The sequence below is a fragment of the Aplidium turbinatum genome, chromosome 13, assembly GCF_918807975.1.
Source record: "Aplidium turbinatum chromosome 13, kaAplTurb1.1, whole genome shotgun sequence".
NCBI lineage: Eukaryota > Metazoa > Chordata > Ascidiacea > Aplousobranchia > Polyclinidae > Aplidium > Aplidium turbinatum.
The window spans coordinates 5,176,288-5,242,299 of record NC_137484.1 but is presented as its reverse complement, the minus strand read 5'-3'; the positions used below and the strand labels follow the sequence as shown (position 1 = coordinate 5,242,299).

At 38.8% G+C, this 66,012-nt stretch overlaps 3 protein-coding genes and 1 long non-coding RNA gene across 4 annotated transcripts; 1 reads left to right on the top strand and 3 right to left on the bottom strand.

The window, feature by feature from the left end:
* Window positions 1–11,750: 11,750 nt before the first annotated feature.
* On the bottom strand, window positions 11,751–25,073 carry LOC145782261 (uncharacterized). The gene is made up of 3 exons (XR_014290823.1): window positions 24,921–25,073; window positions 24,064–24,182; window positions 11,751–12,602 (listed from the first exon to the last, which is right to left on the bottom strand). It is a non-coding gene; the product is annotated as an uncharacterized LOC145782261 (long non-coding RNA).
* A 1,071-nt stretch (window positions 25,074–26,144) lies between these two features.
* On the top strand, window positions 26,145–39,194 carry LOC145781867 (carbohydrate sulfotransferase 9-like). The gene is made up of 2 exons (XM_082593548.1): window positions 26,145–26,477; window positions 37,965–39,194. Exons 1-2 carry the CDS (start codon window positions 26,172–26,174, stop codon window positions 38,475–38,477), a joined length of 819 nt encoding a protein of 272 aa, XP_082449674.1. The 5' UTR covers window positions 26,145–26,171; the 3' UTR covers window positions 38,478–39,194.
* Window positions 39,195–40,285: 1,091 nt separating this feature from the next.
* On the bottom strand, window positions 40,286–45,931 carry LOC145782322 (alpha-aminoadipic semialdehyde synthase, mitochondrial-like). Its single transcript, XM_082594113.1, has 11 exons — window positions 45,820–45,931; window positions 45,055–45,184; window positions 44,848–44,958; window positions 44,066–44,174; window positions 43,900–43,976; window positions 43,279–43,513; window positions 42,626–42,721; window positions 42,215–42,330; window positions 41,855–41,946; window positions 41,472–41,648; window positions 40,286–40,401 (listed from the first exon to the last, which is right to left on the bottom strand). The coding sequence occupies exons 1-11, from the start codon at window positions 45,929–45,931 to the stop codon at window positions 40,286–40,288; spliced, it is 1,371 nt and encodes a 456-aa protein (XP_082450239.1).
* Window positions 45,932–46,527: 596 nt separating this feature from the next.
* LOC145781866 (alpha-aminoadipic semialdehyde synthase, mitochondrial-like) lies at window positions 46,528–64,977 on the bottom strand. Its single transcript, XM_082593547.1, has 21 exons — window positions 64,871–64,977; window positions 63,914–64,066; window positions 63,311–63,457; window positions 62,214–62,292; window positions 60,612–60,739; window positions 58,467–58,642; window positions 57,787–57,909; window positions 55,966–56,077; window positions 55,523–55,588; window positions 54,545–54,612; window positions 53,971–54,098; window positions 53,557–53,686; window positions 53,113–53,223; window positions 52,767–52,875; window positions 51,980–52,056; window positions 51,392–51,626; window positions 50,943–51,038; window positions 50,560–50,675; window positions 50,088–50,179; window positions 49,628–49,804; window positions 46,528–48,399 (listed from the first exon to the last, which is right to left on the bottom strand). The coding sequence occupies exons 1-21, from the start codon at window positions 64,898–64,900 to the stop codon at window positions 48,287–48,289; spliced, it is 2,466 nt and encodes an 821-aa protein (XP_082449673.1). The 5' UTR covers window positions 64,901–64,977; the 3' UTR covers window positions 46,528–48,286.
* Window positions 64,978–66,012: the final 1,035 nt, after the last annotated feature.

Sequence of the window (66,012 nt, the reverse complement as noted above, 5' to 3'; positions counted from 1 at the left end):
AAAATGTCTTCCTTTTATGTTGCTACGGTAGCCTACGTCGTTCGCAGCAGGGACTTTAATTAGCTTTTTTCCCGCGTGAAAAACTATCACGTGTAAAAACTTCTCTTCTAGCCTACTGTATGCAACGAGATGTATTGCGCAAATTTCCTGTATATACCTTTTGCTGTAGGTTATTTTTTTTAAACAATTTCTTTGTTTACTGTATTTTCTGCTTGACTTTTGTCCGTTTAGTGGTACACAGTAAACCTGACTGGATTGTACACCTCTTTCTTTAATCAAAAGACAGTTTTGGAATAGTTTAAGGTAGTTCGTCTATAACGTCAATTCGGCTATAACGTCAGTTTTTGCAATCCCCTAGCCTAGAGGTGCCGTTATAGGCGAATTCTACTGTATAATATTATGAGACTGCTTCTACTCCAATCTCTTTTTGTTAATCTTTATCTTTTCCACAAGATTCTGTTCTTCTTTCTCAATTTCATTCCATTCATCAACACAATTTTTGTAAAATTTTTACTTTTTGGTAACTTATAAAATGTTTCACTATTTTTCATATTTAAGCTTAGCCTACCAGTCTACTTTTCTATGCAAGTCTATTGCTCCACAGATTAAATCGACTTATAGAAAACCCGGAAAATAGAAGAAAATATCGTTCATTTCAAGGGGCCAAACCTAACACAATCTTCGATATGAAAACTCGTTACTGTAACACCAACATTTAAACCAGGGGCGCCCAACCCGTGGCCCGCGGGCCACATGTGGCTCGCGAGAAGGTTCTGAGTGGCCCGCGTGATATTTTTCGAAATCACATATATTATATAATCAACTCAATCGCCAACGTAATCTATGGCGAACTTACATTCCGATAAATTGGCATTTATTGTTTGCTTTCTTTCTCTATTACTCTATAATCCCTAGTGCATGGGGTGCGCAACTGCTCAAGGTAATTTTATTGTATCACAATGCACATTGTTAGGCTACGCATCATATTTTCCACATTGTTACGTCCACCCTTTTCAACACAATAGTAGCTACTGGTGCTTCAAGAGTCAGTCAATCAGCAATGTTTCTTGCTTTTAGCGAGAGAAGTTCAAAACTTTCTATTGCTAGAATTTTACAAAAAAAATTGTTTCTTAAGAAAAAGATCAAAGGATTCATAGATTGGCAGTTTTCGTGACATCATTATTCGGCAGCACTTACTTGTGCGAGCAAGTTTTTCGTGGATGAACCTAGGGACAGCCGGACAATACATTACGGGATGCGCAACTCCGCTGTTCCGGCAACATCAGAAGGCTCAATTGCCAATTTGACATTTTTTACGCTTTGCTGCTGGCTTGCTTTCAACTAAAAACCTTAAACCACTTTAAAACCAACTTCACTCTTCTTATATAACTCATAAAATGTACAAACACATTTCTAAGATTAGAATTTGGGTGTGGGGGTTTTAATTAGAAATTATCAGACAGTCATTTTTAAGATTACCAATTAGCAGTAAATACTCAAGTGGCCCGCGCAACCATTTGTAAACTACATGTGGCCCTTTGGCCAAAAAGGTTGGACACCCCTGAATTTTAAACTGTGTTGCTTATGTTTATTGCCGCACAACCTGCTGGTTGTCCTCAAATGTGTCCATTAAATCTTATAAATATCTGCATAGTGTCGCCAAATTTTACGCCAAAGTTTACCTGTTGTTGTTTTGTTACGATAAAGGTTTCCCTTTAAAGTCACAGTAGCTCAGCCTCTGTTATAGATCAAGTTTCACAAATTCCAAACTGCCTTTGTATGAATGCCATGTGATACCAACTAATTTCATTTGACCTCTTTTGGGAAAGAAAAGTTTCATTCAAAATGGGAATTGTCACTCTTTATGAATTGTATGGAAGTCGATGCTGTAGCCTACATTGAAAGTAGGCCATCAGCTAAGCTAAGAGGACAGGTCAGATCTTTTGTTGAATTGCATGTGATTACAGCCAACCAACTCAAAGCTATAGAAATAGACCAGGGGTCACCAAACTATGGCCCGCGGGCCGGAACTGGCCCGCAAACTGATTTCATCTGGCCCGCTACGTGCTGCGGAAATAACAGCAGCACTACAACTGGGAAAAAAGTTACCAAACTTTTTGTAAAGGACTGACGTTGCTGTTGAGCTACACGCAACTTGCTTGTCCTGCTATGTGCTAAATAATTATTTTTCCAAATTGTTTCTTCTTATGACATCACAAACTGTGTTGTTCAAAACACCAATGTTTGATCAAACACCAATGTTTGGCAAATCATACCAGCCAGACTAGACATCATAAGCAGAAGGATTTGGACAATTTAAGTCAATGGAGATTCTAAATAGTTGTATATCTTTTCGCAATTTGGATCCGGCCCGCAGCTGTAATCTCGCAGCAATCCGGCCCTCAGAGAAAAAAAGTTTGGTGACCCCTGAAATAGACCAAATAAGAAGTAACATGGCAGGAACCAAAATAATAAGAGATTGTCATAGCTTAGGCCGCGATTGTCCATACGGTAGTCATAGCCAGGGCCGGATTAACCATTGGGCTAATAAGGCTATAGCCTTAGGCCCTGGAAAAATTCGGCCCTCAATTTTTGTAAGGCTGATAGTGATACAGATCCAACACCAGAACAGTACAGTTTTTGCTTAAAAACGAATGACTGAGTTGAGTCAATCTCAATACATATGAAGAGCCCATTTCCAAAACCACGTAGGCGCCACTTTTACCGAAATTGAGTTTAGAGCAGGGCTTTTCAATCTGGGGGTCGCGAGCCGTTTTTCAGAGGTTCGCGAGGCGCTTGAAAATCCACTGTATTGTTTTTCAATTCTTTTTTGCCACGTTGCAAAGGCTTTAACTATAGGAAAGCATTCGATATTTTTCACCAAGTTCTTGTAGGTTGTTTTGTGCAGACTAAAGTTAACCAGTAACAACGCTATGGTAAAAAAGCAAAATTATGTAGAATCCTATGCAAAATATAGATTTCTCACTATCGTTTTCAATGGCATTGAAAAAAATTAGTGTCGGCTATTTTATTTGAAAGTTCTTTCAGCAACAGGTGCAAGCATTGACAAACTTAATAGTTAAAAATATGCAGCACCAACCATCTCAATGAAATTGATTTAAATAAATCCATAAAAGATTGCAATAAATTCAACCGGTGAAAGTGCGAAAACGTAGATTATTCTCATCATTTTTTCTCCTATTCTAGCTAAGCTTGATAGAAAATGGAAATAACAATCGGAGAAAATGTAATAAAAGCCGTGATAACATCGCAAAAAAAACGTTTTTTGTTTCGGAAATTTACGTTGGAACAGCAAAACTAAATATAACTGGATATCGGCATGAATCAAATTTGGTTCAATTTTGCATTAAATATGCTTTTGTTGAATACTTTCATGGGGGGGGGGGGGGGGGGGCGAGACTACATTGATTGCTCTGAGGGGGTCGCGGTGGAGAAAAGGTTGAAAATCCCTGCTCTTCAAATTTGACAATAAAAATTGCGTTTGTTTCCAAAACCAATTATGCGCCATCATTAGCCATTTTTATGTTATTTTGCAGTAAATAATTTCAATTTTTTATGTATCCTATATATGTATTTTTATTACTTTTTGTAGCTTGGTTTGCAAAATTAGGCCCTTCTCTAGTAAGCAGCCTTAGGCTTACAGTACCCATAATCCGGCCCTGGTCATAGCTTAAGCTTACCATATTTTCATCTCATAAAAAGAGGACATGTTTCGCCACCAAGTAGAATTTTACGCTTAAAGAATCTTTTACATATTTTTAGATCATTACAGTATAGGCCTACGCAGCAAACGTTACCAAAAAAAGAAAAGAAAAGAGATTGACTGAACGTTTAACTTATTTTATCTCATTTCTAGTGCTTCCTTAAGACAACAAATGATTTTATGCTTTTAAAAGTCAGCAAAAAGTGAAAAATATACCTAATTTTTAGACAGTTTCAGCAGACAGCAATGATCACAAAAATCTGCAAAATGTGAGAAATCAGGCTCGACCTCCAGGTCAAGCCTTAACTTTTTTCAACGAGGAATGTTCAGCCTTTACGAAGTTGTTAAATTATTTGCAAGAAATATGATTAAAACAGTAGGTTGCACTGTGTTAAGGCCTTGAACCATTGACACAGACCTCAAGCCCGCAACCAGGGGGGGGGGCATTGGGGGCATTTGCCCCCCCCGAAATTTTTTGAAAAAATTTTAAGCGTTCTATGCAGTATGAAATGTACACGTACAGCCATACTGTAGAGTGTAGACTAGCTATCGAAACCGAAAGTAGGCTACGCTGGTTGGAAGCCATGCTAACGATTTTGTTTGATAAATTAGGCTGGCATCCTCATTATCTGTTTCGATAGCGTTAGTTTTATCCAAACATTTACAAACTCTTGATAATTTTGGCTACACTTCCAGTCACAACTGCTTCTGCAGAAAGAACATTTAGCTGTCTACGACGCTTGAAAAGTTACTTTAGAAGCACTGTGGGGCAGGACAGGTTTTCTGGACTAGCTCTTATGCAAATCCATCGTACTCAAATTCCAAGCACGGAATTGGTGTTATACGAACTTGCCAAATCAAGTAGAAAGTTAGACATTATGCTCTAAATTAAAATGTCATTTTGCATTTGCAAAGTCAACTTCTTTGGGCCTACAAACCTAAAAACTTGTTGAGCCAACAAAATGTTTCAGGATTGTAATTTGTAATTACCGTGTTAAGTTTATTCATATGTATCTGTTTGTTTATGTTGATGTAAAAAAATGTTATTGATTAATTTATGACTCCAGTCGTGCCAATGCAGTTCGTAGCCTACAGATGTTGTATTTTATTTGTAATCGACTGAACACATTACTGTATTATCGTAATTTTCTTCCTTGGGTAGTCATAGCTAAATGAGAAAAGGTTACAAAGGCTAGTTTCCTTTAATGCTGTACTAAACAAAAACGTGATTGACATAAGTTATGACCACTGAACCGTAACATGGTAGTGCCACACACTCTATCAATGGGCGTGGACATTAACATAAAAATGTCACAATGCATCATTTTAATGTTTGTTCTTAGATAAAAATTGAATGCCCCCCCCGAAAATATTTGCTGGTTGCGGGCCTGACAGACCTGATCACTGAGGTTGACAGAGTTAAGTTTCTGCTTGTAGAAATGGAGGGGTCTGTGAATTCGTTCACTCATAAGTTGCTCCTGAACGAACAGCGTTGGAGTGGAGCACTTCTAGACATTCGTTTCGATTTGTTTCAAGTAACAAACGAGCTAAACTCGGTTGGTAATCAACAATGTCTACATGCGTTGTATTAATATAAAACGTATGTAGGTAAAAGAATAATTTTTTTGTGAAAGTGTGAGCATGGCCGTTAAAATGTCGTTTAATATCTTACAATGAACCAGGCAATGAACGCTCAACAACAGTTCCATAAAATGCGCCAATTTCTTGTACAATTTAGAAATCAACATGTTACGCTACGTTAGTATACAAAATGTTTAGAAAACAAATAGCCTACAAGCCGTCGCAGAAACGTCATCAAGCAATATAATCCCGTTTAAAATATAGCCTAAGCATGAAAACCCAAACTTTCAAAAAAGAGGACATTTGAGCATATTTTAGTGTCCTAGGAGGACAATTCATTTTTCTTGAAAAAAGAGGACATATGGTAGCCCTATCATAGCTGCCGTATGAAAATATGTTGCTTTATAACGCAATAGGCTATATGTTGATAACGAGATAAAGTTTTCTCTCTCCCTTTAATACTTGTTATAATTTTGGACATGAAAGCGCTTGCCACCCTTGGCTTAGACTTAAGCTATACATAGTTCGCTTCCTAGACGTACCAGCAACTACTTTTACTGTTTTTTTAACAATAGCCTAATATGCGTCCTATATAACTTAGTCATTGCAGATTTGCATTGCACTGATAGCGGTATTTTTCTGCATAGGAGTTACTGTAGGCTTTAGCAATCAATTTAAAATGCCTCATTTGCATATAACAGAAACATCAGTGTTCTTTGATGGCAAAAGCTCGGGTCTTCCCATTATTCAGCGAGAATATCGCGTAGCTGTTTCAGTGGAAGGTAAAGCAATAATCAACCAATTTACAATGCTCCTCAACGGTTATTCAAAAGAATGCTTACATGAAAGATTCACAGAAGAAAAGGAAGAAGTACATTATCATTACGATGTGCACATCTTTCGGTACACTCAAGCTGAGGAGTTTAAAAAGGCAATTGTGAAATCATCTGGCCCGAATCGTAAATTCGACCCAAGAACCAGTTCTCAGTTGGAGATGTTCCACGTTGCGCTGCTTGATCGAATGGGTGAACATGGCTGGAAGTTGATTAGCTATTTCAAAAATCAATTTGAGACAGAGAAAGAATTTCCAACAAGAGAGTGGACTTTTGAAAGACCAAAAGAACAGAAAAAGCAAAACTTTAATCAGAACACCGAAAATCACCTGCAGGGCAAAAAATCTCATCAGAACACCAAGGAGCACAAAGCTTGAAAAGAAAAATTCTTTGCTTTATAACACAAAATCTTACATCAACTTTGGTCTCAGTTTTTTCAATGTTTGCATTTTTCAAACTTTTTTTTATTGAACTGGAGGTGCGATTCTGATGAGCCCAGTCTAGTGAACGAAACACTGGCTATCGTTGTCAATTCTTGCTACACTTCAACTGCCGAGAAATACCAGTTCAGTTGGCATACTTTCATTTGTTATAGAAATTTTGAGATCATTAACTCATTCAAAGAGATTTTTCATTTGCTTCAACTGTTAGGTTTGGTTGGTTTTGATGCATGTTGTATTTCCAGCCATGTTGTATTTCCAGACGTTTAATATAAAATAAACAATAATAATTGTAGCGATAGCCAACCAAGTGAGAAAACCATTTACCTCTTGTTACTTACTGATTCAGTGTATAAAAGCAACGCAATATATAGTAAGAAAGAAACGCAAAACAATCAACTAAGGAACGTGGTACAGAACGCTCAATCGATTACACGCGCAGTGCGGTAGTAATCAATTCCAACGTCTGTACCAGAAAACGCTGAACTGTGATTATGTAGTGACGCTGGTCACGAGTTACATGTATTCAACGTAAATAAAATGACGACTATAACACCTCCCCCGATAATTTTTATACACAAAGAAAAATATGAACAAGACACCGAATTAAACAATAACTCTCAAAGTCCGAAACGGGCCGGAGGTCTGCGGCGACGGCTCGACCTTCGTGGGTTGTGTGGCCCGAATTCCGGTACAGTCGGTGTGTCGTCCGAATCCGTTCGAGCTGAGGTGGAAACAGCGGAGGAGTCGACTGTTGGTGCAGGAGTTTCTCCCGGCTCCTGGTCCTCCGATGATGCATAGCGAGGTTGCAGTTGGTCCATATGGCGCCTCCACGTCGGACCATGTGGCAGCAGACGTACCAGGAAGATTCGGCTACCCTGTCGCTTAATCACCTCGGCTGGAACCCAACGAGGATCCTGGCTCCGTCGTGGAGTGAATGATAGCGCGTAACAGGGATCTCCCGGTTTGAAATGTCGTTTTGTAACTTCAGAGGCGTCCGTGTTGTGAGGGTTTTGTCGGGGTACCACTTGAGACGGTGTGGGGAGAAGCGTGTCGATCTTGGTTCGAATCTGACGATTGTTGAGTAATTGGCTTGGAGAGTAGCCACTCGGAGTGGGCGTGCGTCGATACTGCTGTAGGAATTCCAAGACTGCTTGTTTCGGAGGCAGGGAAGATTTGCGAAGTGCTTGCTTGAACGTACGTACGAGGCGCTCCGCCGCTCCATTGGTTTCCGGATGGTAATGGGCACCCGTGATGTGTACCATACCCCTCTCCTTACAGAAAGTTTGGAATTCTGTGGATTTAAAAGTAGTAGCATTATCGGTAACTACAGTATGGGGATAGCCGAAATGACCAAAATCTTCTTCTAGCAGGTTGATAGTAGTTGAAGATATGGAAGTAGTTGCATGAATACATGGGTATTTAGAAAAAGCATCAATGCTGAGTAACCAATGGTAACCCATGAATTCTACCGCATGATCTATGTGTAAGCGACTCCACGGTGCTTCTGGAACCGTCCATGATTGGACCTGGGTTTTAGATTGCGGTTGATATTCGCCACAGGTACTGCACTTGTGACAAAGTTCCGCGATGTCTCGATCGATGTTTGGCCAGTAGACGGACGTCCTTGCCAACTGCTTCATTCTCTCAATGCCGAAATGTCCTTCATGAAGCAACTGAAGGACGGAAGGACGAAGTTTGGAAGGGATGACCACTCTGGAACCGTAAAGTAGACATCCGTAACAAGTAGAAAGAGAGTCTGCGTACTTACGGAACGGTTCGACCGGGTCTTGTGGAGAAGACTTGGCCGGCCATCCTTCATGAATGAAACGCATTACCGTGGAAATGATAGGATCTTTAGAAGATTCTTTACGCAGTGAGGCGGCATTTGGGGTCTGGACCTGCAAATCCAAAGCATCGATAGCGCAGACGATATCAATGTCATCCGCACTTTCCTCTTCATCGAAGACTTTATCCCCTCCTGCTGGTAAGCGACTCAAAGCATCAGCGTTTTGATGATCCTTTGTCTTCCTGTACTCAATAGTGTATGTAAATTGCGACAAAAAGAGTGCCCAACGAGCCAAACGATTTGCTGCCAAAGAAGGTGTCGATTTGGTCGGGCCAAAAAGACTAAGCAATGGTTTATGATCTGTGACCAAAATGAATGATCTACCAAAAAGATATTGATAGAATTTCTTTAGCGCAAAAATTATCGACAAAGCCTCTTTCTGAATTTGACTATAGTTTCTCTGAGAGGCTGTTAATACTTTTGAAATGTTTGCTATAGGCCGTTCTGTGCCATCTGGGTAACGGTGAAACAAAGTAGCACCAATGCCCACACTAGAAGCATCACATGCGATACCTACCGGAAGTGACGCATTGAAATGTGTAAGAACCTCATCAGTAGATAGATGATGCTTCAGCTGAGCAAAAGAGTTTTTCTCTTGTTTTCCCCATCTCCAAGGAATGTCCTTTTTCGTGAGATGGTATAGTGGTTCTGCTACAGTAGAAGCGTTCAACGGTAGAAACTTCGAATAAAATTGTAAGGAACCTAAAAACGAACAAAGAGAAGATACGTCAGTGGGGGCAGACATCTCCAGTACGGCGTTTACCTTGGGACCTTTGGAGATGCCCTGCCTGGACAAAATGTGTCCGAGATACTCTACCTGAGGTTGTGCAAACTTACACTTGTCTTTCCTACACCTCAGGCCTTTTGAGTGAAGTCGATCGAGGAGCCGTCTAAGATTCTGGAGATGCTCCTCAGCAGTAGTGCCACTGACAAGAATGTCGTCTAGGTAGACTGCAACCCCTGGAAGGTCGGCTGTAAGGTCGTCCATGATCTTCTGAAAATAACCTGGAGCAGAAGATATGCCAAAAGGTAAAACATTTTGTAAAAGTGCGCCACGGTGAGTGCTTAATGCGAGTCGTTTTCGACTGTCAGGACCAAGTCGAATCTGATTGTAGGCATCAGCCAAGTCTATCTTGCTGAAACCGTACCCACCACCCAACTTTTGCATTAAGTCTTCTGGTAAGGGTAACGGGTGACGATGGGTCTCCAGGGAAGGGTTCACCGTGACTGAATAATCGCCACATATGCGTAACTTGGCCTTCGCTTCTGAATAGTTTGAAGGCTTACGGACTGGAACAACCGGTGTGCCCCAATCGCAAAACTGAACTGGTGTCCATACACCACGTGCAATGCCCGAATCATAGGCTTGTGCTAAGTCCTCCTTTAGCGCGAAAGGTACAGGCCTAGGTTTGAGAAAAACAGGTTTAGCATCAGACTTAAAATCTATGTCTAGCTCATAATCTCGTAAGCACCCGAGTTCAGGCTTAAAAACATCTTTGAACTCGTCACATAAGAGGGAGCATGCCTTCTCCAGACTCTTATCAGGCTTGTCGCATGACTGGATGCTCTGTAAAGTAGAACAGTTAGACAGAAGGAATTTATCGATAGAAATTCCTAAAGACGAAATTGCATCACGACCTAGTAAGTTCAGTCCTTTGACTGTCGTGACTACAAAAGGAATATTATCTGACCTTCCCGTGGAAGGACAAGTTACCTGGGCCGTGAAAGAACCCGTGATTGGTACTAGATGCTTGGTAGCAGATTGGAACTGCGACACTGGTGCTTGCAATTGAGGTGCGCCTACCCGAGTCCAGACGTCGTTGGAAAGAAAATTTCCATTTGTAGCAGTGTCCAGTTCTAAGTGTGTGGTTACCGAATTAATGGAGATCGGTACTTCCAACTTTGAATTTCGAGGTTTTCTGCAAGAACTAGAAAGCATGTTAATTTCCTCGATACAATTTACCTTAGAAGGTTTGAACTGTCTAGCTTTCTTTCGACAAACACTCTGTAAGTGTCCCGTAATATTGCAGAAATGGCAAGTGGCTTTCTTAAACCTACAGTCATTGGCGTTGTGGTTGGAATTACCACAGCGATAGCATTCTTTATTTTTAGAAGAAAAGAAAGTACCTGTAGGCCTAAGTTGCCTAGTTTTTGGAGGTTTGCTGATGGTCCTTACTTTCGCAACTGGTACTGGTGGAGTGCCGTAAACAGTTTCTTTGGCCACCTTGGCTGCCTCTTCGGTTTCTGATGCAACCTCCACCGCACGTTTGAAAGTAAGTTCATCAGCTCTGATTTTGAATAACGCCTTAAGCACCGCCTCGTTACCTATTGAACAAATAAAACGAGTACGTAAAGCTTCGTCCAATGGATTTGAAATGGACGAGAAGTCACAGGTGGCAGCTGCTTGGCGTATGCGGACGGCTAGTTCTTGAGCTGTTTCACCGGGCTTGCGCTTCATTTCGCTCCAGAAACGGAATCGCTCCCTCACGATGAAGCGTTTTGGGTCGAATTGTTGAGCCATGTAATTTGTAATTTTCGTCATGGTGAGATCGTTGACTTCTTTTGGGTTTGTTTCCTGCGCAGCCAAATTTGTTAACATTTTGTAGATTGTAGGTGATTGATTGGTGAGAAAAACCTGCGGCATTTTGTTTTGTGCGACTGAATGTGCTGCTACAAAGGTGTTAAACCTCTTCCAATGATCTGCCCACAGTTCAGTGGTGGCATCGAACGTTACGAATTTAGGTAAAGATGCCTGCTGTTGTATTGTTGTTGGTTGTGGTCTTGAAGTTTGGGCTCGTATTTCTCGTAGTTGCTCAAGGTGGCGCTTTTCTTGGTTGGCAATTTGATCTTGATGACGTTGTTCTTGTTCTCGTTGACGTTCTTCTTGTCTGGCAATTTGTTCCTTCGTCTGGAGTTCTTGGTTGGCAATTTGTTGTTGCAGGACTTCGATCAGCTTCTCCATGTTTCTAAAATCCTGTAGAAATTCTGTAAAGATCCTGCCGACGACGCCAGTTAAATGTCTGTTGTATTTCCAGACGTTTAATATAAAATAAACAATAATAATTGTAGCGATAGCCAACCAAGTGAGAAAACCATTTACCTCTTGTTACTTACTGATTCAGTGTATAAAAGCAACGCAATATATAGTAAGAAAGAAACGCAAAACAATCAACTAAGGAACGTGGTACAGAACGCTCAATTGATTACACGCGCAGTGCGGTAGTAATCAATTCCAACGTCTGTACCAGAAAACGCTGAACTGTGATTATGTAGTGACGCTGGTCACGAGTTACATGTATTCAACGTAAATAAAATGACGACTATAACAATCTTTATCCTCGGACTGAGAAAGCCTTGATAGGTTTTTCCTGGTAGTTTCGCATACTTGTAGAGCAGTGCTTCTCAACCTTTATTTGTGGCGACCCAAATATTAAGGTTGACTTAATAGCGAAGATTTGGCGACCCTATTTCCAAAACTACGTTTCGCACAACGTTTTGTAAGCATGAAAAAATTAGCCACACTCTACTTTAACACGATACAAAGCAACAAAATGTCGAATTTAATTAATGTAAGCCTTGACTTTGTATTGTTTCAACAACTCTGTCAAAACTTGGAGCTATCTTGCTCAGTGCCAATCTCATGTCATCTTTAGGCTGAATATAATTTCTCTCCTTTGTTTTGATGTGAGTATTAAAGCGCAGAAAACCCGCTCTCATACAGGCAGGTAGTAACAAATGGCAGGAGAGCTTTTACTGCGTGCGAGCCAACAACAGTCTTTTCATTCTTGATTTTTGTTTAAAATTAACCAAGGGTTTCTTTCTTAAAACAGTTCACCAATACACTGTCGCACTGAATATCAATAAACTCCTCTTGAAACTCAAAAATGCTTTATTGCGCACCCATTCCAAATCCTTTGCATTTTTAGGGATAATCAAATCAAATTCTCGTATCAATGAAACCAAATGCCTTTCTATGACAAGCTGGACATCGTCAAAGCCTAACTCCGGATCTTCCAGTAACTGATTCAAAACAGAAAATGATGCTGTTTTCTGGAACGCGATCTTCCTCTTCCACAACTTCAGCTTTTCCGTAAAAGCAATCAGTTTTTAGATACATCTACCAACATTATGTTTGGTCCTTGCAGTCCTTGCGAAGATTTATTCAAGATGTTCAGCTGCGAAAACATATCAGAAGGTATCAAAAGGTGAAGGAATTTTTGATAAACAAGAAGCATAGCTTGGCAGAAAAGTTTGATGATCAAAAGTGACTTTTGTTTGTTGTCGTTGTTGTCAAAAATTCCTGTTTGATACGCCACAAACAAAAGTCACTTTTGATCATCAAACTTTTCTGCCAAGCTATGCTTCTTGTTTATCAAAAATTCCTTCACCTCCTAGCGCAGAGTTACAAATCTCTCCAGTACTTTGCCACGAGGTAACCATCTCACATCAGAAAAGTACAACAGATGTCTGTATTCTGCATTAAAATCTTCGCATAATTTTTGCGAAGATCAAGTTTTTGTGTGGTTTTTGAAACAATTACTTGTTACAATTCCCTAGTCTAGTGTGTACTGTTGTGTACACTTCAACGCAAAATCGTCGGGGGAAACCTGCGGCGTAGTTTGAATAGTGAAAATTACGAAAAGTAGTGATAGGCAGTTTTAACTTTGCTCAAGAGACATTATCTTTTATCACCACATCTTACAGCAACCCAGCCAAATGAAACGGCGACCCAGTTTTGGGTCGCAACCCAGGGGTTGAGAACAGGGGCGCCGGAAGCGGGGGGGCAGGGGTGGCGGATGCCCCCCCTGCCCTCAATTTTTCTGCAGATGGAGGGGCAGGGGGGGCAATGGTGCCCTTTTGAAGTCATGTAAGCTACTGCACATTTTGCAATATAACAATTTTCTGCTATTCGCTTTTAGCCTAATTATAATCTTTCATTTTTGCCTCAAAATAATATTTACGGCACAAAATTTTGCAACACAGCAGCCTACAGGCCTTAATAGGCCTACTCGTTTTTTTTTTGGCAGCCATCGTGGCCTACCGGGAACTCTTTCTCGGCGGCCAAATTTGCGTGCTTGGAGGCCAAAATAGAAAAAAAAATCACGATAACACAAGTAAATATAATTAAACTTGCAACAATGCTAAAATGATCACTTAGCGTTGTTGAAGTCTGGGCCTGGGCGACGTCCGACGGTCCGACAATAGAATCGTTGCACCACGCAATAACTGCTTTATCGGGATTGTCATCCAGTAGGCTACTGCGGGACCATCCAACGACACTCGCACAAGTGTCTCCAATGTGGCTGATTTTAAAGAAGTTCGCCATTCCCTAGAATTCTTTTTTGGAACGAAAAACAACTTTCGACGTGTGTTGACGATGACGGCAAGGTAATAAAATAAGTATTTTAATAATGTGAAGGACATTACTAAAAGTAGCATAATTTTTGCAAAATATGATCGAAAAATGTTTTCCCCTCGGATGTCAACTAACCTAGTTCTCCTTTTTAACAACGATTCAATGTCCGACAACATCGAATCGACATAAAAACGACAATATTGCCAGCCAATGTAATTTTGCACTTTTCGGATTAAGACTTTGTTAAAATAAACGCCGGGAATTTCAAACAAGACTTACAGCGCTGGTGATCGCAGATGGATATATTCCATACAACAGCAAATGCTCCCGCACAATACAACAGTGGTGATTATGACGTGCTGACCTAATGCTGCGTCACTCTTTGATACTACATATTTGCGACAGTTAATCCACGATCATTCTATTGCGAAATCAAATAATTGGCTAGAAGAGACCGGCGGCCAAACTTGGCCGATTGAGGAGGTAGCACCGGCGGTCATTCAAGCACTACTTAGCGGCCATGGCCGCCGGCTGCTTTAAAGCTTGACAGTAGGTTACATCAGTATAACATAGCATGATGCCCTTCTTTGTATACCGGACGCTTGTAGATCATTACTCAATACTGTAGTGAGCTGATAGATTAGCATTATCGCTATATCTTATCTTAAAACTTGAAAAAAAAAATTGGCCTTTTAGTAAACAAAAGTGCCCTTTTTTTATAATCTTGCCCCCCCAGTCAAAAATCGTTCCGGCGCCCCTGGTTGAGAAGCACTGTTGTAGAGGCTCTTGACGCAGGGCCGGTTACCGAGATTGGCAGAGTGAAGTTTTCCGACTGTTGAAGTGTTCTTGCCGGGGAATTATTCCATTCACTAGGTGTCGCCGTTTGGTAACCATGTTAAATTTATTTTTGTCCTCACTACACTGCACTGAAATATTAAGCCAGGGGTGTCCAAACTTTTGCCCAGGCTGGCCAAATTTAATAATGCTGAAACACTCGCGGGCCAACAATCTCCGATTATCTTGTTTTGCGTGAAGAAAGTTGCATTATATAATAATATCGTACACAAAAAAGCAATAAGAAGCTTTAAGTGTTTTGTTATGTAAGTTACACATTGCAGGAAAGTTAGGCTAGGTAACTTATCTGCTTTTCTACTGTAAATTGAAATATTCAGAAATCAAGCGCAAATTATCACATACACTGGAGTTGCTCAGGTTTGATCTCAAAAGGTTCTTGTTTAAGTTTAGCCTATACATAGGCGTAGCCAGGGGGGGCGAAAGGGGCCATGGCCCCCCAAATTTTCAAAGTTTGGATTCCGAAGTTGAGCCCTTTGTTGAAAATATAATGAAATTTGTAGAAACTTATAACGTTTTCCAAGTCATCTGGCTATTAACACCCCCAAGGACTTGTTTTAGACACACAGAAAGACACCAATAAATTTTGCAAATTGTAAATCGGGAAAAATTTACGCGATTTACGTTTTTTTTTAACTAATTTGTAGAAGCAATTTCAGAATGGCTTACTCTGTTATGTTTTTGTGTAGTTATTGAGTTTTTGTGTAGCTGAGTTTTTGGTGTTCTCTAACTTAGCCGCAGGTTTTGCCCGTTCGTGTGTAAGAGCTACCTTTAATAAGTTAATAGCTGTTTATCTGCTAATAAATTTCATACAAATATTACCCTAAAAGTGTTTCCAGAAAGCGCTATAATCCAAAAATTTCGGGGGAACATGCCCCCGCACCCCCCTAGAATACGCGTGCCTTCGGCACGCTCTAACACCCCACCACTTTTATTGCTTCCCTTGCTCAACCCACCAGCATACGCCACTGCACATCAGGCGGCGATGGCTTAAATCAAACACTTTGTCGTTCTCTTCAATTCATCAAATATTTGCCCCCCCCCCCAATTTTTTTTTCTGGCTACGCCACTGAACCTATATACATTAGGGTGCGGCTGATGCCCCGACCTGAAGCAAAACACCCTAACTTTTTTTTATAGGTGACACTTGGTACAAAAACAATATTTATGAAGTTTAAGACCAATCTATAAATGTTTAGGGGGTCCAGATTTGAATTGAAAATTGAGAAATTTGGTACTTAATTGCCATAATCGTGTAGTTTTACACTACAGTGCTACATAGTCCTTCATTTATCAGGGTAAATGCTGTATTTAAGGTGATTTATGCTCCACAGTTGCAATGTTTCACACAGTAGGCTATTATTATGTTCCATACTATTTTTTAACAAGTAAGGTTTTACAAGCAGACAGCCAAACACTACTTTGAGAAGTTACGTGACAACCTATTGCAAAATATGCTTGATATGTAATTGCTGGAGAATGCAAGTATTAAGCAGTAGAACAACATAGTCTGTGTATTACTATTAGCCAGTACAATACACAACTTTTATTAAATATGAGTGACTGAAATCTTCCTGGTCACTATTGTCAGCTTTCCCTTGAGAATCGCTAAAAATGAAAACATGCCTATGTGATGTCATAATACCTTCAAAATGACTTACCACTGTTTAGCTCAGTCAAATACCTCCAGTTTCAGTCTAGCAAGTGCAGATCATTTCTAAGGCATTGTTCCCAGGTTCAGAATAAGGTTAAACGTAAGGAGTTAGTTACAGAGCACTTCTCCTATATCAAGACAAGGCTCCTAACCATTTTAATTGTGACAACTTAGGAATGGTGAATTACCTTAGACATTTAGTATGCTTTGTGGTGAAACATGCATAGAATCATATTTATCAATTGCAGAATGCAGTCTAGAATCAATACGTGTAGTTTGTATTCAGTTGGTAGGCTATTTAATCGAAAAAAAGTTTGCTAGGCTATGTCTTCTTATGCACAACATGACCCTCAGTATGTTCTACTCGCTACGGTTACCACAAAAGCAGATCAAGGTATCAAACGTAGCAAGTTACCAACCTACAAGCAAGTGATTTTCAAATTAATTCAAACAATTTTATCAGGAAGGCAGGTAATTACAGTACAGTTGAGCAAGTTTTTACGTTTTACTTGTGAGCTAACATTTCTACAGTTGCAAAGCAAAAAATGCCAGAAAAAAATAATTTTTTTTTACAAGCAAGAATTTCAAATGAAGATTAAGAGAGACAAAGGCAAACCACTAAAAATATATATACAAGAATTTCAGAAAAAGCTTAGCAAAACCTGTCCTTTCTGGCCACGCAATGTAATGAAAAAAATAGCAATGAAGAAGACATGCTATTCCTTATCAGTATACAAGGCAATCGGGAAGCAAGTATGGCTGGAAAAGATAAAGTGTTAGAAGCAAAAGTTAAAAAGATCAGTACCAGGCCACAACAACAAGATAGACGAGTAGCAAAGCCGCCAAAGGAGGAGACCCGAGTTAATGACATAAATAATGCTATTCATTTAGAAGCTGAGGATGAGGATGACGTGGACAACGAGCCATGCACATATTCAATGATTTGTGAGGTAGAGGAAAAACACTCTCATGATAGAAGATCAAAAACAGGAACAGCCATGTTCATTTCTCATGACATAATGAAATCTCCAGGATTAGTCTCTGCAGCAATCAGAAACAGCATTACACCAACTGCCTTATCTCTTACTCTCCATTCTATGGTTCAAGCCTGTTCTGGAGATGCTTTGAAGCTACATCTCCATCCATCTCAGTCACACAGACACAGAGTTGAAACAGCGCAACATATCTCATAAAAAATGCTCTCCGCATGGTCAGTTTGGTCACCACCTGCTGTTGGTGCTGTACATTGGGATGGAAAGCTTCTGGAGACTTTAACCAGCAAGTAGAAGCAAGATGAAAATCTCCGAGTTTTGATATCTGGCATCGGTGGCATTAAATTGTTGGGTGTTCCAATAATTCCAACCCATTCAACAGAAACAGCTGGAGCACTTGTGTCCAAAGTTACTATGCAGTTGCTTGAAGATTGGAATTGCAAAGATTTTGTTACATCTCTTGATTTTGACACAACAAGCTGTAATACAGGGCATTAAAACTGGTGCTTGTATACAACTTCAAGAAGATATAGGTCGCCCCTTACTTTAGGCTGCGTGTAGGCACCATGTGGGTGAAGTAATTCTTTTTAAGGTGAAAACCTGTGGTGAAATGATATGCTTTTATGTATTATAGAGTACTGAAATACAAATGTTAGAATGTCACTTCGTAATATCTAAAGTTTAACTCAAAAGCAATAAAGGAGTGTTTATATTAAATTTATTATGGCTAAAGCCTACACAGCGCTGTGGTAAACGACATTAACAGTATAAAACACTGATTTTCTAGTGTCAGTTATGGTATGTTCTGAACAGGGTATTCATTCAAAGAATTTGCAATCCAAAGACACCATTTTTGAAACTTTTTGCAAAGTATGTTTCACAGATTTTGCCTAAACTTAGAACGTTTGCCATAATTCTGCAAAAATTTCAGAAATTCCATTGCACAAAGTATGCAAAATTACCCCTAAATTGACACACTTGTTCTAAGTGAAACCTAAGCTTCTGTTCACAGCATAAAAACTATAATTTGCAATAATTTACAAAAAATTAGCTGGTATCACATGAGCAATGAATATACAAAAATCACTCAATTTTTTTTTTAAACATAAATCACTCAATTTAATGTCAAAATTGAAATTTGGGAAAATCGATAATCCTATAAAAGTTTGATTGCAATCTGGACCCCCTAGACCTTATTCAATTTTGCTGAAACTTCATATTTAAGCTTTGTAGACCAAGCCTCACTTCCAAAAAAAAGTTAGGGTTGCTACAATCAAGTTTTAAATTTTACGGGGCATCAGCCGCACCCTAATATACATATAGGCTAACCGAGAACGTCTGATCACCAAAGTATGTTGAGCTAACCAAGCTCAAAGCTTTCTTTGCAAAACGTTTGCACTTCTGGAATTTTTTTTATCCAGCTGCTGGTAAAAAAATCACAAGGGAAAGATGTTGCTATCGACTTTACTTTGGCACTTGGCGTCGCAGTGAAGCTCAATTCGCTGCAGTTGAGCCAGAGCCTCATCAGGGTTCCCGCAAAAATTAGCGAATAGCAATAAGTCCTTTTCAATTGTGTAAAACCCTGAAAACTGTCGTTGAATTCGTCAATAGCAAAGAAATGAATCAATGCTCGACTGTATCATGGTATTACTCTCCTCTGCAGGTCGTCGTGCCACTCGGCATGCGACATTTCAGCTGCAGTCAAGTCAGCAAATGAGTTATATGTGCTCACATCGGACTTGTTTGGTCATCGCTTGATAAACTGAAGTTGCTGACTTAGGGAGCGTTCAAATATTACGTAACGCCTTCGAGGGGGAGGGGGGGTTTATGCAAAGCGTTACGTTAGCGTCACATCGGGGGGGAGGGGGTTCAAGCAAAACGTTACGTAACGCTTTGGAGTACGAAATAGTACTTTTTTGTGCTGAATTCGTAGTGAAAAAGCGTTACATGGGGGAGGGGGGGATTGAAAAAAGCGTTACGTTGGTGTTACATGGGGGAGGGGGGGTCAAAAATTCGGAAAAAAGGCGTTACGTAATATTTGAACGTTCCCTTAGGCTATGACGTGCTTGCTCAGTTTCATCATTTGCCAACTTCAGCCTTTTGCTCAAGTGTTGCTAGCTAAGTTGTCACGTGTGACTTGCTCAATTGTCGCTAGGCTATGACGTGCTTGCTCAGTTTCATCATTTGCCAACTTCAGCCTTTTGCTCAAGTGTTGCTAGCTAAGTTGTCACGTGTGACTTGCTCAATTGTCGCTTGCTCAATTGTCGCTTGCTCAGTTAAACAACTGCTGACTTGTTTACAGGAAGCTCTGATCTTCACGACAATAATAGCAGTGCTTCCACTTCTGACAACTGATAAATCCTCTTCAATTTACTTTTTTGTTCTGAAAAATCCTTTTTTTCTCAGTCGGAAATCTTTCAAAATTTCCTTCATAGGCGAGGTTATTTTTGACATTATTTAGGTTAAAAAAGATGCTAATACAACTTTAAAGTTATTATAATCTCAGTTAAAGCCATTGTAATCACGATTTTATTCAGTAGCACCGGTATGTCGAAGCAACGTTGTTTTATTAGAACAGCAGGCTGCACAAAAGCAGCCCATATTTTACAATAACATGGTTTAGCCTACTTCCTTTGTTCACTGTCCAGCCAAAAAACTGCTTGTCAGTTAGTCGGTTCTGGGACATATTTACCACCTGGTCCTGGACATCATTTACCAATTACCACTCTCATCTTTCCTACCTGGACTCCTAACCTATCCCTAACAACGAAAATGTACAGGTGGTAAATGTCCAGTTTCAACGAATTATCCATCCATTAACAAATTTATTTTTGTGTTTAGTTTTCCTTGATGCGCTAAGCCGCTAACTTAACAGTATTGGCTGGGCTATCTCTTTTTTCTCCTTGTCAGTAACGTCTTCACAATCACCAGAGACTGACGAAAAACTCAAGGATACTAGGCCTATTCATGATACTAACTCAGTCTGACTGTACACTATAGGCCTACATGCTGTATACAGCACACTACATAGCCTAGCCTCTATTATTATGACACCATAATCAGTTAGCATAGGGGTAAGTCTTTGTCAACTTGACCAGAAAAAAGGGAAAATGTAACCCATGGTCTCAGATTTTGATGAAACTTAGACACTTTGCAGAGCAAGTCATTCTGAGAAAAATGATACCAATCTCAGCAAAATCGGCTCAGCGGTTTTCGGGATATGGCCATTTAAAAATGAGGTGTTTTTGCGTTCGCTCAAGCATGAAATTAGTGAAAAGTTGGTACAACAAATTTTAAACGTAAATAAAACATACACCATTAATGTTACAAACTTCAAATTTTGTGAGAACTTAAGTTTGGTTGAAGTCAACACATTTACAAACTTTCAACAATTTTGGTCATGGTTGAATGATTTTGAAGACAAGTTAATATTGTTGTGGAATTGAAATCAATCAACCGTGACGTAACTTCCAAGCACTATACTGAAAAAGGCCCCTCTTCAATTTTTTCAAGTAATACATCATATGAAAGGTCTTGACTTCCCCTATACAGTGAAACAAAGATATCTTTGTGTATTTGAGAAAATCTAGGCGTAGTAAGTCGAAATGTACCATATACACAAAGTGGCTAAATTGATTGTTTTTATAATTGTTCAACAGTGCTTTGCTTCCCTTTTTTCCAATTATGCACAAAATATATACATTAGTAGACATAATAGGTAAGTTGAATGCTTTGAATATCTTGCTTAGTCAATTAACCATACTTTGACTACTGAAAATCAAAGCAAAGATTATTGAAATTCAATGTGTAAAATGTTTCACTTGAAATTGGTTTTTAATGATTGTATAGTTTAATGCCAGAAGGAAATAAAACCAAGAATACTAATAGAGAAGTGGCTCTTTTTACCTGGTCCAAAGATGCAATTTAATCAACAAAAAAGGTTATCGTGCTTTGAGAAATTTTAAGAAAAACATAACGATATATCACAAAATTCGTCAGCAAAATCCCAAGGGATAATTATATTGAACTCTCATTGCAGTTTTGAACCATGGTAACTTTTGGGCTGCTTTTCAATTTATGTTCCCAATTTAAATAATTGGTCAAACTGGATATTAATGATTGTATATATAATATATTCCAAAGCATATGTGTGACAGAAATTAATTATTTATTAGCTGATCTCCAATGAGTTTGAATTTGTTGCAAACATTGCATGGAAAATTGATATTGGTCTTGAGTAGTTGCAAGGGTTGGACTGTCTACAACACACAAAACATGTTCAAAAGGAATCCAACATTCGTCTTTGTTTCTTGGCCAATGAAAAGATGGAGACGGTCCATTAGGGTGCAGAAAATTTACAAAGATGTCACCATTTTCTGTGTCAACTACCAAAGTTACTCCAACATAACCACTTTCCATCATACATGGCTGCTACAAAGTTACCTTGATTGATGCTTTTGTTGCTGTACTTGGTATCAAAGTTGAAAGTGTAATCATATGTGAGTTCATTGCTTATTCTTTTGATGCCAATTTTAGATTTGTCAACTGGTTCAAAGTAATGAAATCCTCTGGTTCCTTTTATTGTACTTGCTAGCTTCCACCTTTCTTCCAGACGTTTTCTTTTCATTCGTCAAATCTTTCTTGAGAAGTTATATGAAATGTATTGAAGGCAATTTTTCAGTGCAGTGATCCATCATTTCATCTAAAGTACCAATTTGATGATGTAGAGGTCTTCGTAAACTTTCCATAGCTGTTGAATGCTTCACAGTGCCCCCAGTGCCATCGCAAGGTGACTTACCATGACTTGTGGCAAAGAAAGACCATGATGTTTCCAGGTCAAAATCATGCTTGGGCAGGCACAAATGAAATTTTCTTTGCCAACAAGTCATGGTAAGTCACCTTGCGATGGCACTGGGGGCACCGTGAAGCATTCAACAGCTATGGAAAGTTTACGAAGACCTCTACATCATCAAATTGGTACTTTAGATGAAATGATGGATCACTGCACTGAAAAGTTGCCTTCAATACATTTCATATAACTTCTCAAGAAAGATTTGACGAATGAAAAGAAAACGTCTGGAAGAAAGGTGGAAGCTAGCAAGTACAATAAAAGGAACCAGAGGATTTCATTACTTTGAACCAGTTGACAAATCTAAAATTGGCATCAAAAGAATAAGCAATGAACTCACATATGATTACACTTTCAACTTTGATACCAAGTACAGCAACAAAAGCATCAATCAAGGTAACTTTGTAGCAGCCATGTATGATGGAAAGTGGTTATGTTGGAGTAACTTTGGTAGTTGACACAGAAAATGGTGACATCTTTGTAAATTTTCTGCACCCTAATGGACCGTCTCCATCTTTTCATTGGCCAAGAAACAAAGACGAATGTTGGATTCCTTTTGAACATGTTTTGTGTGTTGTAGACAGTCCAACCCTTGCAACTACTCAAGACCAATATCAATTTTCCATGCAATGTTTGCAACAAATTCAAACTCATTGGAGATCAGCTAATAAATAATTAATTTCTGTCACACATATGCTTTGGAATATATTATATATACAATCATTAATATCCAGTTTGACCAATTATTTAAATTGGGAACATAAATTGAAAAGCAGCCCAAAAGTTATCATGGTTCAAAACTGCAATAAGAGTTCAATATAATTATCCCTTGGGATTTTGCTGACGAATTTTGTGATATATCGTTATGTTTTTCTTAAAATTTCTCAAAGCACGATAACCTTTTTTGTTGATTAAATTGCATCTTTGGACCAGGTAAAAAGAGCCACTTCTCTATTAGTATTCTTGGTTTTATTTCCTTCTGGCATTAAACTATACAATCATTAAAAACCAATTTCAAGTGAAACATTTTACACATTGAATTTCAATAATCTTTGCTTTGATTTTCAGTAGTCAAAGTATGGTTAATTGACTAAGCAAGATATTCAAAGCATTCAACTTACCTATTATGTCTACTAATGTATATATTTTGTGCATAATTGGAAAAAAGGGAAGCAAAGCACTGTTGAACAATTATAAAAACAATCAATTTAGCCACTTTGTGTATATGGTACATTTCGACTTACTACGCCTAGATTTTCTCAAATACACAAAGATATCTTTGTTTCACTGTATAGGGGAAGTCAAGACCTTTCATATGATGAATTACTCGAAAAAATTGAAGAGGGGCCTTTTTCAGTATAGTGCTTGGAAGTTACGTCACGGTTGATTGATTTCAATTCCACAACAATATTAACTTGTCTTCAAAATCATTCAACCATGACCAAAATTGTTGAAAGTTTGTAAATGTGTTGACTTCAACCAAACTTTAGTTCTCACAAAATTTGAAGTTTGTAACATTAATAGTGTATGTTTTATTTACGTTTAAAATTTGTTGTACCAACTTTTCACTAATTTCATGCTTGAGCGAACGCAAAAACACTTCATTTTCAAATGGCCATATCCCGAAAACCGCTGAGCCGATTTTGCTGAGATTGGTATCATTTTTCTCAGAATGACTTGCTCTGCAAAGTGTCTAAGTTTCATCAAAATCTGAGATCATGGGTTACATAGCTTGGTCAAGTTGACAAAGACTTACCCATAGGCAAGAACTAACTTTTATAAACCGGAAGGATATCACTAGCCTAAGCTTATCACACCTAACTGTACGTCAAAGGTCGAACCTCAGCGAACTTTGTCATTGCTACTCAACTTCAACTGTAAATCAACGGGTTACCTAATTTTAACTAAAATAACTGAGAACTAACTCACTCACTGCAGTCTGCAATCACGTCCAATTCCCAAAATGGCGAGAATAGAAATCAAGCGACAGAAAGGTGAGGATGGGAAAGAGAGTAAGAGGGATTCCGGATGTCGAGGAACGACGGAAACCAGCTGATCATCGTTATTCCAGTCGTTGTTAAAATTTTTGAAAAGAAATATTAAAAAGTTTTTCTTTAAAATTGCTAAAAACAACAATTCCCTTTTTAAGACAAAATTTCCTTGTAAAATTGTTAAAAATCCTTAAAAAATCCTTCCTATCTTCATTTCCCTTTTTTATCCTTCGAAGCGTTGAAAAATCCCGATTTCGGGATAAAATCTTTCAAAGTGGAAGCACTGAATAATAGTTCATTTCGTAATTATGATGCAACAATGATTCCAACTTTTCTCGCCCGGCTATTCTCTTTTTGTAAGAAAATGCAGTCTTGATTATTTTTTTTTAAATGCAAATTGAATTGACATGGCCTCATTTCTGTAATTTCTAAGGGACAAAAATAACACTTAGGCCTACATTGTGCTACAACAGGCGCGGCCGGATTTGGCCTGCGGGCCGAACGTTGGACACCCGCTGTTCTACAGTATCTTTTGTTCATCTCTAAAAGGTCTTTGCCGCATTGTTAAACGCAAATGCAGTGGGGTAGCTAGGGAATGTGCCGCCCGGGGCGAATTCAGATTTTGCCGCCCCTTCAAGAAAAAGCATGTGAAAATGAAATGCGTTTTTTTATCGGATTATAATCAAAATCAAAAATCGTAGTCTGAAAGTGCCGCCCGGGGCGGTCCGCCCCCCTCCCTAGCTACGCCACTGCGCAAATGTTCTCTGGTTTTCCAGCCAGACTTTCCTTCCACGCTTACCCTATTTGCCCTGATCTTGAAAATTTGCTCTGGGTACTGTACAACTTCTTGTTTCCATCGACCTTGAAGAGTTGAAGTTTTCTTTAATTTGGAGACAGAATTTCCTATCTGGCATTGCTGTTACAACTAACTGACCTAATAAATTCCAAGAACAACCTTGATTATGATGTCACAGAAGACATATTGCTTCAATCATTTTGATACTACAGCAGTGTAGCCAAGTTTGCAGTTTTTCAGCAAATTTGGATTTGGATTTTTCATGTTTGCGTATTTATTTTTGAGTTTGCATGTTGCTTGTTTTTTTCCAGTCTAACTTTTTTAAACTTCTTTTTGACCCTGAAGTAGAGCTTTTTTTATGGTAGTTAACAATGCATTCTTTCTTTTCAAAATAATTATTGTGTAGAATGGTGTAAATAAGGGTTATTCTTAAAATAAACGTGCTGTATCAACTTAAAAATTTATGTTTAAAATTTTAAACTGTCAAAATGCGTGCTTAATATTGATTGCTATTGGTTGCAAATTATTGGGCTTGCTTTTGTGTTGATTTGTCTGTTTTTTAAATTCACTTGCTTGGTGTTAAAAAATAACCTGGCATCACTGAGCCTACTTTTCAGTAGTGTTTGACTCATTGACTGTTTGCCAGATAGGAAAGTTCTCCCCAATTAGAAAAACTAAAAAGGCTGTTGGAGAAATAAAATTGCGAGTTGCGACTGAGGAATTGAATTTTTTTTAGAAAACTAGGACGTGGCAAAAGTAGCAGCAGAGTTAATGATTTTTTTTTGTAGAAAAAACACTACTTTTATTGTCGCACTTGATTCCAAGCATTGACTGCCTCTTGCATAAGTGGTGAGAACTCTGTTCTCGCTCAAAAGGGCTCCGGTTCGCCACCGATTAAGAGCATGTCGCTATGTCATTCCAATTTATTAAAAAAGTAAAAACTTTTTCGGGATACTACTAAAACAGTATGGTGTGACTGAAGTTTTGAAATTCGTAGGTCAGGTAATTAGGAACACTGAGGATCGGTGCTGGAAAAAAAATCACTGATGGGAATCTGGCAATACTAGGCTACACATAACATACATGGAAGCGGTTTTAAATGAAAATCACAGAAACTTAGTCGTCGAGGATCGTTCCAGACAAAATTTAGTTAATACTTTGTAACATTTTCAAATATTTGTTTGGTTAAACAAAATCTGTTTATTAGCTTAGGACTTCCAACCGATAGCTATTGCGTACCTTTTTAAACTCATTATGGGATCGAAGTTTAGTTTCTTAGTAGGTTTATCTGCTGGATTTTTGATTTATTTTGTTATTGAACAATTAAATAACCACAACTCAGACTTGAAATACCCAATTCCAGCGACAGAAATAGCAACGGTTGAAATAAATCACAACATGAGCAATTGGGATCACGCGGTAAAGCTCACTGAAGCTACCCAGAAAGCGCGACAAGCAACATTGAAAGCAGTTTGTCGGGATACATTTAAGAAAAAGCAATGTCCATCCAAAAGGGATCAACACGTCCACTCAAAAAGTTTGTATTCCAAAACCTACCAGGTAGTTTTTGTATAACCGTAGCCTAAACTTAACGATATTTATACCTTGCTATATTATTGCAACATGCAAGTAGGCTATTGTTTTCGCTTTGGTAGTCAGAATTCAGAAGTCCAGTTTGATTGCTCAGTTGGTTAGCGCGTGACTTTGTGAACGAAGAAGCTTCAAGATCAAGCGGCGCTGGTTCGACTCTCGGGGTGTGCGCTTGATAAACGCATTCTAAAGACTGCTCTCTATTCAGAGGCACATGATGGATTGAACAATTCCTCTGCAACAATACTTCACCAAGGGAACGTTCAAATATTACGTAACGCTTTTTTTCCGAATTTTTGACCCCCCCCTCCCCCATGTAACGCCAACGTAACGCTTTTTTCAATCCCCCCCTCCCCCATGTAACGCTTTTTCACTACGAATTCAGCACAAAAAACTACCGTTCCGTACTCGAAAGCGTTACGTAACGTTTTGCTTGAACCCCCTCCCCCCCAATGTGACGCTAACGTAACGCTTTGCATAAACCCCCCCTCCCCTCGAAGGCGTTACGTAATATTTGAACGTTCCCCAATCGGAAATTTCAGTCTGTCAATCTCGGTGAGCGGCCCTGCGTCATCAGTTCAAAGTCTCTACAAGTATGCGAAACTGCCAGGATTAAGCTCTCAAAGAAGCTTTTCCAACCCGAGGATAAAGATCAAATCAATAAATTGAATTGAAACACTGATCCAGAGTTGCCAGTTCCGCGGTTTTCACCCGGAATTGGGATAGTTTTGTCTTGGAGCGGTGGAAAATTCTAGCAGTCGCGTTTTTTGTTTCGTTTTATTTTCACCGAAGTTTCGATTTTGACTAAATACATTGAGCTACTTTTCTCACTTGTGACCATTCGGCTACTTTTCAGTAGCAATTGAGCTGGAAAGTTCAAAAACATGTGGCAACTTTGCACTAATCTGAATTTAAACCAGTGCATTGCAGAGGTGTACCGGATCCGGAGCTTATGTTTGTCATCGGATCTGGATCTTGTTTTTTTTTTTAAATAAACGGATCCAGATAGGATCCTGATTTTAAATTTTCATGATTTTTTTAAATTTTGTGTACAAAGATATAACATTTTTTATGAGCTCCTGACAACATTTCCAAACCAGAAAGTTTTGCACCATTGCGTTCGTGGCAACACTGAAATTTTGGTCCAATCAAAGTTGATGTTGTTATGAGATCATAGTTTTTCCAAACTTTAATCATTAGGCCTATTTTTGCTTGTTGCTTGTTTACTGCAGTATCCTAAGTATTGAAAATGTTTGTGGGTAGAGAGATAAACATGCATGGGTTGCAACGTAGGCTACTAGGGTTACATTAAATTGAAAAATGTTTTAAACCTTTCAAGGTTTTGCCACCTTTTCCCCTTCGTTAACGTGCTGGTAGGTTTATATCGATTTTTGTAGTTAGTATCTTTTTCGTCCCGGACGCGTTAATGACGAAAAATAAAATGATTGATGATTGATTGATGATAGACTCTATTTCATTATTAAGCTTACAGCCTACATATTTTAGGTAGGCCTATTGCTTTCTTCTGCTTGCTTATGATGCAGCAATTCAGGCAACATCTCCCAATTGTTGCAACCAGAGCAAAGTTTTCATATCAGGGTCTATGAGATCCACATGTTCTGCAGGAGTAGGTCGAAACACTGGACAGTGATTTATGATGTGCTGTGCTGTTTGACAGTCACCACAAACACAGGCTGGTGAGTCACACAATCCCCAGGTAAACAACTAAACATATTGTGCTTGAAGCGACCAACACCAGTACGGAGGCGATTCAGAGTCACCTATTATTTTTTGGCAGGTCTGAGCCAGGTGGTACCGTAGTGCCTGGTGTGACTTGGAACTGGTTGGGCCGTGAGATGGTTTCCCAACGGTCTCTCCATGACTTCATCAGGTCGAAGTGACCTTCATGAAGCGCCACAATGTGTCGAGAAAAAGAGCGCCCGGAAGGCAGGCGTTGACGTGTGAGCTGTTGTGCGTCAAGGACTAGAGTGGAGGAGATGGCGATCATTGACCTCTGCCTTTAATGCGAGCCGTATGGTGGAATTCTCTCTGCGTAGTTTTGGTGGGGCGATGCCTGAAAGCACTGGTAGTAAGTCTGTGGGAGTTGGACGCAGGCATCCAGTGATTATGCGCATGGTGTCGTTAAGGGTGATATCTACTTTTCCTGCGTGGGTGCTGCGGCACCAGACTGGAGATTGGAGAAGCATATTCGGCAGCACTGTACACACTACACAAGCGCTAGAGCACTAGTGCGCAGTGTTGGGGTTTTGGATCCCCAAGTCGACCCAACTAGACATCTAAGAAGGTTGTTTCTTGCTGATGCTTTGACACGAACTGAGTCACAGTGTTTTTTATACGTGAGTTGCCGATCCAAGGTCACTCCCAGATATGTAGGGCAGGGGTTATGTCGGATAACTTGGGTTCCATCTAGGGGACTCGTAACTGACGGCCAGCTTCCATGTTGTTGAGGTGGAAAGGTGTGATGGTGGTTTTAGCTGTGCTGAGTTTTAGTCTCCAGTCCTTTAGGTATTGTGAGATCAGCTTCATATCCTCGGTGTGTACATCCTCTACCTTAGTCCAATTTTTGTTTGTATATAGGAGGGCCAAATCGTCTGCGTAGCTGTAGCCTACTGTGTGGACTTTGTCTGGGGAATGTCGCTAATATAAATATTGAATAACATGGGTGCTAAGCAAGATCCTTGTGGAACTCCATTCCTTAGACGACGGGGGCGGCTGGATTGTCCGCCGCTAGTTTTCAACACAAATGAGCGGTTTGCTATAATGTTAGCGAGAAAGCGAACAAGTTGTTTGTTAGGAATTTTTTGTAGGAGTTTAAGCACTAGGCCTTGGTGCCACACTGTGTCATAAGCAGCCGTTAAGTCTACTAATATGACACCGGCTTTATTTCTCCTCTCGAAACTATCCTCTATGTCATTGGTCAATTTAGTTGTTTGATCGGTTGGGCAACGCCCATGGCGGAAGCCAGCTTGTTCTGCGGGAAGTTGCGGTTCAATGACTGGTTCAAGGCGTGTCATAATGAGCCGCTCAAGAATCTTGTAGGGGACACAGAGGAGAGAAATAGGACGATAGCTCTTGAGGTCGTCCAACGGTTTTTTCGGTTTGGGTAGGGCAATCACGCTAGCCTTACGCCATATCTTAGGAATTGTGTTGCGGTTGAGATAAGCTTAGATTGAATAAAAGTCTTTAAGCCAGGAAAGACATGTGTTTTAGCCGCAGTGTTTTAGAAACTCTGGTGGTATGTGATCGGGTCCTTGAGCTTTACCACATTTCAGCTGTTGGATCGCCGTTTGCAGCTCTTGGGTAGAAAAAGGAGCTGACAAAACGCCATCAACACTCGGGGCAATCCAAAGTCTGCTACACTCCTGTTTTACTTTAAGTTTGTGTTTCTTGTCAGCACCAGGGAATTTTTCATTAGCTAGAAGTTGATGGGCAATGCTGTTGGCTGATACAGGGCAGGGTTTAAATGGTTTTGAACTGCGGCCAGTGAGACGGTTGAACGTCTTCCATGCCTTCCTGCTGGAGTAGGTAAAATCGATTGATTGGACTGTATCCTGCCAACGCTTTAATCGCTTTTTGTCAAGACAGTTCATCAAGTCTGAGGCACTGACTGCAGCATCTTCATTTGAGTCAGCGCTCAAAAAGGCATTGTAGTGTAAGTCACATTCCTTGTCCCAAGTGGGAATGAATTTGTGACGAACGCCACGAGGGACTGTCTAGTTATTGCTTTGGTATGCACTGAATGGTTATTTCAGCAAAAGTAGTTATGCAAATATGTATTTAAATGAAGAAAGATGGCAGATTACAAGTTAAAATGCTTGTTATGATTGTAGGGACCAAAAGTGCTATAAGTGGTAATCAGCCAGTAGCCTAATGCATGATGTACGGTAGTAGGCTATGCGTCATACACCCAAGTAGCCGAGTAAGCTATTGAATTTCATGAATTCATTTTATAAACTAGTTTTAAAAAAGTGTGAATGTGTCATATAGCCTAGTGAAATACTTTACTTATAAAATTTCAGACATAAAATTACTTCAGATCTGTTTCGAATCCGGATCTGAGATATCTAGAAATTTCCGGATCCGGATCTCAAAAAGCAAAAACAAGGTCGGATCAGGATCATAAAATCTTGGATCTGTACACCTCTGATGAATGGGGTTCAAGGTTGTCAGATGTTTTTAGGATATCCTGCCCAATTGCTACTGAAAAGTAGCGAACATCTTAAAGTAGCACATATGCTGTAATGATAGAAGCACTCAAGCATCCTAGCCAACTGGGGGAAAAGCTAGATTTGCTGGCAAATTTTAGGAACTGTTACACAACAATATCTGGAATCCCGCCAAAATGCGACCAGTGTCGACCTCATCGACAGGACGCTAGTGATTCAAAGCCTCTTCACTTCCAAGCATGCGGAGTTATCCGAACAAGAGTCTGTTCACATAACACACTACAGCAGGGGTTCCCAACCTGGGGGCCATGAGCCTTTTTCAAGGGGGCCATGAAAAAATTTGAAAATAATAATTTTTTTAATTTATCATAGCTAAGTCCACTCCAACACTATTTATAACAAAAGAAATAAATTAAAATTTAATAAAAATAGTAGTAACCTACCGGTTACTGTATAAACAAGTTTTTTCATTAAAATGACGTTGCTTGATTTTTTTAAAAGTTAAAAAAATAGGGGGGCCGTTGATTATTCAAAATTTTCAAAGTGGGCCACTGCGTAAAAAAAGTTGGGAACCCCTGCACTACAGGCTACACTCTAGGAGGGTGACAGGGTCGTCATCGTGGCTTGTGAGTTAACCATCAATGTTATAGGGGCTGTGCGGTTAGATAGCATTTTCAATTTTAAAAGGATCATGTGCAGTTTCGAAATAAGCTTAGCTGTAATTGATCACTCAGTAAAATATTCAGACCATGTCTCTTTTGACCAGTTTGCGGTTTGTTCTATTCCAAAATGCGGGTCAAGCACTTGGATAAAGGCAGTGCTTTTGATAGAAGGGCATATCACCAAAAAACAGTATGAGAGAACTCGAAAAAACGGAATAGATTTCTTGAAAATAGCAAGAAAAAATATTCATATTGGGTCTACCGCTAATTTAAAAGAAAGAGAGCTAAACTGGAGAGAGTCTTACAAGGTAAGTCCTCCGCCATCCGAGAATAGCCACATTGGTAGGCTATCGGAAAGAAACATTCTTACATTTGGTAAAACCATTTTTTGTAGGCTATTGATTCTGTACCGACTGCGGTTTCGCATTCAATCTGCACTGAGCTACGTAGGCTATAAACACAACTGAAGTACTAACCCGTCTGCCCCATTAACTTGAGCAACGCATTTCAGGACTGCTCTCCATTCAGCGGCACCTAGTGCATGGAATAATTTCCCAGCAACAAGACTTCAACAATCGGAAACTTCACTCTGTCAATCTCTAGGGCTACCATATGTCCTCTTTTAGGAGGATTTGTCCTCTTTTTTCATAAAAAATGAATTGTCCTCCGAGGACACTTGAAAATGCTGAAATGTCCTCTTTTCTGCATTGCTATCATTTTCAACAAGGTTATATTTTTATGTGACCTTGGCGAAAGCTAAATAAGGCAGCAACGATACCAAAAAGGAAAAGTATGTTTTCTGTGAGCTGTGGCAGAAGTAAGCTATCCTTGTTTAAGAAAAGTGTTTATTGACTTTGAGGTTGGCAATACATTGCTTGCTGTGGATATGGTGGATACATTTATTTCTGTGGCAAACGAAGGCAGTGTTACTCGATGACCACGTCAGATGTATTTCTATTGTTCGACTCTTGTGTTGCCTATTTGCATGAATAGACCACTAATTTCATTTTCCGAGTTCACATCCTTTGATTGGATGCTTATATGCTGTCTTAGGGAACGTTCAAATATTACGTAACGCCTTCGAGGGGGAGGGAGGGGTTTATGCAAAGCGTTACGTTAGCGTCACATCGGGGGGGAGGGGGTTCAAGCAAAACGTTACGTAACGCTTTCGAGTACGGAATGGTAGTTTTTTGTGCTGAATTCGTAGTGAAAAAGCGTTACATGGGGGAGAGGGGATTGAAAAAAGCGTTACGTTGGCGTTACATGGGGGAGGGGGGGTCAAAAATTCGGAAAAAAAGCGTTACGTAATATTTGAACGTTCCCTTACACCAAAGAATAGGATAACGCTTTTCAGCGGTGTGTGGAAAGTATCTGTCAGAAAAAAATGTTGGCACTGATAACCTAATGTTAAACTGTTCGATCTATATTCTATACCAAGGGTTAACAACCGTTTTTGCATGCGGGCCACTTTGGCACTAAGGAGAGCTGTGGCAGGCCGCACTAATAAAATTTTAGGGAGGTTGACTCTTATGCTAGAAATGAACGCATTTCGTACTCAGTATCCAGCGTTACATGTTGTTAATATTTATCTTAAAATACCGCAGCAACAAAATTAGTCGAACAACGCTACTGCAAGGCCAAGCTCCTTCAATAACACTTTTGACTTCTTTAACAATACCTAATAAACGAAGCCACTTGTTTTGCGCACTTATAGCGAGGCGAGCGGTTTCATCAGAATATTCATCGTCAAGCAAGAGTGGTGTTGTCACTTCGCTTCACAAAAGATGTCTTGCCATTAACAGTTTTAGTGAACATGGAAATGTTTGACACATCGCAATACAGGCAACAATAGTGACCTGCAAACATATTAGCAAAAAATAGGCTCCAATAACAGGGAGAAAGAAACCATGCACCATGAAACAAACTCTTGTGAAAATCACTGAAAAAACGTTTCTATCGTAACTCATGAACAGTGTTATCTCAAAAACACCAATGAGTGAGTTTTTCATCCTTTTATAAGAGTCTATAAAACCGTCTTTCTTTGATTAACGCACCTGCAGCTAGTAAAGCCCGCTAATTTTCAAAATTGAGTAGGTTGATAATGGCTGGCTGGCTTTTTAATAATAGCTGGCTTTTTTTTTCATTGATATTAACTTAGTTGTTCCCTTTTTGTGTTTGTGCCCGTATAACTAAGGTAGGCTACCTGCAGCTAATAAGGCCCGCTAATTTTCAAACCTCAATATTTTTGTAAATACTGCATAATTTTGAACGAAACTTGGAATGAGGATACTTTGGGTCTATCTAAACAACATATCTATGAAACAAGTTTCTAAGTAAAATGGGTTGTAAAATATTAAAAAAAATCTCAAGCGGGCCTTATTAGATGCACGTGTTGTGAATAAGGCCCGGTTTGAATTAGCACCAAAAGTGATGGCAAAGGTGTATTTTCACTATAACAACACCACAAAACAAATTCTAATCGACAACACAGGCACATAACTAATAATTAAATACACAGAGACAACTATTCCCTCCCCCGCCCCATGCTCCATTTTTTAAAAAGCCACATGGTGTTTTTAGATATGGTAGGGATGATAAAGTATTTTGATTCTGAAATTATGATATTTCCATTGCAATAACAAATTGGATTAATGGTGTAACAAGAATTGTTTAGGTCATTCAAGTCTTTAACCCTCACTTTCTTAACCAAGGGTGCACAACGTTACCCCAGGGGCTCATGGGCCTCATCACCAAAATTAGCCTAGTCTTCTGATCATCATTATCAGTCTTGCTTTAATTAGAAAAAAAAGTTCAAATTTGTTGGTTTTACTGCATCAGCATGCACATATCTTTCACATAAAATGCAAAAAAACGGAAGTCAAAAAGGTTTGTTAACTGCAGAACAGTCTAAAATATGTGAAAATTAATAAAACCACTCAATTTCAGTCCCCCCAAACTTCAACTTTCCGTAACTCAAAAAGTTCTCAACTTTAGGCTGTGAAACTTTACCAGTTAGTCTCAATTCACCATAGCAGCAATCAGAGCTTCCAATTTTGTTTAAGAGATTTGTAACAACGGAGATCCCGGGAGTGGGCCTTATTACTGGCCGGGCCTTATTAGCTGCAGATGCTTTATTATTAGACAACTGTCACTTGCGGTGCTTATCAGCATGGCAAGAATCGTTGACTAACAAAAATTTTCAGTACAAAGCTAAATATTTTCATAATACAACCAGAAAAAGCCTTTAAATTTATATATAATATTTTGCCAATTTATTATAAATTGAGTTGGCACACCGACCTATTTTGCCAGCAAAAATTTGCATAAAGGAACACTGCTCGTGAAACACAATAACGGTGAAACCCAGTGATGTACGCGCATACAAAAAATATTGACGCCGTCAGCGTAAACGCAAACGTTCGAAAAACCATACGCCGTATAAAAGAAGTTGTCAGCGTCAGCGCATACACTAGCGTAAACTCATTTTTTTTTGCTAGGTGCCAAACATTCACACGCTATAAACCACTCGAAACAAACAAGTTTTATTTTGAATTTCCACGAAGAAACACAAGCATCTGAAAGTGTTCATCTGACATTTTGCTGCGTTTTGGATTCAATATGTCTTTGCCCATTGAAAACATTCTTTCAACTGCAGCGCTGGAAGGTATTGGCGTGTTGTAGCGAAAAAAAGACATTAAAAAGTATGCGTTGACGCTATACGCTGAAAAACCGCGAAAACTTTACGGCGTAGCCTCAAGCGACAACTATTCAAAAAAAATGTGGCCGTAAGCGTTAGCGTAAACAAAAAGTCTACGCCGCAAGGCTACGGCGTAGAATTTGTGGCGAATACGTACATCTCTGAAACCTACACTAGTGTTTTCATGACATTTACAAACTTAAAATAAGCAACCCTATGCTCACAGACATTTTCAAAATTCGAAAACAGACGTTTTAACCAACCACTGGGACAGTGTGGATGGACATCGTATTAGAATAACTTTAAATGACCCCTACTTAGAACTACAATCTGATTGGTAGGTCGGTGGAATCGTATGCAAAGCGAAAATACGCTTCCTGGAAAGTATTTTTTGCCTTCATGCTGTTTAACTCCTCAAGAAAAGTATTTTTGGTTATACTTGTATGCTGATACCTTCCGTGGGCCACACATAACAGCGTGGCGGGCCGCATGCGACCCGCGGGCCGCCACTTAGTGACCCCTGTTCTATACCAAAACTAGTGCAAAGGCGTCTTAAACCTGATAACTAGCTTGCATTAGCTTTGTTTAAATGATGGCACATTAGAAAATGGACAGAATAGTTCAAATATTGCAGAAGGTATAGATTTTTTTTAATGAATTGTTAAAAATCGAGCAGTTCTTCATCTACAATACGCTATAACTCAAAATATAAAATGCATAGTTTCTGTGGAGAAAATCAAATGAACAGCAAAATGTTCATTGACTGAAGCTGACAAATAAATCAGTTATGTTTTTTTATTTGTCACTTCTGCTACATGGGCCTAGAATCATCTAATTCTAAGAAGATGTAAAAATTGTGCAAACGTAAAAATCCACTGGCATTTTACTTGCTTAGCCTACTAAACATGTCCTCTTTTTGGGTGATGAAAATATGGTAGGCCTATCAATCTCGATAACCGGCCCTGCGTCAAGAGCCTCTACAAGTATGCGAAACTACCAGGAATAACCAATCAAGGCTTTGTCAGTCCGAGGATAAAGATTCAAAACCAAACCAACAAACGGTGTTAACGATCTGTTTAAACTATGCGGGAGTGTGGTCACAAGACAAGATAGCGAGCGGTACAACGTTTTAAGGCAATTAAGGAAAATCACTAAACAATTCTAACGGAGGCTGCGCCACTTCTTGCTCTGCCTGTTTCAAAACGTGGCAACAATACAAAATAGATTTTTAATTTCATCTACTGTTCCAGTTTAATCAGAAAGGCCACTCACGTTCCACAATCGTTAGTCAGCTAGGAACCTCCATTGCGCTTCAACACTCATGTTGACGCAATTAGTTAGTCAGCAGAAGATGTCCTTCCACTGCCTCGTGTTTATTGGAAGCCACCTCACTTCGTCCATTCCCATATCTGTAACACTGCTATTTGAAAAAGAATATTGATGAAGCCTCTTTACGGCGGCGAAAGCTCTACTAATAAATTTTATTTAGCCTAGTTGCCAAATTTTCTTATTTTATTTATTGATTTAACGTCAGGAAATAGGCTAGCCTTAGTAGCCTATAGGTTTAATTTAATACGAGGAACATGTAGGATTGACTGCAACAGGAGAACGGATTTTTACTTCGTTATTTAGTTTCAGCGTAAATAACGGTCTAAATCAGTGGTTTCCAAACTGTGGTAGCGAAGGCCTTTCAGATAGTAAGCGAGAAACTCACGTAAGTTGACACATGGACGAAGTGGCGTAGCAGCCACTTGGCGGTTCTGGCTCTGCTCGGCTGCTGCACAGTGCAACAACAACTGCAACTTATCTTACCATTGGTGTTTCAATTGCGAGCTGTGAGAGGAGTTTCTCAAAGCTCAAACTGATAAAGTCGTATTTACGTTCTACCATGAATGATGATCGGCCATCAGCTCTATCGATTCTTTCTATAGAAACAGACTAGCCTACGTTCAAAAACTTGATTTTGAAGATATTATCGCTGAATTTGCTTAGGCGAAAGCTCGGAAAGTTCAATTTTGAGGCGGCTATTGATCTTTTATTTGCCTAATACATTTGTTGTCCATTTTTTGTCTTTTATTTTTGGCCTTAACGCTGAGACAGTGAGGCTTCTGTCTCAAGCGATATAGAACTTTTGAGACGCGGCACATTATAATTTATGTAATGATTTTTATTGAAAAGATTGCTAGAACATGAAACTATTTCAAAATTTGCTGCAGTCTACTTAGTGCGGCATTTTCAACGAAAGCCAGGGGCGGCAGCATATGCTCCTACGCCACTGCATGGACGCCCTTAAAATAAAATCATACAATTTAAGCAAACTTTCAGATTACCCAAAGTGCATTATTGTGTCATAATTAAATTTATTCGTTGGAGATTCAAGCGTTTATGACGCAACATCTAGGTCAGGGGTTTTTAAACTTTTTTCGTTGCGACGTTTTAAAAAAAATTGTTGGGCTTGCAACCCACTCAGCAATAGGAATAACAGTCACATTTATTTATTTGTCTCGCCTTTATTTGTTTCGGGACGAAATGCAAGCAAATGACGTGATTTTTGAATTACCGGCACTATCTTCGTTCCGAAGTACTGCTATATACACTAACAAATTTACTTGTGCGCCACTTTGTGCAAAGAACCGGTTTGAATTTAACTGCAAGTAGCACACAAACTATTACAGTCCTACAAGACTTCTGTTTCTTGTGAAAGAGTTGTAGTCTACTAGATTAGTTTAAGCTTTGCAACTGTAGGCCTGTTGAGTGTTAGACAATAATGCGTTTGCACATGAGATGGCATTGGAGGAAATTAAGCTGAAGTCTTATGCAGCATTTTTAAAAAACGATGATGCTGTAAAGAGTTGTGGTGTTTTAGATTAGCTTTATGCCAAAAGACGTTTAAAAACTTAATGTTGTTCAGGTTATAACAGTTCGTGACCCATTTAGTCGCCTGGTGTCCGCGTACTACGGAAAGATGGTGAAGGCGAGCCCAGGGTTTACGTGGTATTTTGCTAAAATGTCAAGAAGAATCTGCAAAATATACAAACCTCTACGTCACAATCTTGTGGACAGACACCGCCGTGACAGCACAGCTTCTTTCGAAGATTTTGTTAATTACCTCCTGAATAAAAACTCGCCCATGGACATGCACTGGCAATTGTTCAATGAAACATGCCAGCCTTGTCTTTCAAATTTTGACTTTATTGTGAAATTTGAAACGTTGTACAATGACATTACATATTTGAAAAAAAGAATCGGTATATCGAAAGAGCACGGCTCTGTTTTGTTCAGTAGAAAGCCATATCGTGTAAATTCCGATTTGGTGAGAAAAACATTTCAACAAATTACTAAAACAAAAGCAAATCAATTGTATCAAATATACAAAAATGATTTTCAATTGTTCGGCTACAAAAAGCCAGCATGGTTGTGTTAATATCATGCACAAAATACACAGCACAAAACTTGTAGTTTCAAAGAACGTTTGACTATTCTGATAACATATTTCCGATTCGACACTGGCACTGCTATTGTTTTTATAAAGAAACAAAGGCAGACCAGGAATGATTTGGACAACAAACATCTGATGATTGTTTTTGTGAAAAAAAAAACATACCGTACTTGTCTTAGCCTTATATCTAGTGCAGCGGTTCTCAACCAGTGGGCCATGGAAACATTTTGAGGTGAGCCACAAGCCTATCAAAAAATTTGCTCGATTTATTGAAAAATGTAGTGTCATTTGTGCAACTATAGTTAAGTTTACAGTTGTGTGTTCGTTTATTAGTTTCGATTGCAGTAACAAACCAACAAGAAATGATTGCTACAGAGTGGTAATTTTCATTCTAATTGTTGAAACAGTTTTGTCGGCGTGATGTAACCAACGCTTTCTATTGCATCACATACCGAAGTTCATTTAAAGCTATTCCTACAGGTTTTCATAGGAAGCCATTTGTAACTTGGGAGATCGTTTTAGGAGGAATTGAGAAGAAATGTAAATGAAGGGAAAATTTATTTAAATTAATGTATTAACATTTAACATGGCTAAGTTTAATTTATTTATGATTGAGCACACACTTTGAGACCAACGTTGAATTTTTACAACACTTTATGATGTAATCGACTACTTTGTGATTACAATCAAGCTATAACTGAAAGCAGTAGCATACTTGATCTCATGTAGTGGAGATCGGTTTTTAATATTTTTTGGTGAATTGTTGTTGGGCGGAATCGACAATAGTTGAGGCTTTCAATAGAGGAATACGGCATAAATGTTGAGAACCACTGTAATTAGTAGCTACAAGTTAGTCAACAATGTTTAGGAGAAAGTATCTCTAATGCTCAGTTGAATAATCTGTTTTGAAATATGTTCTGCTGTTTTTTTGCTTTAAAATTCTATAGTTTTGTCTTTATATAAAAGATTGATGAGTCACAGAAATTTTATGCAATTAATTTGGGCCATAAAAGAAAAAAGATCAAGTTGCTCGGCTTCGTATGCCTATGGTTCAATAAGACAAACTCTCTACCGAAGCTCTAAAAGAAAAAAGTTGAAAACAACTGACCTGACTACCATGTGTGACACAGGCTACCATGGATTGATATAAACAGGATAAAAATTAATCTATATTAGTCTACTGCTCCGGTAATTGTTTTCAAACACTATGATTGCATTCATATCAGTGAAACGGATTCAGTACATTGTAATCGAAACCATTGCGATGTTGGGGTCATGTATGGCGCCACTGTGTTTTGCAACGTTGGTAAAGTCTTGTGTGTGGTTTTTGATACCTCGTCATAAAGTGTTGTGACGTTTGACGTCGCTGCTGAGTCTCATTGTTACCATGAGCCAACGCTACCCATCTGTTCCATCACAATAAGACTCCCATCATGAAATGTGTGGTCAAAGCTGACGACGGTTGTTCCACAGTTTGATATGACCATTAAATATATTTGTGCGAGGGAAATTCTTGTCACAAAGTTTCATTTGCAAACGCCAATGATGATGATTTGCAAACTACAAAATAATGTTGTCCGGTAAGCATTATTTTAAAAGGGTATGAATGCCACCAAAGAGAAAGCGGAGGCCTAACAAGATTTGATACATTGTATCAAACTTTGCTTCAAGACATGTAAGCTTAAATTACATTCCAAAGATAGGCTACTTCATTAGTCCGATGATAAAGATTCTTAAAGAATTAATATAAATTACAAATATTTAGCATAATTTATCAACATCCTTGCAAGGTATCAGCTTCGAATTACGTCAGTCCTGGCCTGAATACCGCATTTTTGAAGTTCGTTGAGAATTGGCTCAAAAATGTCGCTTTTTGTAGGAAGTAATATTCCCTTTTCTTGTATTTTACCTGAAAAACATTAAGATCCAAACTGACAAGAACGTCTATGACATGTATGACTGATGCGCCTAACTATTTCCACTGTTTTGGTCCGTGGCCAGTGACGTATCTAAAAGGAAAATTTTAGGGGGGAAACAGCAATTGTTAGGCGGAAACGTCATTCAACATGAATTACAACGGTATTAAAAAGTTGTACTGTATTTGTAACAGTATTTAAATAGTTAATTTGTTTGGGGGGGGGGGGCGATTGCACAAAGCCCCCCCCTCCCCCCGTGGCTCAGTTGTCTATTCACGCTACTGTCTATCGGATATCCAGACCGTGGCTTATCATCTGCTGTAATTTTTTATCACATTTTCTAAATGGGCGTAATCAACTTTTAGCTTTGAAAGTGTAACATCAAACCAGATATTGGACAATATGACCTTCAAACAATTGCTAATGGTTACATTTCGGCAAAACAAAATACCGAAGCCACACAAGTGCGCTTCTTTGGATAACGTTTTGGGGCATGATTTTTTTTTAAAGGGCAATATTTTAGGTAACACAACACTGAGATGGCCAATGACGTCACAGTTGAATAGGGAGCGACGCTTAATGTGGCCACTTTGAGCTAAAATTTAATAACAGCTGGAACCTTTCTTTAGTTTCAGAACCAAGCACAATTTACTTTGTTTGAAGTGACTTTAACATAATTTTACGATTTATCTCTGTTTGGGCTTCCCTGAGCCAATTGCATAGGAAACCCCAATTTTGTTCTATGGCCTATTGGTGAGAAAAGGCAATGTGCCAATTAAAACCAGCCTCACCAACCACTTGTTTCAAATAAACATAAATAATTTGCAAACACGACACACACTCAATAGGCGGCCATGATAAGCGGATCTTTGAGGCAAGGTGTAGAAATTAATTTTAGTTCCACACCACTTTCCTACAATAAACCGAGTGCCACGAAGTGAAGACTCATGAAGTACTTAATTTTGAGTCATTTTAAAGCCTTTTGGCATATCTGCCATTCACTACACTACCTCTCCATAACTTCAACCACTTGGCTTCACGTAAGCGCAACTTTGATACTTACCTAATAAAAGCATTCTAGCAGCAATAGCACAAGGATATCCAACGGTCTTAGCCATGGCAGTATATTTGCCAGGATCTCCATACTCGACCAGATCAACACTATGCCTCTCCTTGGAGCCGTTCTTAAACACAGCCTCAACTTCATGACGCATCACTACCATGTCCCGCTCGTCGCTTTCTGAAAAGATAACCTAAACGTTGATTCAACGTCATTTTGTTGAGCATCATCGTTCTTTAACTTTCCTTTTTTGAATAAACTACAAATGACGTCAAACTTGTCATCCACCAACATGACGTCATATGGCGTTTTTTTATTTGAACAGCCCTCAACTGCTTGTCAAGGTAATTGTAACTTTAAGCACAAGGAAGGAAAAAGGAACTCACCATAAGCTAACTTTGAGGAGAGATGTCGAGCTAGAGATGACATTGGATTGCCGGAAGCTTTACTGACAAGAGCGTCGCTTAATAATCCCAGCCTGAAAATAAAAGCATCAGCACTGAACCTTCATCTATGGCTGACAGCTCGTGTTGTTGATTACGTCATTATCCAGCAAATCCGGTGCCTTTTACATTGGTTCAACCTCTACAAACGTGAAATCAACCTATAAATCACCAATTCAGGTATTTACGACGTGATGACAAACCAGTGATTATGTGGCATTGAAAACGCCTTCCTAAAACTTAATTCACACAAAGGAGCCATATTTGTTGGAATAAAAGTCGGATAACCTTCAAACAACTCACTCCTCCACGGCACTCAATCTGCTCTGGCTCCCTCCAACGGCTTCATATACTTTACTTTTCAACTCATTGTTGGAAATGTTTTCTCCCGCGTTTAGTAGTTTCGATATGAATTGTTTCTGTAATGCAACGTTGCACACATTTTGCTCCACATAGGCTACCACCCTCTATCAGCCAGACGACACATTCCACGAGCATTGAACAGTTCAAAAAACCAATCATCCATTTATGTGCGGTAAATCAAGATTGCTTGTAATGTGCAGATGTTTTTTATACAGTTATTGCACATAAAAATTTTAAGCCAAACTCTGTAACATTTAGCCTACTAAGATATACCACACTGGCTGTGAGTTAATCAATCAAGCTTCATATAATGCTACCGAACTTATCAACGATTAGTTATTTACAACCTACCCACGTTAAATCTGGGGCTTGTTCGGACAGCATTTGGCTTGGTACAAGGCTGAGAATGCCAAGATTCAACAGTCCTATCATGATATCAACGTAACCCTACGATGAAGCAATGTTGGTAAGATATTCATAATGGTGTACTGCAAGTGTTGATTCAATCCGTCATGTTTTTGCTCTATTAATACCACGTTTTGTAAGGCTGCTTCACCTCCCAGATCAGTACATACAAATGCCAAAGATATATTTCATTGGGTCAGCCACATGGGTGTAGTAAGGGGGCATGATTCCAGGTGCATTATCAGGAGACACCAAACTGACTGTACATTTTATCTAATAATGTACAAGAGTAACAATAAGGGCTCAGATATTGTCCTTAGAAGAAACAAGAGGTCTTATTGTCCCCCGATGCTGGAAGCTCTAACTACCGTATGCGGCTGAATAGCCGATTTCTAACATCTTGGTAAGTACGTTACTCTACACCAAGAAAATATTTCTAGCAGCATTTTGAAGTAAAAAAAGGTATTTAAAGTATTTTACAATCACGAGAAATTTTGACATGAACATTGAACATATCTATTCTACAAACCTACAACCTGACGAAATAGCAAAACAATCTGGGAACAAATTGGCTGCAATATTGTCAAACTTGTGGCTACCTTGTAACGCAGTGTCCCACGCAACACTGTTGTTGCGTCATAAAGTTGGTACTCATCTATGTAAGTGGTGGCATTTCCGTTGGGGACTCCTTCCAGGTTTAAATCCGTCATGAAGTCAATCGGAAACAAGCCTGTCCTGTAATTATCTCCTCCCTTTCCCTTCTCCACAACTGTACCGCTTCTCAGATACTTTGATGGGGCAGTTGCGGCCATCAAAACTCCCATTGGGAACCAACTAAACAAATTAGATTCCATCAAGCAAGATTTACGTCACACAAGTGCTGATTAAACAAACGAACAATGATCAAATTGTTTCCTCGCTGGGTAGGTTCAGTTGAAATAACCACTCCATGTTTGAAACACAAACGTTTGAAAGGAAATATCTAAAGTAATGAGGAAGACACAAGATTGGACTGAAAGAAGATGTGATGGACAAAATGAGATGGAGAAAAAGAGTGAAGACAATCGCTGCAAGGAAAGAATCGGCCACCCCCATTAGTGGGAACAAAACCGAATTTGTATAATGAACAGATGAAACACAGTTTGCTGCCTTCTACTCTACAGTAGCCTACATCTAACGGCCAGTAGAATAAAGCAAAAGGATCAAGTTTAGACGTCTACCTGAATTTATAACGCAGAGGATTGTCAGCTGCTTCTGGGGCGGGTAATCCCCCACACCAAGACACAAATGACGTAACCTGCATGACAATACTGATATAAAGTCAAAAAAATACAACAAAGACATTAAAATTTAAGCATACAGCATCAAAATTGCCAAAGCCCAAACCTTTCCGTTTCTCTCCCTTATGCCTTTAAAGCATTCCATGGCAAGCATGTGATCTATTCCTGGATCCAAGCCAACTTCCATTAAGATTGAGATACCAGCATCCTGAGCTCTGAAACATCAAGAGATATTATCAGTAGTTGAAATTATCAAACGTTATTTGCTAAATATTCCAAATTTTTGGTTTGCGTGAAACTGGAAAGTTATTTAAACTTTAACACGACAAAACCTTCAAGTGAGCATTCACTTTTTGTTGAACATTTCTTTGCAAGTATTGCCGTCTAATAATGGCATTTACTGTACATAGCATCACATCCACAATGAAAACCATGTTCCTGTGCATGGAACAAGACAATAATAAACAAAACGCAAATGACTCGATCATAGTGACGTGTAAATAGAACGCGAGTCTTACATTCATTTAACTTCTTTTGTGGCCTTTCTATGAATCCAGACAGCAAATCAGTCGTTTTTTACATTGATTCAACGTCTGCATACTGAATCAATGTAAAAATGACTGATTTACTGTCTGGGAATAGATATGTTAAGAGCACCCTGTATTCAACCGATAAAAACACTTTCAAATGTGTCCAGGAGGTAGAGTCCAGAGCTTCTGAGTCTTTTCAGCATAGTTGGAGCTGCCAACTAACTTATCCTAACCATCTTCTACTTTTGTGAGATGAAACTTTTTGTTGTAATGACATGTGCTTTAAAGTAGCACACACGTTTGATGTAGCATCGATGCAAACACAACAACTATCGATTTCTCATCAGTCGGTAGTCACCTTTGATGGAATTTCCTCATGGCAGGATTTGCATAACTCGCTGTTACAAGATTTTTTCTTTGCGCTATACAAAGCTCAGCAACCATAGGATGAAGAGTGTATGGCAAAAGACTGAAATGAAAAGACCGCGGTTAGGAATATTTTGCAACGTAAGCTGCAACAATGTTGTTTTTTTACACCTTTGTTAAAAGTATTCACTTTACAAACCTGACAATAAGATCATGCTCACGTAACAATTCCTCCAAACGCTGCTTTTCTTTAGCTACATCTAAAATAATTGGATAAATCTCATGGTATTTTCTAGAAAGATTGTTGACTTCTTCAGGAATACAAGATGCTGTAAAAAGAGAAAACTTGATACAGATTCGGGCACTGAAGTAAACAGCTTGATATCTTTGAACCATTCTTGAACAACACAATTTTGGTAAAGAGGTGGATTTTTTCGAACCACAGACAAATACATCCTGGCACCCACACGCCTATGCGTCATGTGGTGTGTTTTGCGTCGCGTAATTAACCGTTATGTGATGTGCCTCTCCTCTGCCGGTTCATTCTTGCGCATTTCTTTTTTCGATTTACTGTATGTAGATCAGTTATGTATTTTCAATTTATGTATAGGATCAGTTATTTTGTTACCTGAAAAGTGCTAACATGTGTATGGCCGAAAACGTTCGTAATTTGTAGTTTATCTTTATTGTATTGCATTATTGTGTTAAATACCGTGCGGTTGCAAGGATGTATTTGTCTATCTTTGTCTATTTATTCTTAAACAGTCGCTAGTATATTCTGGCCAGTTTTGTTTTCTCTTGAATAAAACTGTTTCTTTATTTGGTGACAAAAATAACATAAGTTTTGCGTTGGTATCAAAATAAAAATTTGAAAGCATTACCTATAAGTTTGTTTACACACAAAAATGAATCTTTGCAAACACGTTTACTTCAAAATTAAACAAAAACAGCAGAGTTACTGTACCAACAGTCAATTGAGTATCATCTTGTTTCGTCATGTATTCTGCAAAAGGATGCGACACAAATCCAGTTCCTAACAGAAGAACTTTAAACCTCTGCGTTGCTTGCCCACACATAGTAGTCGCTTACAATCTTATCGAAACACACCTAATTTGCATAAAGGATTATATGGTTAGTCTTTCTCAGAAATACAAGATGCAAAGTATTGTCCTTAGCATCCAATCAGACAAAACTGAAGCGGGAAACATAATGAATTGAAAACAATCATACATCGAGATGAACATCAAAGTCATGGAGTTGTTATAATGACATTACATTATTCACACTTCAACGAAACTTACAATTACAAAAATTTAAAATAATGGGTGGATAGTGGACACCTGTGACTCAGACGCGTATCTTAACGGTATATATATCGACAATAGTTGATTATAGCTGTAGATGTTTTGGGACATTGAAGAAATGTATGACAGAGAAATCTTTAATCACTGACTTCTTGCAAATCACCTGACAAAAGTCAGGCTTTAGAAGAACGTTATTAAATATTGTGTGCGAAAAGATATTCATTTTAAAGACAATGTAAAAGGCAAAGTTTATAAATAAAATCAATCCTGAAATAAAAATAAATCACGTTAGATCAAAATTTGTTGCTTATAAAAACTGCAGTCACGGCAATTCTTGTACAACTTAGCCTTGGTATTGGTGGACCAACAATTTCCAAGAGAAAGATATTAAGTGTAAGCTTTTGCAATAAGACAACGGATTCGTAACACCAAAGCAACCAGAAAGTTTTTGTGTAGGAAATATCAAACTTATGTTGCTTTTTCTGAATTATTTTGTTTTCACTTCCAAGCTATTCATGATGAAACTTCAAAATGATTACTTTCCTTGCAGTGCTGAAATGTAGGTGCCCTTACACTGGTTAAAACAATCCAAGACGCAATCAATAATATTGATTTGATTTTATTTATTGTCGCTAAGGTCTTTTGGCGACAGGGCTCATTTTTAATTTTATATCAGGCTTACGATGTCATCACATTATTATCCGACTTATTCTCACTGAGCGTGCTGGTATGCAAGAAAGAACACAATCGGTGTTGTTTTTAAAGTCTTCTGTTTGACCTGACTTAGAATCGATCTACCAGCACCAGAGCCGAAGGCGAAACCACTGAGCTGGTCAAGATGCAATTCATTTTTTTTAATTAAACCATTTCGTGCACAAACCAACAAAACGAAGGCAACCTGGAGATGCAAAGGCTTAATCTAGCAAGCCAAATCCTTCTTTTTTACATTGATTCGTCTGCAGACGTTGAATCAATGTAAACAGAACAGACCGTGCTAGCCGGAAATCGTTTAATTTGTAGCACTACATTAACACATGATCAAAAAATGCCCACAAACAAAACAACTGGCTAATGGAAAACAGAGCAAAAGATGATTTTCAACAACCTGCAGCAGATTGCACAAGGTATAAAAGTGGCATAATAATGTATAGGACTTTAGGTACGTACGTATCTTGGTATGACGTGAAATAGAAGCAATAGTTGAAACATTGTGTTAAAAACATCAAGATGACTTTTGAGAATAGTGAAACAATGATAAGTGATTGACAACAGAATGACGCCTTAATCACAACGACAATATAACAGGCTAAAGGTAAACAGTTGATAAAAAATATCTTTTTTAAATATACTAAAAAACGAACACTTTTCCAGTCAGTTTGTGTAATTTCTAAAACAAAATACACTCCTAGATAACAAAATCCATCATTTTTACATTGATTTAACGTCTGCAGAATGTAAAATGACGGATTTTGCTGTGAGGGCTTCTACAGTACCATCAATCTCTCGAAAAAAATGAGCTTTACCATCTCTCTAGGGATGAACATTTGCAGCCACAGTGCAAACAATGAAAGCAAATGTGGATGGAGCTTAGACCTGATACAGGTGAGGCATACCAAGATGATGACATTGACTGCTGGTCATACACATGAGAATAAAAAACAATACGTAATATTAACATGATTTCGTACAAGGCAAGGATAAGAGCGATGATAACAAGTGACGAGTCAAAATTAATAATAAAATTCACTTAATAACGTCAAAAGCACAATCAAAACCCAACAAGCATGCTTTAACAACAAATAACCATTCAAGAGTTAAAATACTTGCCACAGAATATCTCCGCAGATGGATATACAGTAGTACAACCAGTAGTAGATAGTACAACCAGTAGTGTTAGCACCGACAGTTGGTTATCGAAAGAATGACGCAGCAAGTCGGTTATCGAAAGAATGACTCAGCAAACAGCACATATTTTGAACGTATGGTTGTAAAGTAACTGCTGCACCCAAAGAAAACGTTGTACACTGGTGGCATTCCTTCCGATATACGCTCCCGACACCAGCCAACCATATATAATATAACCTGCTGGATATGGCAAACATTCATCAACAATTGGCATACAACGGGTTAGCAAATAATTTTTGTTTTCGAACGAATACCAAGTCGTCGTAATTCCTTAAGCAGAGGCTGGTAAATGTTTTCCTTCAGCGGAGTGACTATCCCTTTCTCTTGGATTTTACCTGAAAAATAAAATTTAGTAGAACAATGGCCAGCACGCTTGGTCCATGCAAGCAAAAATGATACAGCTTACAGGGCAAAACTAAATCACCAGTCTACAATAGACTTTAGCACCTGTAGCCAAAAAAAATGCACATAGCCTAACTTTCAAAATATGGTAAGTGTAAATTTAACTTCTGCACTTATATTGAAATATATCTGACACAGTTTAGTTCAACGTAAAAGCATTCGCTAAAAGCAAACGCACACCAACGTAAAAAACATACAGCATACAAATTAATAAGTCACCCCCTAAGGAATATAATGTAATACAGTAGAACTCAGTTAATCCGGATCTTCGCCTAATCCGGATAAAACTGGAAGTACAAACGATTTGTAATCTTTTTCTTGAGAAACAGCTTTGGTTTATCCGAATTATTTAATCAGGATCTTCGCCTATTCCGGACAAAAGTTGCGCTTTCTCTATCGCTTTATCCGGATTTGCCCGATTTTTTGTAAGTTTTCCATAGAAACTCGTCTTCGGTAACTGTTTTCAAAAGTTTTAAGTGACTACAGATTATTCCGACACGCATGTCTGAAGATGTAACTTTTGCCAGTGTGTTCTTGCGTTAGACACAAAGTCTAAAAATACATTCATTTTACATGCATACTGCATTTCAAAAGAACTCTATCACTGGGTCGCTAATGTGGTGATCGCGCGTCTCGGAATTGGCAGATGACCACACTAATGCGTTCAATTTCGGTGATTTTTACCGATACCCTTCTATCTAGGTAACGTCAGGCTTGATAGAACCGTCATCGGTTAATCCGGACCTTCGCCTAATCCGCATGGAATCGCCGGTCAAATCGAATCCGGATTAACCGAGTTCTACAGTATGTGAAATGTACTGCACTCAGTTGCTCATCTATACGGCTGCACTGACACTATCTGCTTTGTAAGGCACTAAGGAGCAACGCATATGTGCGATGAATACAGCGCTATATAAAAACACATTATTATTAATATAACCGGAAGTCTAGTGATAGTTTTATTCTTGCAGTTGAACTTGTTTAATTCTGGTATATTTTTATTCACTAAGCAAAGTGTTCAGAAATTGAGATATCCAAGAAGCGCACAAAACAGTACCAGTAGACATTGCACTGGTACTAAGTATACTTTCCTCCTTTACAGTCAATCCACGAATACTGTACTTTATGGCAACATCGTTTTCGCGTTAAGTTAGATTTTACCTAGCAAAAGCATTCTAGCAGCAATAGCACAAGGATATCCAACGGTCTTAGCCATGGCAGTATATTTGCCGGGATCTCCATACTCGACCAGATCAACACTGTGCCTCTCCTTGGAGCCGTTCTCAAACACAGCCTCAACTTCATGACGCATCACCACCATGTCCCGCTCGTCGCTTTCTGAAAAGATAACCTAAACGTTGATTCAACGTAATTTTGTTGAGAATAATTATACGAGATGAAATGTTATGTTGTGATGCAATCTCTATTTTTGAACTGTCTAGGTTGCGTAGTAACGCACACGTGTTTGAGCAAGCACACCTCCTCAGCGGAAGAACTCATTCGAACAGCCTACAAATCCTTGTCAAGAAAATTGAAATTTTAGGTTTAGTTTTAAGAAGCATCCATGAAGAGACAGCCCAGAAGATGCATTCGTGGAAAGGCAATTTCTCAAACAACTCACCATAAGCCAACTTTGAGGAGAGATGTTGAGCTAGGGATGACATTGGATTGCCGGAAGCTTTACTGACAGGAGCGTCGCTTAATAATCCCAGCCTGAAAATAAAAGCATCAGCACTGAACCTTCATCTGTAACCGACATAGTCATGTTGTTTGTAGTAGTTAAGCCAACATTGCAGTTAAAACATGGTGAAGATTACCTAACAATTGATGATGAGGAAGGGAGAGCGACCCAAACAAATATTAAGGGATTGAATACGTGAAGAAAAAGGAAGCTGCGGGTTTAGAAAAGTAGATGCATAAGACAGACCATTGTAGAAGTGAAAAACCTGCATCGGCAACACCACAAGTTAGAATTAAAGCGAAAAGAGAGCAAGCTTGTGGCACTGGGCTAACATTGAAATCTTGTTTCTAAAAATTATTCAAAGAAAACAGTCACATTTGAGAAAAAGTCGAAGAATCTTCAAACAACTCACTCCTCCACGGCACTCAATCTGCTCTGGCTCCCTCCAACGGCTTCATAGACTATACTTTTCAATTCATCGTTGGAAATGTTTTCTCCTGCGTTCAGTAGTTTCGATATGAATTGTTTCTGTAATACAAGTTGCACACATGTTGTAATACATCAACTAAACGACAACAACAAACGCAACAATCACGAAAAAGTTACTATTAAGCAAGCTTTAAGATGCACGTTTTGAGATCTTGCAGTTACATTTGAAAGGAAAGAAAAAGCCTAGAAACAATGCATACAACTTTAAACACTAAACAAAAAAACTTTATTTTTCTCATTGAAAAACACAACGAAGAATTATAGCGTTGATTAAAAAAATAACAATGACAAAAACATAACGTTTACCCAAGTTAGGTCCGGACCATTAACTGCCAATAGAGGATTCGGTTCAAGACTGACAACACCAAGATTTTGAAGCCCAATAATAGCATCGGCATAACCCTGTATAAAACGAAGTGGATTCTCAGTAACCACATACAGTGTCCTGCATGTGTTAACATGAACAAACATCAACTAACAAGACATTCATGTAAGCAGGTGGTGAAATCATATTTGCTTTTACTTCAATAACTGGCAGAAGTTCATAAATTAATCATCAGTACGATAGAGGGGGACCTAATTCCTTTCATAAAACAGCAATGCTTCTTTAAATTATTACACCCTGAGTAGAAAGGTGAGTGGTGTTTGTCAACGTTTAATTTAAGCCGAGCATCGAACCAGGGTTGCATGGTCGGAAGCAAAGTGCCGTTTAAACTAAACCAACTAGCGCTTTACATGAATGTATCCGAGTCTACCTTGTAGCGCAGAGTGCCGCGAAGGACAGTGTGTGCCTTGTCCAGGCCGTACTCAGTCTTGTAGGACAATGAATCTCGGTTCGCCATGCCTTCCAGGTTGAACCCAGGCATGAATTGAATGGGTAAGACCCCCTCTCTATAATTGGACCCTCCTTCGTGGCGCTCAACTGTCTTTCCATCCATCAAGTACTTGGAAGGAGCTAGAGTGACCATAAGTACGCCCATCGGACTCCAGCTGTGAAGAGGAATTTGATAGAAAAATTGCAACAACCCATTAATCAAAAGTGAAATAATTCAGTCAACAACATTTCAACAACATGCTGAAACTTCACTTGGTCAATCTCGGTGATCGAGCCTCCATCAGTGATTTAAAGCCTTTACCAGTAGACTATGTGAAACTGCCAGGATTAAACTCTCAAAGATATGTTTTAAGTCCGAGGATAAACATTCCACGACTAGTCATTCAAACTTGGAACACTTTGGAATAATACATTACACGTTGAAAGAAGTAAAAATAACTATCTTTGGCAACTAGGTCAACTCAAAAGAAAAACAGACACTGAAGACACCAAACATCATCAAGTTCACCTGAATTTATAACGAAGAGGATTGTCAGCTGCTTCTGGGGCGGGTAATCCCCCACACCAAGACACAAATGACGTAATCTGTATGAAGACCAAATAAAGTTGATATCAGAAAACAAAATGGCAGTCTGTCAAATTCATATATAACTTTACTGATCTAAAGTGAGCTTTATTGTGTTCTATTGCATTTGCAAGTCCGCTGGCAACAAACAAGCAAAAATGTACCCAAATAATTGTTCATCCAAAGAAAATATTTTCTTATTGTGACTAATATTTTTTATGGTGGCTGATAGTCTGTGGCAGAATCAGTGGTGCGATACTGACAAGCCCAGCCTCATGGGCGAAACACGGTGTCTATCGCTGTCATTTCTTGCTACAATCGGCTGCCGAGAAATATATCGTTGACTGGATGGTCTAAATGGCTAGCGTGGAAGAGTCTCCTACAAGTCAGCAGTTGTGAACAGAGCAAACTATAACTGAGCAAGTGACAACTAAGCTAGCAACATTTCAGCAAATTGTCACAAGTTAGCAAAATGAGTTTGACAAGCGATGACCAAGCACGTTCGACTTGAGCACGTAAATCTCATTTGCTGACTTGGCAGTAGAAGCACTTGCTGAGTTGTCGCATGCCGAATGGTCCGAGTACTAGCGTGGAAGCTACAACGTTATGGTTAGCGAATCGCAATTGCTCGCTGTACTTGTGAGTGCTCAGCCTGTGCTGATAGCCAGGAAGAATGCTCTCTTCTTCACAAGAATAGTGTGTTAAGTTTACGAGAGGAAAAGAGGCTCACTTCTCCATTTCTGTCTTTTATGTGTTTAAAGCATTCCATGGCAAGCATGTGATCTATTCCTGGATCCAAGCCAACCTCCATTAAGATCGAGATACCAGCATCCTGAGCTCTAAAAAATGAGAGATTTCAATATTTTTGGCATCAATCCAATAATCCATGTTATTAGCCACCAAATACCATCCCTTTTGTCCATCACGTTCATTGTAAGCTTTTCAACAAGGTTAGATTTGTTATACCAAAAGTTTTACCATCAGTGCAATGATCACATCTACAAGATGATCTCACTGATGGCTTCCACTCATCTTCATTGGTTAACAATGATCTTCTCCTCATCTCGTCAACTCACCCATGGTGGAACTCTTTCATGGCAGGTGATGCGTAGCTTGCTGTGACAAGGTTCTTCTTGTTGGCTATGCACAACTCAGCAATTCCAGGGTGGAGGGTGTATGGGAGGAGGCTAAAAATACTTCAATATTATGATAACGCTTTTTCAATTACAGTACACATTATACCACATTTTAAGGTTTCAATTACTCCCCCACACTCACACTCAGTAATGCAGATCGGAGTAAAAGAAACGGAAAAAATGCAGAAAAATCAGACGCTTGAAAAATGTAAGGACGCTGCTGAAAAAAGAAAATAAATGAACTTCATACTTTGACAATGATTTGACTCAAAACAAAGAGACACAAATGTTCACCACTTCGGCTACCTATCAAACGATTTGCAAGAAAAACAGGTTGTGTACTGTGTAGCAGTAAATAAACGTAAAAATACGAGATACGTTCACCTGATAACGAGGTCATGACCTTTGACGAGGTCCTCCATCCGTCCTGGCTCCTGGGCGACATTAAGGAGGATCGGACTCGTGTGCTTGTACCTCCCTGTCAGTCTGTCAACTTCCTCCTTGACCGACGTCACTGAAATCGGAAACAAATTGAACATTTACTAAGGTGGCTTCCTTCAAGAAATGAACCCCAAGCACGTGGCTGGACTTAAGAGCAAGACGTATTGGTAACTAGAAAGATGTTGTTGTAAGGTCCCGACCAAACGAAAATGGAAGAGTTCAACAGGTGAAAGAAATGCAAAACACAACACTCTAATCAAGTTGCGAAATGAATTCTAATCTTTAATTCACTTAAATTTCGAATGATTCTTACAGTTCATCTTAAATCCTTTAAAAGGTGTTTGTTTAATTGCTTACCCACTGACACTGCAGTGTCATTGTGCTTGGTGATGTAGTCAATGAGAGGGTACGACACAAACCCGGCACCGAGTACAAGAACTTTGTGGTTTTCTGCTGAAGTTTGCGACATAGCGCCCTCTTGTGCTCTAGAAATATAAAAAACATTCACAAGAGGGATCGCTCTTGAGCGCTGGCAGACGACGACAACTATTTTTCGAGCCATTCCGCCGTCACGTGCAACACAGGCTCATGAAGAAGCAAACCGAGCTTAATGATGAAACGTCATAAGCAGTGAAGTCCTTTATTTACTTGAAATTTGTTCGGTTGCAAGACCACAAAAAACAAATAATTATAACAAGATACTGAAAGAAAATGAAGGCTAATCCGTAAAAAAATATCTACTGCTACTGCACATGACAAACTACTGCACATGACGACACATGTTTGTAGGTCAAATCATAAATAAGATGCGCAGGTACAAAATTTCCGCTTCATACAACGTTTCAACGTCTGGCAACGTTAATATGATGCAAAGATAGCAGTTATGAGTGGCTAGGTAATTCTTTGCATGAACCAGGTCGACGACACTCACCGCTTCCTTCTCATCTCTTGAATGTATTGAAACTTCGGAGTCAGCCTTCCACCACATGCGATGATGGCCTATCGAAAGAAGAGCGTATTGTTAGGAGGGATCACTATGCCTCTTATCATCTATGTTCACGCCCCATCGGCCTGACACTACAAAGACAGGCATGGGTGCGCCCTAACCGTCTCCGTACGGGCGTCGGGCTTTTCCGCTCAACCATGCACCAATGGGGAATGGCCTCTTCCTCCTCCTGTGAATGTGGTGCCGAGGAACAGACCGCAGACCGCATCATCAATGACTGTACCATCTTCAAGCCACTTAATGGATTGGAGGGTCTGCGCGTCATGGATGATGAAACCAAAGACTGGGTGCTCTCTAGTAGCCTTCTAGTGTAGTCCGGGAACATCGTGAATCTGGGGTGGTAAAAGGATAGACCCTCGGCCGCAGAGGCTCACACGACGACGACAATCACCTATGTTCAGCAACTGCGTCATTTATTATGCGCCAATGTGTGTTGATGATCTGTGCGAACTGGATGACAAAATCAATCCAATGGCTGCTCGACACCTTCCCAAACATCAAGCTCGAGTAACCACCACTGCTCAAGGGTGGTAAAAGACATCTAGCTTCACGACCCTTGGAGTGGCGAAGAACAAAATTTCAAACAAAGAAGGAGCTACCCGAGCAAATTAAAGTTTTTTACATTGATTTAACGTCTGCAGACGCTGGATCAATGTAAAAAATGGTAGATTTGTCGTCTGGGTATGGCGCGAAAGCATGCACAGAAACTCCATGTGTTCTGCAGTGGGAGTCTACTGGGTCGCTTTAGGAAGCAAAACTTGAATAATTGTCTGGGTAAACTAACTGACATTCCCGATATCTTTTCAATGTGGTCTAGAAAATATTCAACCACAAGTAGATACTATTAAACTTGTAAGATCATTGCTTACTATCAACAATTGCAGGGGTTACGATTGCACTCACATTCTTGACAACAGGCGACATTGTAGATCCGAATTCGTCAAACCGAGACGTGGCGCTGCACTGGGCCTGACAAGGTGAAACAAGAGTTACAGTATGTAAAAGCTTTGCAGCAATGGCTGAGAATTCAGGTCTATTCCAACAACAATTCAGGTCTATTCCAACAGTACTTCTTTAACAAGTTAGCATCTACGATTAACAATGAACATTAATAAACAATCATACTTAACACAGTTAATAATAATAATCACCATCAGACTATAGAAGTAGGCCATAAACATTGAACTAGCAAAATCACATAGGGTAATATTTTTTTAAATTTAGCTTACGAATTAAAAACAAAAGTCATTTAAAACGTTGATTGTTCGACTGCGGCTACTTAGATCGATTCATAGTCGAGATAAAACGACCTTTGTATTCTAGTTCCTTGTCATCACATCACTCACTATGTCCTTCATGTATGGCAAGAGTTGGTCTCCAAAGAACTGAGTTGCTTCTCTCGGTAGTTGAGCCGGAAGATTGTCCACCGAACACACGAGGATCCCTGGCCCTTTCACTCTGTGATGTAACAATAGCATATGTCTGTCATGCAACGCAACATTTAAGCCTCCAAATATGCGCATGTGTCGTTTAAATGGGAACAGCTAAGCGGTCCTCATATGGGAAGTTGTTAAGACAAGACAGCTGTAAAGACTTGTAACATAGTAAAACTCGCCTATGGTGTCACCTGAAGGGACCTTCGAAAAAGTGTTACTATCGCGAAATGTCATCATCATCATTAAGTTCCTTTCTCTCGTCGAGGGTTGGAGGCAATTAGACGACATGTTTCTCCGTTGTGAGATTTTTCTACTGCAGGTTTGTAATCAAGTCCTGATCAGTCTTTAATATCATTAGTCCAAATCCTTGGTGGTCTGCCTCTATGTCGTTTTTCTCTCATTTTTCCATCGAGTAGTGGTCTTTGAATAGAATTATTACGACTCATATGGCCAGAATACTTCAGTTTTCTTGTTCTAATTGTTTGTAGAATTTCCATGTTGTTTTGCATTCGAAACAGTTCATCTTCGTTTGTGATTTTATCCTTCCATGAAATTTTATCCTTCCATGAAATTTTATCCTTCCATAAAATTGTATCCTTCCATGAAATTTTATCCTTCCATGAAATTTTATCCTTACATGAAGTTTTATCCTTCCATGAAATTTTAAGGATTCTTCTATAAACCCACATTACAAATGCCTGCAGTCGAAATGTCACAATAGCCGAGTTCTACCTGACTTTGCAACAGATGCCACTGTCGTGCACTAATTGAGAGTACACGACAGTTGCTCAGCAACTCGCAGTGTTTCATGTAGAATTTTATCACGATCATTGCTTTACAAAAAGAGTTTTTATAGTTTTTAAGACACTATTTTAAGTTTGTAAGATATATGGTTGAAGCGTATGACTCTGTAGACTTGCTCCGCATCCCTGTTACACTAGAAATGGCACTGAATGTTATTCCTGTAGCGCTCAGGTTTGTGAAGAATTAATATCCACAGCTGGAATAAAATTATCAAATTTTCAAAACCCGTGCTAAGACCCCAACAATTATGAAAAAAATATCGTACATTACAAAATAGAAAAAAAAATTAACATCACCTTGCAAAATGTTTAAGTTGTTGAACTTAAATAATTAGGGCACAACACTGATTTTTAATCATAGCATCTAGGTCTTGTTTAGTTCACTGAGAATTACCCCACATTGAACGAGAACTATTGCTTCACAAATGATTTACCGGTATGCTGTTGCTAATATCATAGTTCATTAACTGCCAAGATTCAAGAATCTATTTAATGCAAATTGTAAATCTAAAGTGAAGGTGGTCAGTCAAGACTTACGGGAATAAGTAAGCATCCGGCAGTCACCCTTCAAAGATAGCATCAAGATGTTCATACATTATCCAGAGAAAATAAATGCTTAAAAATATTCGGACGAAACAGAATCGGGAATCATGTTTAGCAAATGTATATCAGTCTTCGCCGCGGTTGAGCCAATTTTTTTTATTAATACTTCAGTAGCTTGAGCACGATTAGCTCTTTTAATTAAATAAAATTTTGTTAAATATTTATTCTGTCACATTCGATTAAAAAAACACTAACAGGTCAGAAAAGTAAGAATGGAAACTAAGCAAGCGAGTAGCTCTTTTCAGTTACTCTGAAACAAGTCAAAACTAATGAAAAATTGAAGATATACAAAACTAAACATTCATCCACACAGACATCAACATACCCATGATGTGTTTCAACAGTGGAAGCATCGTAGATGTCGAACGGAGCGTCGATGCTCGTACATTCCGTCATGAATTCTAATGAGCCTCCTGGGTCGGCAGATACGTCAGCAATGGCTATCAACCTGTGTAATGATAACAAACTAATAACTAACTAAAATAACTAAATAACTATTACTAACGTGGTCACTGGTCATTGGTCAACCATAGTGAATGCTTGAAACGTTGAAAGCTTGTGAGGGATTCCGATGACAATTTCATATTCATCATAAAGCTAATGTTTATTGCTACCTTTGAGAAAATTGTGAGGTGATACCCAAGTCGGTTTAAACTTTAAAGAGACGTAATATGCTGCTGTCAAAAATATTAAAGCAATACAGTGAAAACAGAAACTTTATGCTTTGCTTGATTATATGGAAATTATGTTTTCGGAAGGAAAAAAAATTCTCAAGTGATACAAGAACTTTAACATTTCGTTCTCGATAACCTGACCAGAGCAGGTGGGTAAAAAGCTATGCAAGTACTAAAATTACGAAGAACAACCACAGAAGATACCACAACACTGTACATATACAATCAGTCCCAAGCTTTTTGACTAAGCAGTTAAGCACCAAACTGTTGAGGTTTGTATCTTTTCTGATATTTGCATACCCGATTCTTCATACGAAGACACAACGTGTACCTCTGTGGAAGCCTTGGGCAACCTGGTGAGTTGATCGCTGATCTTCTAACAAGTGGAGATATCTTCGGTGAACTCGTAGACTGCTGCAAAGCTTCCATATCGGCAGTGGTTAACAGTCTCGGGTCATTTGGCCTCCAAAATATCCCGTTCATGATACAAGATGCGTATGGTGCAATCTTTCAACAAGACATTATTCTCAAACGGATACAGTACAAAAATATAGTCCATTGTATGTCGAAAAATAGCACCACATGCATATAACAGATTTGTCAATAAATCAAGTGCCAAGGTAATAACCGGTTAACATTACTTTATTTTTTGATAAAAAATAAAAGTCACATCCTAGAGATACATTTCAACTTAGAAATACATTGCAAGTTACAAATATAGTGAAGCAATACGATCATTAAGCCAACCGTTGCATGTGATCATAAAATTCAGGGACATCTAGAGAAGGGGATGCGAAGGCTCACAGCGATTGCCTTATTCTTATGACACTACCAGGGCGGTATTTTGTAGCGCGTTAAACAAGCGGTTCTTCTCAAAATTGCAGAAAGTTTCATAGTGTAGCTGGTACAGTCAGCTACAGAAGACAGTTAGTAAATGTTACATAGAGCATATTCAAAGAATAATTGTTTGAAAAGACAGTTGAAAAGTTACCAGTAAGCTGTTTTTCTTAACAAAGCCTTTGCAGTAGCAGGCCTCGAAATTCGTTTTTGTTGACGGCGGACGAACGTGTCCGGTCTGAGCAGCTATCTCGGCGGACAAATTAAGTCTCACGGCGGACACACGAGTTTTAGCGTCGATCGTCATGCTTAATCAGTTTATTTTGATAATTCTTCGCCATTTGAAAAGACCAACGACGTGCGTTTGAAGAGTCAAAGCGCCGTGTAGCTGCTTAATATGCCGCATATCTGATTAACTTCTACCGAACGAGGTTGTGTAGCTTCTTGCGTCACAATGCTCTGGACACGAGTCGGAAAACTTCTACACTAACGCTACTATTTTCTGCTGTGCAAAATTTCACTAGGATTTTTTTCTTTAAGTTTATTTTTGCGTGTCATGTGAGCGAAAGTGAATTTTCCCTGGACCTTTTTTTACTTACTGTACGTAATACCAAAACTTAACAAATTTTGCTGCATCTTGCTGTAATAGCCTACTCGTATAATCTAATTTTGTAACCAACCTTGGCTTATCAATATTACTTGGAGATCAAAGCCAGACATTGTGACGTAAGACTTGAACTAAGTTGCGCGTGATTGCTGTAGAAAAATCGTACCGTACTCCTATCGATTCTTAGCGAAGAATTAACCTTTCTTACGCTGATTCGATGTCATCAATCGTTGAAGCAACGTAAAAATCGAAAGTTTTTCTGCTTGAATGGAAGCTGAGGATATCGTACAGTATTTTAATTTTCTAGATGCGCGCTAGAATGCGCGAGAAATTATATTCTCGCAAGTCGCAACAATTGTTCGACGTTCGTGCTATGCAATGACGATTTGTATTGCTAGTTCCTATGTTATTTCTCGGCGGACAAATATGACCGATCTAGATGGTACTTTCCGCGGACATCACATGCTGTGACGGCGGACATGACCGCCGTGTCCGCCGTGAATTTCGAGGCTTGCAGTAGGCTAGATGTAAAGCAAGTATACGGGTAGTTGAATTAACAAGTAACCATGAGCATGTCATGCAATTAGTATCAATGACTGATGCTACGGTAATAGCGCAATGCAGGTTATCATAACAAGATTTGTTAAACTACTATCGGTGCCAATTGTCATTTTACGGTAAACAGAGATTATTTACGATAAACAGAAGCCCTTCTATTGTCAGGCGTATTAAAACCTTTCATATCCCCTTCTTTAGATATCCCTGATAAAATTTCATTGAATTGTAGACTATGCAAGTATGCATGCAATAAAAAACAACACAAAAACTGGTGTTTTGATGTGCTCAATTTATCATAACGAGGTGACAATTGGGCGTCGTGCGAAGACAATTGTGTCTGAATTTGATGATTTTGAACTTGATGGCGCAGACTTAACAAGAACTCGTATTAACTTAACAAGCCACCAAGTTTGTCCAATGGGAAAGCGAATCAAGACGATTGGAGCCGGTAAACCAAGCCAGTTCGTCACTAACCTCTTTGGCGAAGACAGATTCGTAAAGATGAGGATGATCAAAATACTCCTGTATATCATATCCACCATCAGATGTCCTCCTCAAGTGATGGTGCAGGTCCACCACACACCCGTACACAACACTGGTATCTGATACACAACAATAAGAAATTAATATGAAAATTTTTGAGGTTTAATCAACTCAGTTGTAACAAAAGATGACATCAACACTCCGTTACGATTACATTAAAATGATGCTTGATGGACTGATGGTATCACTTGTCCAAACCAATAGGCAACAGTGATGCCATAACAACTTAACAGCGTCGTAGGTTTCCAAGTATGTAATTCCCTATCGACTAGGACTGTTTCTTGTCATTTCAAACCACTGACGAAGAACTTTGAGTGCTAGAATAATATGTGATTTACACCTTGGAGGTTCTTCCGTTCACAAGAACTCGCAATGTATATTATACGTTAAAAGTAGTAACTAAAATGTAGATCACAGTTACATCATATACTACACTGACACCGTCTTTGCTTCGCTTTCTTTTGTCCAATATGACAGGAAATCATTATCATGTCAGTTCTTTACAAAAATGTTGAAAAATTGTATGACCACTTTGAAAAGAAGCTTTGCAGCTGCTTTGCTACTTGTTACTGAGCTACTTAAATACTAAAGCAAATTATGAAACCGTTCATATAAAATATCCATTCCAACCAAAGAGACGCCTCAATACTTGAGATTGGCAAATATCATATTTATTCATAGGCAATTATCTGATTTTATTCAAACACATGCTTTCAATATATACCAGGATCAATTTTCGAAGAGTTGATTGGAGATAGAAAACTTGAAATGGCAGGTAGGGTAGAGGGTTGCTCATAGCTCGCGAAAACAAAAAACCTGCAGCTTGGAGCTATGTGCAACATTCTACTCGCAAATTTCAAGTTTTGCAGTGAACCAGCAGGATCAAATTTCGTAGCAACTTTTAAAGGCATACTAAAGGAAAATTTCAAACCGGAATTAAGCATTAAAATGAGTAAACTGAACATTCAAGAATACATTTCAAAAACAATTACCCAAAAAAATTTGTTTTCAATGGCGCTGGCAAGGCCCAAAGTCCAGTGTTTCATTTATTTTCATTTTTTTCAAAATGACCAAAACGTGCAAACACAGCTCAAGAATACGTCATAAAGTCCAGCAATAACAAAAGCCACGTTACCAATCTGATGTTTTGAGCAAACTGTCTGCTGTTTTGATGTTAAAATGTGCTGTTTTGATGTAAATACATACATAGCCTACAGTCAAATCGCCCGCAGTAACAATTATTGCGTGATCGGTTGATTGCTAGACTTTATGACGTAGACTTTATGACGTTCTTTACAGTCGCACGCTTCGTTGCTCAGGCCAACCTCGTTTTGAAAGCTCTGACAAAAGCACGCGCACAATGGTGGTCAGACCGCAATGGGGCAAAATTTTATTGAAAATCGTTTTATGGTAGCATGTTAAACACAAAGAACGTGGAAAATCGCCAAGTCAGGTTTTTCCTTTAATACCCCTTTAAGTAAGGTTTCAATTACAAATAAATACAACTTGCAATATTGTTGATAGGCTACTCACCGCCATGTTGGGCAACGTTCTTCAGTTCATGTGGTTCTACATAAACATGGGGGAGCTCACGAAATACCTCCTGTGCGCCCTGCAATCAACAAATAAGTAAATAAATAAACTAAAACACATCACTTGCGGATGTAGGTTATCACGACAGACCAAAACAAGTGTTGTCTCTCAGTTCAGTTTATTTTGTTCTGTTGGCGAATAAATAAAAATAATAAAATAAATTTATTTATTTTAAATTTATTTAATAAATAATTTAATTTTTTAAATAAATAATTTTTAAATTTATTTATTAAATCGCGCAATAAGGATGGCAGTGAAAGACCAAAAGGTCGCCAAACTCAGCTGCCATCCAAACATTTAAACAAAACACAAAATGTCAGACAGTTACCAAAAGGTGGCAAAATCTGGAAAAGTCTGCAGAATGTAATCAGGCCGTATCTCCAGGTAGCCATACCACGATCAACATTTACTACATAATAACTTATGTAGTTACACCTCAAATACAATGCCTGACAAACATATGTTACAAGACAGAAGCAGCCACAGAAGATTTGATATAAAAAGGATAATTTATGATCGTTGTACACTGTACAGTGCACATTAAATTTCCAGGTGTCAACGGATGATGGCATGAGCATGGCGCAAGCACTAGCTTTGTTTCGGGCTCAGTCTTGAAAACGAAACTTTGATTAACAAGCTTTAACACTCCAAAAACTATTTCACACCAGGCACGCATACTTAGCAGTTAATGGCATAGAACTAAGGCAATCAAACAAATAGTTGCTGGATAAGTACGTACCTTTAATTAGAGATATATTTGAAACACATAGCCTACCCTTCATCTTTAGAATAAACCTTGAGCATTCTTTTGGAAAAGTTCACAATATTTATCACAAGATAATATTATATACATACATAAAAATTAGGCTCACTGCAGACAGTGGTACACCGTTTCGGCCTTACAGCTTCATCACTGCAGTAAGTACACTGGGTATGACTACGGAGCTATAAACCCCGCTGGGCGATTTTCCAATGTGTGGTCCCTAAAGAGGCCACAAACAAAAGGTGCATTTCAAAAGCTAATTAAAGACGCTGACCTGAGACACGTTGCCAGTGCCGGTGAATACAAACGTCAGAGGCCCGATCGATTCTGGCATCCGACCAAGCGATATCTCGTAGCCAGCATCTCTTACAGCTTGGATTGCTTGCCCAGATGTGCGGTAGTTGTGGGCTATTCCAATGTGCTGAGTGGAAGAAAAGATAAAACCAAGCCAGAAGAAACAGCACAACATTGCTCTTTTATTGATGTTTGAAGTCTGAACTTTTTAATTTACTTCAATTGACCGGCTAATGAAAATCTTATCACGTCAAAACGACAGTAACTGCTTACGGTACTACAACAAATAATAATCCAAAACTAAGAATGGGACAGAGTGGAAAAGTACAGATTACCAAATGAAAATAATTGTCAATTCTATTGACGCTTCAATACTTGATAAAAAACAATTATTATAATAGCATGCCACAACACGTAACATGTTATAACATGAAAGCACATTTGCTAAAAAAGGAATATAACAACAAATATTTAATAATGCACTACATGTAAACAAACATGTGGCGCTAGTGACTGAAATCTTCAGAACAAATCAATGTTTGAGTACAACATAACTCTTTAAGTTGAACACAAGGGCACTTACCATCAATGGTGTGTGATGTCCGATCGCTAACAGCCGCAATCCCATCCCATGAAGAATGTTTATCATTCCTGCATAACCAGCATATTGACCAAAGGCAACAACGCGCATTCCATTTGCTTCCTCCATCTTTTCGTAATCGATCAGACAGATATTCTAAACATGACATTTACAGTAGTACGTCAAATTAAAAAGCAAAGAACAGATATATTCTGTTGCACAAGAAAAGGTAAACTGTCAAAAAGGTTCCCGTATAAACTGCACAATTTTTATCCTGTCTTAGTGTCTAACTGTCAAAACTTATGCCTATTGGGTGGGGTCTGCTACTATTCGGTGAGTCCGATTCGGTGAGTCCGATTCGGTGAGTTCCTAACCTCTAACCCCTAACCCTAAAACGGCAATGATAATTAGGCTACGGTAATCGATAATTTAAAAAAAAAATTGAAAAAATCCCCCGTTAAGGGATCGGACTCACCGAATCGGACTCACCAAATCAGACTCACCGAATCGGACTCACCGAAACGGGCCATGTCGATTGGGTGAACACTGAACAGGAACATTTAGATTAAGTGACCAAGAGCAAAAGAAGCCAATATCTATGTTCACCAATAAGCATGTTATCAAGTGCTTTGCCATGACAGAACCAGATTGCTTTTGATCAATGTAAAAATGTCCTTTCCAGTGCCAGACAGACACTCTCACAGCTCAGTCATGCAATGTAGTTAGATATATAATATATATTTGGCCCATGAATTTAAGTACCGTTTTCAAAAATTAAATCTAATTGATTACTATAACAATGATTCAATTACTCTAAATTTTGAAACATACAGAGTAGCCTACACACTTGTTGCAGTTGTTATGATGTCACATTCAATATTCATGTCTTTCAGTTGATACACGCTAAATAAAATTGTAAAAACTTTTCTTTTGATAAAATATTAAGAATCACATCAACACCTTCTCAAGAATTATATCCAGCATCGCCATGTTTTCAGGCTGCGCTTTAATGGTGTGGGAAAAGAAAACATATGTCTTCTCTGGAAACAGACTCTCTGTGGGAACTTGCTTAACACCGAGGATAACTGAAGCTTCACTGAGATCTTCTTTCACTTCAGCTCCCACAGAAACATATTCCTGAAGAACGCAGTTAAAAGTTTTTAAATTTTTCTGAAACATGTGCATCACAGTTGAAACAATGTCAAGACGCCAACAACTAACTTGGATCTAAATAGTAATAAATACTAAATTGCAAATTTTGTTTTGTTATTTTTAAACTTAAATTATGTGATTCAATTTTATTACTTCATTACTAATCAATAATCATCTGCTTGCACTACAGCAAAGTTACTTCTCTCTAAAAGTTATATTATTTTTGAAACAGCTTTCTAAGACCAAATACAGTACACATGCTGTAGCCCAGAGGTCACCAAACTACGGCCGGCGGGCAGTACCGGCCGGCCACGTGCTGCGGAAATAACAGCTACTGTACACTACAACTATTTTTTATCATTGTTTTTATCATTAGGCCACCACAAATGGGAACAGCCTAGGTCAAATTTGGAAAGATGTAATGTTTTTTCAAGAGCACGATGCCCTGTACTGTATCACAGCAGGCGATAACTTTTCCAGCAACCTTTCGATTTTCATCACAACTTTGCTATTCCACCGCTGACTTTGTTATTTATTGTGCTCAATTCAAGCCAATGGAGATTCTAAATAGTTGTACATCTTTACGCAATTTGTATCCGCCCCGCAGCTGTTAATCTCGCAGCAATACAGCCCTCAGAGAAAAAAGTTTGGTGACCCAGTGCTGTAGCCTATTCGCTCAATTATGGGTTAAAATATATAAAGTCGATTGAACAACATTAAGCTTTCTTATATGCAGTTGCTGCAATCTAATATGTATTATATATATAACAGATGTATTGTAAGTTTGTTTATATTATACAATTCAAACAATGCGGTACATAACAACATAAACAATAAAAATGCTTTCGGTGAGAAAGCATGTTACTGCTTACCTGAACAGGAACAGCTCGCTTATTAGCTGGTTGAACAAGGACTTTAAATCCCTCCTGTACAAGTTTACGTACATGAAC

What these genes read in the sequence shown, in the direction of transcription:
- LOC145781867 (XM_082593548.1), top strand. Translation starts at nt 26,172, where the DNA reads ATGGGATCGAAGTTTAGTTTCTTAGTAGGTTTATCTGCTGGATTTTTG. An exon ending in TGTATTCCAAAACCTACCAG is followed by an intron (nt 26,478 to 37,964) that starts GTAGTTTTTGTA and finishes AATGTTGTTCAG; the next exon opens with GTTATAACAGTTCGTGACCC.
- LOC145781866 (XM_082593547.1), bottom strand. Translation starts at nt 64,900, where the DNA reads ATGGCGATGCTGGATATAATTCTTGAGAAG. An exon ending in TGCCCAAGGCTTCCACAGAG is followed by an intron (nt 57,910 to 58,466) that starts GTACACGTTGTG and finishes ATCATTACACAG; the next exon opens with GTTGATAGCCATTGCTGACG. An exon ending in AGATTGAGTGCCGTGGAGGA is followed by an intron (nt 50,180 to 50,559) that starts GTGAGTTGTTTG and finishes TTTTATTTTCAG; the next exon opens with GCTGGGATTATTAAGCGACG.
- LOC145782322 (XM_082594113.1), bottom strand. Translation starts at nt 45,931, where the DNA reads ATGTGTGGGCAAGCAACGCAGAGGTTTAAAGTTCTTCTGTTAGGAACT. An exon ending in CCTCTGCGTTATAAATTCAG is followed by an intron (nt 43,514 to 43,899) that starts GTAGACGTCTAA and finishes TAATTTGTTTAG; the next exon opens with TTGGTTCCCAATGGGAGTTT. An exon ending in AGATTGAGTGCCGTGGAGGA is followed by an intron (nt 41,947 to 42,214) that starts GTGAGTTGTTTG and finishes TTTTATTTTCAG; the next exon opens with GCTGGGATTATTAAGCGACG.